This window comes from Amblyomma mixtum, chromosome 10 (assembly GCF_055824585.1).
Source record: "Amblyomma mixtum isolate Tamu chromosome 10, ASM5582458v1, whole genome shotgun sequence".
In the NCBI taxonomy this organism is placed as follows: domain Eukaryota; kingdom Metazoa; phylum Arthropoda; class Arachnida; order Ixodida; family Ixodidae; genus Amblyomma; species Amblyomma mixtum.
The window spans coordinates 19,381,835-19,441,835 of record NC_143021.1 but is presented as its reverse complement, the minus strand read 5'-3'; the positions used below and the strand labels follow the sequence as shown (position 1 = coordinate 19,441,835).

Sequence of the window (60,001 nt, the reverse complement as noted above, 5' to 3'; positions counted from 1 at the left end):
AGAACTGAAACAAAAATAAATCAAGTACAGCAGGAGTCGTTCATTCCAGCAAGCATGCTAGTATTTGAAGTATTTTACAATAGAAACTAGAAGAAAGCGAAAAAGAAGGCAACGGGTGGCAATAGGCATGCAATCATCCTATGACATAACATGTCAAGAAATGTCAATCAGTAGCTGTTGAGCAGTATCTGGCAAAATGTAGGACTATTGATATTTTACTGATTCTTGTTACATTCTACTAATCTTGAGGTGAAGGAAGATAGTGAGTCCGAGATGGTAATCGATGGATCGAGCTGATTCCATTCGCTGATGGCTAAAGGAAAGAAAGAATGCTTGAGTGTGTTCGTTCCGCATGAGTATTCCGTCAGCGTGTGCGCATGCTTGTGCCGGGATTGCCGTGACTGTGAGAAGGATGCATATTTAGACACGTCTATACTGTAGGTGTTGTGTAATAATTGATATATAGAAACTTCAAGCGGGATTATTTTGCCCTAGATAATAGTGATGGAAGGCCAGATGATGCTGCAAGATCGGTAGGGGAGTCAGAGGGTTTGTATTTGTTATGAATGAACCTTAAAGCTTTTCGTTGCACTCTCTCAAGCCGAGTGATGTTAGTGATAGAATGCGGGAACCAAACAGTGCTTGCGTATTCCAAGATTGGCCTTACGAGGGTAGTGTAGGCAAAAAGCTTGGTATTTTGAGGGGCCAAACGTAAGCATCTTCTAAGGAAAAACAGCTTTCGCAAGGCAGCAGATGTAACATTGGCGATATGCGCGTCCCATCTTAGGTCAGAAGTTAAAGTTAACCCTAGGTATTTATGTTCAGAGACCCTTGAAAGCGTGGAATCATTGATACTGTAGTCATAGTTATATGGCTGTTTTTTCCTGGTGACTGTCATGCAAACGGATTTTTTATTGTTTAACGTCATCTGCCAGGTGTTACACCATTCAACAATTTTGTGAAGAGAGCTGCTTAGAATGAGGTAGTCGTCAGGATTTTTTATCGTTTTGTACAGAATGCAATCATCAGCGAAAAGTTTTATGTTACAGTCAATATTGTTGGTAATGTCGTTGATAAAAACTGAGAACAACACTGGTCCTAGAACAGATCCCTGCGGGCCTCCTGATGTAACGGGAACTGGTCTTGATTGAACGTGTTCGAAAGTTACAAATTGTGAGCGGTTCGTCAAAAAATCCGTGATCCAGTGTAACACTTGGCCCTCTCCAATTATGATGCGTAGTTTAGATATTAGTTTGTTGTGGCTGACACTGTCAAATGCTTTAGAGAAGTCTAGTAGTATTATATCTGTTTGACTGCAGTCGTCAATACTAAGAGCTAGGTCATGCACAACCTTTGTTAGTTGGGTGACAGTTGATAAGCCACGACGAAAGCCATGTTGATGGGGTGATAATAAGTTTTCGGTCTCCAGAAAGTGCTTTAAGTGTTTTGCTACAATGTGCTCCATGATTTTGCACGACGTACTGGTAAGTGAAATCGGTCGATAGTTGGAGCGTGAGTTTGTATCTCCGGATTTATGGATGGGTAGAACCTCTGCTTTTTTCCAGTCGTCGGGTAACTTCGAAGTTGATAAAGACTTACGAAAAATGATACCGTGATATTTACTGCACCATTCTGCATATCGTTTAAGGAACTGATTTGGGGTGTCGTCTGGACCACTTGTTTTCTTTATGTCTAGGTTTAGCAGCAGGTTGAGAACACCATCATATGTTATGTGGAGAGGACCGATACATGGCGTAGATGTGCAGAAACTGTTTGGGAGAATGCCGTTATCTTTTGTAAAAACAGATTTAAAAAAATCGTTGTGCATGTTAGCTTTCTTCTGTTTTTCATCCATGGACAGGTTCGATGTGGCTGTATTGTCTTTGCGAAAATATTTCCAGAATCTATGGGGATTATTCCTAAGAAGTGTAGGGAAGGTCACGTTCAACTACTGTTCCTTTGCATGCTTTGATATTTCTTTTAGCCTTGCGACTGCACTGGTTAGTTTTAATGATTTGGTAGCATTTCGCCCCTTTGCTTTAATTGATCTACGGAGCCGCTTGACTTGCCATTGTGCGTGAATTATGTCTCTTGTGATCCACGGGTTGTTTTTCTTAGGCCATTTTATTTTACTTGGAACGAATGCACCTACACAATAAGTTACCGTATTTCTAAACTGTTCCCACAAGGTGTTCACATCAGTGGTCTCAAGTCAAGCAATGTAAAAAATGATTGGAATTCGTGCGCAAGATGTGTTACAATGCTAGTGTCGTCTGCTTTAGCAAAATTGGCTACTATCTGCATGCTTTTCTCATATGCTATACTGCTCTGTAATGGTAATCGGCAGGTAGGTATACTGTGGTCCGAGACGCCTTCTATGACTTCAACCTGAGCACGGTTTTCAGGAAAGTGATCACTGATTAGTATCAAATCTAGGATATTGCCAATTGTTCCGTGGGTACGTGTGGGTACGTGTTTGGCGAAGGGTCGGTCATTAATTATGCATGAAAGTTACGGAAACATCCCGCACCGTGCTCTCTTGTTGGATCTTCGACTGCGGTTACAAAGTTTTTTCGGCATATCGTTATCCATTACGGGTAATCAGCAAATAAATTTTAATTTTTCTGCTCAGTCTCGAGGGCTTCTTTGCGTTTGTGCCTTTTGCCACCGGAGCTGCAAAACCTTATTAGTTATTTGAAGTTATTGCAATAGGCAGGAATTTAGTGGAAGTTTGTAATATATACTTACATTTCCCATTAAAATCACTTGCACAGTTACCAGTTGGCACAAGGATAGATGTAATTCTCTGTTACCTGAAAACTACACGTTTCTTTTAAAACCATTACCACCAAACTACAGAAACCCTCAATAAAACGTACTCTCAAAAGACCTGTAAACATTTTATAACTTCAGCCACGTAATTATGTTTTTACTTTGCAACTTTCACATCTCACTGTCATGCACTATTAAAACAAATGCATTGATAACTGAAAAAAATGCCGGCGATTACGTTACATCCTAATGCGAAATTTGAGCGCAACACATCAGCTGTTTCACCTTTTCATTAGACTGAGGCAAAGAATTCGAGCAAGTAGGAGGAGGAGGAGGTAGAAGAGGAAAGGTAGGGAGGTTAACCGGAAGAATAATCTGTTTGCTACCCTACACGGGGGGAAAGGTGTGAGGGGATAAAAAAAGAAAGAGAAAGGAGAGTAGCAGATAATTGTAGTCACTTTAATAAGTCAGAGTTGGTTGAAGTTACAGCCTATCATGCAGACCAGAAGCTCACAAGAAGCGGAGCAGTGCCTTGGAGGCCTTCACCGTCGGCGATCGCCGCGGCCAGTGGCCGAGAATCTTCACTTCCATTAGTGGGCGTGTATCTGGGCACTCCAGCGCACGGTTGAGAAAATGCTTTTCGGCACTGTAGGCAGGGCAGTGACAAAGAAGTCTAGTCATGCCCGCAGATGTCAGATGCAGGGCTATCAGCCATACCGATTAAGAATCAGTATTGGTTGGTGAGAGCTACACCAAGCCAGAGGCGACACAGCAATCTTTCTTCTCGTCGTTGTAGGCCTGATGGAAGCCGGAGCTTCAGATCTGGGTCCAAGTATTTTAAACGTGAATTGCAAAATTGCCCGGAGTACCACGCGGCAAGCGTGACGCCCCGCGCAAGTACGCGAAGCGTGAACGCTGCGTGTGATCTCGAAATGGGGATCGACACAAAATCGCCGTCGTCGTGAGCAGTCCGCGCGACCTCATCCGCGCGGTGATTGCCTGCTGTGCCGCTGTGCCCCGGTAGCCATTGGTAGATAATGTCATGTCCTTTGTTAATGGCAGAGTGATGTAGTTGTCGAATTTCTGCGACCAATTGTTCATGGGCTCCATGGCGAAGAGCAGCTTGTAAGACTTGGAGGGCAGCTTTGGAATCGGTGAAAATAGACCACCGCTGAAGGCGCTGCTGACTGATGTGTTCAATGGCGACACGAAGAGCGGTGCGTTCTGCACCCGTCGAAGAAGTGTGATGAGCTATCCTAACTGTAATTTCTGTAGTCCTTGCGGGGATGACCACGGAGCCAGAAGAAGTGATAGGGTTCACTGCGCCGTCGGTGTAAACGTGCACCCGGTTTTCATGGTGCTCATGAAAATATTCAAGAGTAACTTGTTTTAGTTCTATCGGCGATAAGCCGATCTTTTTCCTGGAAGCACACGGGGATTGTGCAGACTCTAGAGTGGCGAGGTAGGGATTGGATGCTCCTAGGCTATGAGTGCAGATGCGGTCGTAGAGGCACATTTCGGCAATCCTAGGCATGGCCGGAGAGCTTGAGCGCTTTGCAGACTTCGTATGTTTGTTTTTCGAATGTTTCCAACTGCAGGGAGGCTGTAGCGAAGAAATCCCATGAATAAGGCGTTGTAGAGCTGCATCATCAACCGCACCGACGCTCCCCACGACAAGCCCCCAAGAAAGGCCAGAACGTGAGAAATCGCTGTCAGTCTCTTTTTCATGTATGAGATATGAAGGGTCCATGATAGATTTCGGTCGATGATTACTCCCAGAAATCGATGGCTCTATACGTAGGGTATTGCTGTGCCCTTTATGCATATTGTATAAGGAGACATGTTCTTTCGTGTAAAGGCAACCAGCGAGCACTTTTCGGTTGAAATCTGTAGGCCTTGCTGGTGTAGGTACCCCGCAAGAATAATTGACGTCTTTTGAAGCCTCGATAGAACTTGTGGGCGCGTAACTCCGGATGCCCAGATGCAGATGTCATCCGCATAGATTGAGAGTTGCGCCGACTCTGGTAGTATATCGAAAAGCCCGACAAGTGTAAGGATGAACAGCGTTGGGCTGAGCACTCCACCCTGCGGGACTCCACGGGAACTGAAATGAGAAGATGTTGGGCCTTCCTTTTGCTGCACAAAGAGAGATCTGTTGGATAGATAACTGCGTATGCAGCAGAATACGCGACCACCAAGCTCGGCAGCTTTCAGAGCGTCCAAAATAGCCTGGTGAGTTACATTGTCGTATGCGCCCTCTATATCAAGGAATAATGCCGCGGTCAAGCGCTTCAAATGTTTTTGGCGCTGGACGGATGACACTAGGTCGACCACGTTGTCAGTTGAAGAGCGTCCACGTCAAACCCGCACATTATATCCGGATATATGCGGCAGCGTTCCGGGTACCACTCAATACGTCTAAGTACCATCTTTTCCAGTACTCTGCCAACGCCACCAGCCAGCGCAATTGGACGGTACGTTGTCAGGTCAAGAGGCGATTTCCCTGGTTTCAGGAGTGAAACTAGACGACTGGACTTCCACTCGTCTGGAACTGTGCCCTCATTCCATGATTTCTTGTAATACTCCAGAAGGACACGCCTACCTTCTTGTCCAAGGTTCGCAGGTGCAGTGCATGTCACATCGTCGGGCCCCGGCGATGATGAACGTCTGCAACAAGCCAGCACGAGTCAAGTTCCTCCAAGGAGAAGGGAAGGTCCATCCGAGAATCGCGAGAAGCGAGAACATCGTTGCAATGCAGCGTCGCAAATGGGGTATATGGTCCTGCTACCCTAGCGCAGAAATCCTCAGCTACCTCGACCTCGCCACGTCGTTGGGAGAGTGCAAGATACTTGAAAGGGTGCAGCTGGTGTGGGGATGTTCGAAGGCCACGAACTACATTCCAGATGCGTGACAAAGATTTCCGCGGATCAAGCGTTTAACAGAACGACCTCCAACGTCGTGCCTAGACGGCTTGAATTCTGCGCTGAATCTTCTTTTGCATGGGCCTCGCATCTCTGAGGTCATGGCTCGACTTTGTGCGTCGGTACCTACGCTCTGCCCTCCGTCGCAGGGATCGCAGACGCTGCAATTCCATGTCGAATTCTGTGTAATTTTTAATTGGGATGAATAACCGGGTCGCATTCTTCATGACCTCCTTAATATTCCCTTCAAAACTAGCGGATGAACCTTCTCTGCAAGCGTCTTCCATAAGTGCTTGAAACACTGACCAATCGATGCGCCGCATGCGTTTGGCAGAGGTGCATGTGGAAAGGCCAGTAATGGTCCGATATGTAGGGATATGGTCACTGCCACGGGTTTCAATATCCGAAAACCATCGGAGGTTGCTGATAAGGCATCGAGAAACGAAAGCTAAGACAAGGCAGCTGCTGTAAGTTGTTCCTCGAATATAAGTTGGAAAGCCGTCATTTAAACACTGAAGGTCATGGTCAGAGGCGAAGGGCAAAAGTTTCCGTCCCCTAATGTTCATTTTAACGCCTCCCCACATGGTGTTGTGAGCTTTAATTTCGCTCATGACGATCCAAGGGCCGAATGTAACCGCCATCAGGTCACTTAGTCGTGCGGCGTCAAATCGACTTGACGGCGACATATACGCATGCACCCACAAGCGTAAACGTGAGATTACGCCTCTTCACTGTTAGACAAACGTACTGGTTGTCGTTATTAGGGGGAACTGGATGAAGCACATATGTAAGTTCACGCCGAATGTAGACGATGACTTTGCTCTTCCTTCGGTGCGTGGGAGATTCAAACGCCTCGTAACCTGACAGTCGCCAATATCTTTGGCACATTAGGCTCACAAATGACAACGATGGGGAAATTCTTTACGTAAACATATTGCCGAATATCTGAAATTCGGGACTGAAGTCCGCGGGCCTTCCATTGAAAAATAGAGGCTTGGCTCAGCTGCTTTTGAAATGTTAATGCCTGGGGAGCCATTGTTCCTGCTACTGTAGCGCCGCTAAGTCTGGAGTTAGCGCGTCCAATACCTGCAGCGCCTGCCAGCACAGCGCGGATGGTAATCAGGATGGACATCAGCATTGCCATAAACTCTAGTTCTTGGCCATGGCTGAGATCTTGGCCTTTCTCCGGATCAACAGTAGGCGCCGAACTTGGAGATGGCATTGACTTTCCTGACCCAGTGGATGTGGAAGGTTTCGGGAGTAACAGCCAGGTAACGGCCGATGCAGCAAGTCTGGCGTCATCAATTGTCGGGCTCCCTCTATGTAGTACGGCAGATGGAGGAGGAGGACAAGATGCAGCAGTGCTAGAGGCTTCGCTGTCAAATTTAACAGCGTTCTTAGAAGACCTTCGACGACGCGAACGACGTCGTCTACCTTAGCAGCGGCCTCTCTGTGCGTGGAATGGTCTCAAGCCATTTGCTTCCACCTGCACGTTCATTCTTTAGGCGTGGGCAGTCTTTCGAAGAGGAATCGTGAGGGCCACGGAAGTAGGCGCATTTCAGGGTATTCGTCTGGCAAACGTCGCTGTAATGTGACTCAGAGCATCTAGAGCACACCATGCTGTTCTTGCAGACGCCACTCACGTGTCCGATCTTCATGCACTTTCTGCATTGCAGTGGCTTGGGCACGAAAGGTCGAACCGGGTGGCGAAAATGCCCAACTTTCACATACGACGGTATGCAGTCGCCCTGGAATGTGAGCTTGATGCACTGAGATCTTCCGAGGCGCTGAACTGCCATTATTGAGGTGCTGTTGGACGGCGGCTTGATTAAAATAGGCAAATCAGTGTCAGCGATGGAAATGTCGACGTTGTAAAGGAGGCCTGCTGTAGTGCCGCTGTCTTGGATGGCATGGGAGCGTACGCTGATGTCGCCGAGTTTGTTAACGGCGGTCAGACTTTGCAGTGCGCTCCGCTCCGTGACATCATTGGCAATAATGTTTTTTAAGGGTTGACTCTCACGTCTTTAATCCTCCCAGGGACGAGGCCCTCAAGGAACATAGACATGGTTTGCCTGTTCAAGTGGTTGCGGTTTCCGGTTGGCGTTTCAGGCACAAACAAGACGGTATGCGTCGGGGGACCTCGCGTCTTGATGACTGTAGACGTGCTTGAAGAAGACGGCTCCTCACAACGGTGCAGTCTTCGCTTGGCCTTCTTGCTGAGGTCTGCTACGAACCCATCGTCCGTTGAAGAGTCTTCACTGGCTGCCGAGTATACCTCGGTGGCCTGGCTACTTGCGTCGCTAAGATGGTAGAGACGCTTCCTCTGGGCGGCCGCTGCCGACCCACCGGCTTCCAAGGGAGGCCCATGAGCTCCCACTTCTATCGCCGTATGTGAAAGGGAGCGGCGGCTTCATTGTTATAGCACAAATTGGAAAAAAAAACTGCGGAGGCGTGAAGGCAACGTTCTGATAAGAACAACTTCTTCCAATTCGAGCAAGACATGTTTCTACAATTACAGACAGCTTGTAATTTTTCACACATATTTCTTCCTCTAGAAACACTCCGCTAACATTTCTTGATTTGAAGAGAATTTTATTGGACCGTTGTCTGAAAAAGGACAACTGTCTCTCGGTTGTACAAAGTTACAGTGCAGAGACTGATTTCGCCCGATACACAATGATACAGAACGGCGACTATTATCGCCCGACACACAAAGACAAAGAAAGGCTACTACTGTCACAAAGATACAAAACCGCGACTATTCTTGCCTGACACACAGAAATGTTACAGAACGGTGACTATTGTCACCCGCCATCGAAAAACAAAAACGAACACAACTGTCCCACGAAAGTTCAGAAGACTAAAAAAAATCGGGGGAACCACACGGAAAAACTCTAGCTACCACTCCGCACACAAACATCGCGCACAACAGCGGCGCGCAACACTTCATATGGGAGGAGCCGCACCGTCACACGGCCCCCGCTGGCGACGATGAAGAGGGTGCTCCACCCCCGCAGGAACTCGTCTTCCAGTAGCGAGTTGCAGACTAAGAGAGTTGCAGGTAGAGAGTTCCGGTAGAGAGTTGCAGGCGCGCTCGCACGCGCTGCAGCAGGGGGTACATGGTCCGTAGACGCGACGCCTCTCTGGCGCCACAACACAAAAGCACCTACGCACAATAACAGGCGCACAAATTGTCACGAAGGAAGCTTTGTGGTCGGAGAAATAGATGGATATATGCTCGACTTGCTGCACCGATTCCTGGTTCTCAGAGACGAGGTCTGCGCAAGCATTTCGCGCGGTTTTCACAGCCGTGGGAGGCGTTACGAGCGAGAAGAACGGGTTGTTCTCCCACATGCGCGGTAAGCAATTCCTGTTTGTTTGTCTTTATATCTACATTAAAGTCTCCACCCACCCTGCCACCCTTGCAGGTGGCAGGGTGGGTGGAGATTGGAGGTGGCAGTTAAGGGTGGATCGTGAGAGTTTGCTCATCGTTGTTAGCGCTAACCCATACGGATATCCCACATCTCTATCTCATCAGCGATTCAGGCGTCCACTGTCCCAGAAAGCCAGTTATGCGCATTTCCTTTCCTTAAAATGATGGAGTGTAAAACGTTGTCAACGCCAACGCCAATGAACACAACAAATGCCCAAGGACTATGCCTTCAGCGCCGCCTTCCTGGCACAACGTTGACAATGCTCATTCATGCAGCGCAGATCTGTCACTACCACCACGTAGCTTAAAGCACGATTGAGGGGTCAGCTGTTCTAAGAGGGCAGTTATGCGCCTTCCCTCTGGTTCAGGTGTCCACCGAGATGTGTGAGACAGATAGTCCGCCATTTCCTTTCTACAAAAACCAATTTACCCATTTTGCCCTCTGCTTTCCAAGCTCCAGCTCCATTTGTTTCGGAGCTTAAAGCGCGTCTAAGGTATCGACTGCTGGTTACAACGGACAACGGCGACGGCGACGCAGCGAAACGCAGAAACGGGCGCCAAAGGGCTGCGCTCTAAAACTGATATATTAATTTGACGCTGCTTACCTTGTTGCTGAAACTGTTACGTAGGTGTGGAATGGGGTCCACATCTATTGCGAAATATCCGGTAGCCGCGGCTGCTGACCCAGCGGAGCGGGGCTGGGCCAGTCGCCGAAACTGCTCTATTCTGTGCGAGCGGGGTCGTTGTTGTCTAGATGGTTGGTTGGTTCGCCTCAAATAAAATGGCACATACACACTACGGGGAAGTGGCCAAGACACAGGCGGTGAATTGCTGGAAAGAGGAGGTTCATAGAGGAGGAAAAGTAGTAGTAATAGTGTATAGCCTGACAGATTAGATGACGCGACTACAGGGGACCTGTTAACTAGGAGATCAGAGACGGGACCATGACTTTATGTGCACATACGAATACAACGCATGTAACGCTTCAATTTTGAACTGACTGACACAGACAAAACTAAAATGAATACAAAATAAAAATACATACAAAAAGATCAAAAATTTCCATGGGGAGTCACTGCGTTTCTAAAGGGAAATTTGGTGCAGCACAGCACAAACTCCGGTTGCTTCGTCGAATCAAAGAAGCACCTCAGTAAATATGGAGCTTAGTCTTCGTCATCAGCGCCGCTGTCGATAGCAGCGCCGCTACAAAGACATATATTTTATTCGCAATATTTAGTGTGCCGCAGTCATCTTCCACTCTGATTAAGCTACCTTACCTCGAGAGCATGGCCAATCGAATATCTTGTAGCAACATCAGCAGCTCATCATCATTAATATCATCATACGTTCCATAAAATGGCAAATCACTGACCCATGGCCAAAGGGCACCGGAGTGCTTCAATATGCTTCCAATTTGGAAGCGAAAGTTTCACTACGGGATATTGGGCTTCAGTCGAGGACCGTGTATATTTGACCATCAGCTGAATTAGAGCTCAAACCATAAAACAGAGAAAAAGACATTGAATCAATTTTCATGGCTGCGAGTCGAACACGCGGCTGCGCCAACACCTCTTAATCGCCAGCTCAGCGAGACCACTATCCTATCGCTTTTTTTTTTCAACCAACATGCCTCGTGTTAAACTGCACCACTCTCTCGCGCTGTGCATTGGAGAGCATCGTCTTCATCAACTTTCATCTGCTCCGTCCCGCGTCACTGCCTGCTCACCGTCGTCTTCTACGTAGCACAAATCCGTTCTTTCGCTCCGACTCGAATGTAGTAAACATTCCCTCTGTGTTTTTTTTTAATTCATTGTTGCGTATGTTCCTCTACCAGCTCCACAAATACTGTAATTTTAGTTTTTCTGTCATTCTAAATGACTGCTTTTGTAATGTGGCAGTGCCACGCAAGATATTCTCACGCAGTGGCGACTGCAGTCCGCCTAGCACTAAAACAGTGAGGATGGTTTCTAAATGAAACTATTTATTTGGGCTGGCTTGCGCCCGCAAATGACTCTTTGGCAGCGTACCAACAGGCGACCTCGGCGGTTGTCGAGCAGAATGCCCGATGCTCTTGGTCGCGCTCATTTTAAAGCTGATAGCTAACTTTCGAGATAAAGCATGGAAAATTACTAGAACATTCTGGTACAACGTAGAATTAGCTCCGCCTGGATGCGATCAATCGAGATAAACCTGGGCGCGTCTTGCATCACAAAAAAAGCGATAAAGCTGTAGTCCATTTCCCGCTTTCAACGCGAACCGAACTCCCCTCATTGAGCGCAGTATCTTGCGCATCGAAGAATGGCGATGCTTTAGCACTGGCGCTCTTGTATCCTCGTTGTACTCGGGCAGGGCAGTGCGGGGGTGCCGGCCTTGCAGCAGTTCGCCGCAGAGCGACCATCTTCTAGAGGAGAAGAACGATAGGCCAAGAGACGCAGCCAAGAGTCACCTCGAGGCTCATCAGTCTTCTTGCGGGTACGCTTAATTATCTGCACCCCCTTTTCTGCCAACCCACTTGATCTCAGGAATTCTGGACTCGATGTGATGTGCCGAAAGTAATACTTTAGCGCAAACACACGAAACTCTTGCGATGCAAATTGTGGCCCGTTGTCAGTGCGTACTTCAAGCGGGATGCCATACCGCGAGCAGATAGCAGATATCTTGTCTATGACTCCTTTTCCGGTTGCGCCTCTTAGCTTCTCCAAATTAGGGAAGTTGGAGTGGACGTCATACACTATGACATAGGAGACTCCGGCAAACTGGAAGAGATCAATTCCTACACGATGCAATGGCCTACCCAAGGTGGGCTGCGTAAGAAGGGGCTCACTCTGCTGGTTGTATGCGTATTTTTGGCAAGTACGGCAGCCCCGAACAAACGAATCAATGGGACTGCATAGTCCAGGCCAGAATACCAATCTTCGCGCTCTGGCCTTGCACTTGTTTAGCACGAAGTGTCTGACGTGAACTGTGTGCAGAATTCCTGCTCTCAAGATTTAAGTATGACCATTTTATAGTCCTTCAGCAGTATTCCTTCTACCACAGACAGCTCCCCGGCAAAGGGCCTCAGTTCACCGTCGAAAGCAGCACCGTTTGAAATTCGCTTTCTCGCCTCAGTTAGGTACTGGTCGTTGCTGGTTTCCTTTTCTAAACGCCTTTTCATTGGCGTGCTTACGATGCTGGAGCCGACCTGTACAGCAGGGATGCCGACGCTCGTTTCCGATGACGCACTCGGCGAGCAGGATGGCACCGGAGCACGCGGCAATATGTCCGCCAGAAACAGGTGCTTGCCAGGCACGAAATGTAAAGTATAATCATATTATAGAAGCCTAACGAAAAAACACTGCAATCGTGGCACCATGTCTCCAATGGTCTTTTGGAAATGTCAAGGTTCCATTGTCAGTTTCGATCAGAAGCTTTCGGCCATAAACAAAATTATGGAACTTCTCATTTCCGAACACTATCTCAAGACTTTCCTTTTCGATTTGCGAATAACGTTCTTCGCAATCTGCTAAGGTCCTTGATGCGTACGTCAGTGGGCGCCATTCAGTACCATATCGTTGCAGTAGTGCTGCGCCTAGAGCGGTCCACGAAGCGTCCGCCATAATCTTCGTTGCCTCGGCTTCAACAAAAACGCGAGTAACGGAGGGCTTGGCAAAACGTCGCAGACCTCTGCCCACTCACGCTCATGCGCTGCCGTCCGTTCAAACACGTTTTCTTTCACGAGGCTCCGCAGTGAGATTGTCTTATCGCTCAGGGAAGGGACATACTTGCGGAAGCAGTTGACGACACCCATCATTCTGCGCACCGGGAGCCTATCTGTTGGCGCAGGCAACGAGACGTTTCGGACGTATACCATCCTCACCGATTACATCGCCCAAGATTTCGGTTTCTTTCAAACCAAAGACGCCTTTATACAGGTTAAATGTCAGACCCTCTTGTTCTGCCCGCCTCAGCACGTCACGCAGGCGTTCATTATGCTACTCCTTACTGTCAACTCCTACTATAATTTCGTCAATGTAATGTATATGCGGACGCCTGACAATCCCTCGAATATTTCCGTTAGTTGTTTCTGGGAAACTTCGCTCGCCGATAAAATCCCAACGGGAAGGCACAGGAACCGATAGCGCCCAAACGGTGTCGCAAAGGTCGCAAATGTAGTCGCGATGTAGCTTCGTCCAACAGAATCTGGTGCAAGCCTGCCTTTACTTCTAACCAGGAAAAAAAATCGCACCCGAAAGCTCTGCCTCAATCTCTTTCTTTGTTGGCACTGGATAGTGCTCGCGCTTGATGTTATTGTTGACTTCCTTAGGATCCATGCAGATGCGAAGCGTTCAATCTTTCTTACGCGCTATAACAATAGGACTTACCCGTTCTCTGGGTTCATCCACTCTCTTGATAAAGGAAGCTTTTTCCATGGGCTGCAGTTCTTTTCGAAGAGGCTCCCTGAGGGCCAAGGGTACCACAGTTCGTGCTGGGTGCACTACTGGGACAGCATCATCTCGCAGGACCATCCGTAACATCCCCGTGCCCTGGAACAAGTCTGGAAAAGCTTTCTCCGGTGCTGGCTCACTCCACTCCATCGAGTCCACAGATTGTGATACGAGACGAAATATCTGACATGTCTGCAGCCCCAGTATGGCCTGGCGACCTTTCTTGACTATGAAGAAGGTCACGGCGTGTTCCGCATCATTGAGGAAAAGAACCTCTTTATCCACGCCGACATGCTTGACGGCACTGCTATGGTATGCTTTCATAACTGCAGCATTTTTTTTGCAGGTTTGCAGTTTTTTTTTAAAACGGCGGTAAAGAGTCACAGCAATTATATTCGCTTGCGCAACTGTGGCCACCTTGAATCTGATTTCCCGGCCGCGTATTTTTCCATTCACCGTTGAATCTGCGCCGGCCTTGTCACTGATGCCAAAAACAGCGATATCTAAAATGTGAAACCCGTCCTCTGCCTTATCTTGTACATGATCCATCTGCCGGTTTTGGAGACGCTTGCAGCATGCTATAAAATGGCTTAGCTTCTTGCAAGCATAGCATATCTTTCATACACTGGACAATCAGTTTGTGCAGGGGCCTTGTTGCATTGCCGGCATAGAAATCTTTCCGGGTTACGCTTAGCCCTGTGGGCGTAGTCCACTTGCGGAGTGTCGCTCGACCAAGCAGCATTCTGCCGTGCTGGAACCTCGGCTGCTTTGCACACTTGCTCTGCCTTTAGTAAGGTTAGCTCCTTTTCTCGCAGCATTTTTTCCTCATCTTCGATGTGTTTGTGCAAAACACAACGTGATCTCTTATAATGGATTTTTCCAGCGTGCCAAAATTTCATAGTTTCGCCTGTTTCTTCAATTGCCGCAGACATTGCTCAAAAGGCTTTCCTTCCTCCTGCATGCGAAGGCGAGAAATGTGTCTCTCATACACCTCGTTTCCTTCGTCAACACAGTACGTCTCAAACTTCGGCAGCACTGTCTGGTAGTCTTCCTTGCTCTTACTGTCTGCGAAGGCGAAGTTCTTATAGACGTCGACAGCCTCTTCACCAGTGATGCTAAGGAGGACGGCTGTCTTGGCGGCTTCCGACCCGGGTGGTGTAGTGGGCGTAGCCGTGAAGAAAATCTCCAGTTTTTGCTTGAACACGTTTTCAGTTTCTTCGTAGGTTTCCGGAAAGCTACAGCGGCTCTGGAGGCTTGACGGCCTCCATTTCGGCCCTGCTTCGGCACTGCTGACATCATGCATCGTGCGTCTAGAAGAAACGGACCTTCATTGCAGCATGAGGCTGCGCCGACGAAAAAACTCCCGGCAGTTTATTGGAGTGCGAATTTTGTCCGATCGAAGGTCTCCTATGCCGATGGTGGCAGTCCTATCGGACAGGAAGGCTTTGGCGAAGCCGTGGATTCTGCGTCCGCAATCCAGGTCATCTAGGCCCGTAAGGATCGCTTCGTGGCTGACGTTATCGAATGCCTTCTTGATGTCCAGGGCCATTATGACATTTTCTCCCGTCCGAGGTATGTTTCGCAGGACCTCTTGTATTTGGAGGAGAACGTCCTGCGTCGAGAGCTTCGCTCTGGAGTCGAACATGGTATGTGGTACACAGTCGTTACCTTCCATGTAATTTTGGAGTCTTAAAGTTACAACCCGTTCGTAACACCCCAAGGGTCAGTTATCTGACTCCTACTCTTCAACATAACTATGATAGGCCTAGCTCGAAAACTAGAGAACATCGATGGCATCAGGCATGCAGTGCATGCTGACGATATAACAGTCTGGACAAACACGGGCTGTCTCGGAGAGAAGGAAGAAAGGCTACAGCAAGCGGCCTCTTGTGTAGAGCAATACCTCGCAGAAAGAGGACTCGCAAGCTCGACCGAGAAATCGGAACTGCTGAGAGTCTGGAGATGCAAGCAAAACCGGACCGTCCCAACCAACGAGGACCTAAAACTCAACGTCTACCTAGAAGGGACGCCCATACCCGAAAAGACAACAATAAGAATTTTGGGCATGTGGCATCAATCCAACCAGCGCAGTACTCACGCTTTTACCCTACCGAAAGCAGCAATGCTACAAGTCGCACGCATGATCACCCGCATCACAAACTGGCGACATGGCACGCGTGAAGAGGACACACTAAAACTAGTCAGAAGCCTAGTAGTTAGTCGAATCACGTACAGCCTACCCTACCAGTGCCTCAACAAAAACGAAATACAACAAGCGGATGCCGTGCAACGCAAAGCGTATAAGACAGCGCTCCGACTACCACGCAACACGTCTACAGAAAAACTCATGGTCCTGGGATTACATAACACCTTTGAGAAGCTACGACAGGCGCAGCTTGAGTCGCAAAAACTCAGGCTGTTGCAAACAACGAATGGAAGAGCGCTCCTGCTGAGGCTCGGATACCGCAAGCAGATGCGAGAAATGTCGAGGACGGCAACGATCCCCGACGAGCTTCGCAAGACCCTCAAGGTAGCTCCAATACCAAAAAACATGGATCCCAACCTCCATCGAGGCTGAAGAGAAGCGAGGGCCGAATTCATTGAGAAAACATACGCTCCTCAAGCCACGACCGTGTATACAGACGCGTCTTGGAGAGGAGGAGATACCAAAATGGCTGTAGCGGCGGTGGTCGATTCGTCTTTACGCGAAATGACCGGCGCGTCTCTCCGAGGCTGCACAGCTGCAGAGACCGAGGAAGTAGCCGTTGCTCTAGCGGTGGCGGAGGGCTATAGAACTGGGCGGTCACTAACAATACTCACGGACTCTCAAACAGCCTGCCGAAATTACATGAATGGCAGGATAGGTCGTCACGTGCTCCGTATACTCCTCACAGCGAGCGACAGAATTAAAAACCAGGAATAACAAAGCGACAAGATCCCACACAAAATTGTGTGGGTACCAGGGCACACGGGGGTGGCAGGGAACCAAGAGGCCGACAGGGTAGCTCGAGGATACATTACTTTCCGAGCGTCCGACGAGACCGCGGAACTCGCGCCAGCACCCAGGGAATACTCGGCCATACTACAAAACTATAGAGGCAGAAGAATGCGATATCCCCCCCCCCCCCCGCACAAATCTGTCAGCAGACAGGAAGCTGCCACTTGGAGACAATTACAGACAGGCTCTTTCCCAAACCTACATATACTAAACAAAATGCACCCTACGATATACACGGACAAATGTCCCTGGTGCGACGAAAAACCTACTCTATACCACATCACATGGGCCTGCCAAAACATACACGTGGTCCCCAAAATACAAAACCCGAGTGCGGAGCAGTGGGAGACTCTGCTGTCCAGCGACCGCTGTGAAGACCAACAAGGTCTGGTACAGCGAGCTCAACGGGTGGCAGTGGCCAGCGGAGCCCTGGACTGAGGGCAACCGACCACTGATTAGAGGCGGACGACTTCGACAGAGAAGGCTCCTGGGGGTAGAACCAAGACGTCTCTGAAGATGCCCCCAAACCACAGGAAAAACCATTAGTGTAAATAAAGTTTTCCCTTCCGGCAGTTTATTTCCATCGTTTCTATAGCTGGCGGACGAAAGGTGAGAAAGAGAAGGTTGGTTGGTTTTGGGGTTTAAGGTCCCAAAGCGACTAAGGCTATGAGAGACGCCGTAGTGGAGGGCTCCGGAAATTTCGACCACCTGGGGTTCTTTAACGTGCACTGACATCGCACAGTACACGGGCCTCTATAATTTCTCCTCCAAAGAAATTCTAGCCGCCGCGGCCGGGATCGAACCCGCGTCTTTCGGGACAGCAGCCGAGCACCATAACCGCTGAGCCACCGCGGCGGCTGAGAAAGAGAACGAGTAAAAGGAAAGTTAACGGCTGGAAAGAGAACGAGGAAAGACGAGGCATGACGTTTACCGTCGTGCTGATAAGTTGCAATATGATACATTAGTAACTGCCACGCGTGACCGTCTTAGTCGCACTAGCCGCGCTTCTATGCTAGACCACTTTCTAAAATCTGCCACAACCGTAAGCCCACAATATACAATTACAAGCACGGCGCCGCGTTGGTCATCGAGGGCGTGGATTTCTCTGGAATCTCAGGCGCCTGAACACTCTTCATTTTTCAATCATGTATGCATGATTGAAAGGGCGTATCTATTTTAAACATCTATTGTGAAAAAAAAATAAGAACTCAGAATTCAAACCTCAAGGTCGTGAAGTAGTGAAAACTATAACTGCCTAGCTGTCTCTTGCTATGCGTTCAGTTTCAGGCTATGCTACCCAGTCCGTTACGCTACCTGCGCCGGATATAACTGGTCAAACTTTAATGATCTCAAAGATCAGTGGGGTGGAATTAATTGCCCTCTTGCGGGGGGTGACCTTTCCCATCAAGTTAGCAAGCTCTGTTTGCGTGTTCTTGTCCGGCTCCCTGAGGAGCCTTAGCCAGGCCTCCCGGGAGGGAGCCGGTAGAAAGTCTTTTGGAGGTGGATTCTTCTTACAGCCCCATAGGATGTGTTCGTCTGTTGCTATGTTACCGCTATTTAAGCAGTTGGGTCGGCGAGTTTTGTGGAAATTTTAGACAGAAAAAGGGGGGTCTTGACTTCCCAGTTTGGGCTCTACGTAGGTTTCTGGCCTGTTGTCTCGTAAGGTCCGGGTGAGGTGCGGGGTAAAGTTTCCGCGCCTCATGGAGTTGATTGGTCATCTCCCGGTAAGCGAAAGTTTCGGGGATGTGGGACTCCGAGACACTCCCCGATCCCTCCCGGTTTGCTAGAGCTCGGGCATATCGGTTCGCCTTCTTGTTTCCCGTATTTCTCTCGAGTGCACGGACCCAAATAATTTCTATGGACTTATTCCTTGGCTGTGTTTGATTAGTTCTGCGGCTACAGAGCAAATTAGGCCGCAATCTTAGAGTCGCTAATTATTGTGCCTACGCTGTCGTCCCTGACAGCTAAATTAATCGCTACTGTTGCTGTTGCTGTTGCTACGGCAAAGAACCTGGGCTGGTCTTCGGTCGCTCGCACCATGGTGGGGAAGTATTTGTCTTCCTTTGCTCTGGCCACGTCGACAAGACTGCCGATGGGTAGCTACTGTATTCGTCTTCAATTCTGTGAGGATGGTTCGCTCTCCTAGATGCATGCCTTTCCATTGTCATGTTTTTGGGGATGGATAGGACTAGGATGTGCTGTCTCGTTGCAACTGGCAGCTTCTCCCTGCAGCTTAAAGTCTTACACCGGCTCTATTCCTAGCCTGTATAGTACCATACGACCTGCAGTGGAGGCTGAGAGCCTTAATATTTGTGCTTCCTTATGCGCCTTTATCATCTCTTTCAGCCCAGCTCCGGTAGCTTTTCAGTTTTTTTGGTGTATCTGGGCAGCCCTAGAACTGCTTTGTAGACAGTTCGAATGGTCGGATTTATCGATTCTACCTTTCTTACCCTGGGGCGAGTATGTAATGTACCTTACCCTGGGTAGAGAGTATGTTTCTTACCCTGGGTAGAGAGTATGTAATGGGGCTGATCATGAAGGCTTGCACTATGCGGCACGAATCTTGCTCCTTCATTCCCCTATGTTTATTATCTACTCTTGTGACCAGTCCTTGTACTTGTTTACTTGCGGACCGAATGGGCTTCAGGCCATCTTTACCTCGGCCTGCGCCGGAGCCATCCTGCAATACTCTCACCGCTGCTCAAGGGTGGCGCTGGCTACTAAGCGATTGCAGCGACTCCGAACGAATTCCCGTTGCCTATAAGAGGGAGAGACGCGCTATAAACTGTTGATTTGTTCAATTAGAAGACATTGCTTTTTTAGGAAAACTCTGGTTCCTCCGCTCAGTATTCTCACTGCACGTTCCCTGAGCAGTGGTCTTTCTCATGCCATTTCATACACCTCTTGTACCATCTTTCGCTCCCCGAATCCCTTCCCCATGCAGAGTAGCTAGTCAGCGGATTTAAACGCCGGCTAAATTCTCTGTTTTTCAATTAAAGACCTTCTCTTTCTCTCTCTCTTTACCTCTCTCTCGCAGTCATTCCCGTAGTGGAAGACGAAGACGAATGGAGAACAAGAAGCAGATGCTCTCGCGCCTGCGGCCACGCGCCAGCCCAGAAGAAGACAGCCATTAGCGGCGACGCCTCGCAGCCATGGCCCAGCGTCGCTCCTCACGGCCTCTCGAGGTCCCCCCTACGGAAGGCGGTTGTCCTGTTGCTGGCAGCGTGGAGGCACCCAGCTCGGCAGTAGCGTCCCAGCGGCGTCCTCTGCAGGCTACCGCCTCGGCCGAGTCGGCACCAGTTCAAAGGGACAGCCAGCCACTGCCTCGACGACCGACGGGTGAGTGCTGCTGATTTCTGCGGCGAAGATGGGTGCTGTGGACGTGACCCTGCTCGCAAGTTTGTACACGTGGTCAGTGGGGGCCACGCTGATCGAGGCTTCTTCCTGAAGGGTGGTAGGTGAAGTTTGCTGTTAGCTTCGTTTTGCGTCAGGGGTGTTTCGACACATCTGCTTTGCCCAGTTTTAGGCACCCAGCTGCCACGAACAAAGCTGGTGTCACTGGCTCTCTGTCAAAGCCTCCGTAACCAAAACTTCTGTTCGGGGCTCTTCCACGCTCGATGACACGCCGCTGGGGAAGGTTGAAAGCCTTGGGGAAACAGAGACATGGACGGCAGTGCGTCTACGATTGGGAGACATTTTGTAATAAGTGGCACACAAAAAAAAAGTTGGAGGGGACATTTAAGCGCTGCCTTAAGTGTATAACAACGGGTAATTATCATATATCCAGAAAGCCATTCTCTACTTTACCGTCATAGAGACCTGGGTGTACGCATACCCATCCTGGCGCAGCGCCGCAACGGTTAAGCGATGCACCACTACCCTGCGATGGCAGGTGCTCCCAGCGGTGGGCCCTGTGCGGCCCAGGTTGCTCTTCCTGAGCGACCAATCATTAATTTGATTGCCACCCACCACGGTAGACAGTTTGCCTGCTATCCGGCGGGCAGGTTGTGATTACGCCGCAAGGTCACGTGACCTGCCTCATAGGTCGCTGTCTTGGCAACACCTGCCAGGGTCATGGTCATGATTTTTCGCTCACAACGCCGACGCTGGATTTTCTGCGTTACGGAGCCTTTAACGTTATCGAGTTAAAATAATCCCAGACTGTGCTTCTACCTGCAAGGCTCAGAAGCGACAGTGGCAGCTCCGTCGCGCCTAGTTTTTATTTTCTGTGATACCGCAAGAAAACGTATCAACATAGGGATCAAGGGCCACTTCAGAGCTCACACACCAACGCCCACCTGTGGTGTTTGCACTCCTGTCTCTGCGACACAAAATTAATATGTTCCAACTAGCCCGATTTTCCTCTTTAATCAAAGGATTGTTGTTCGGGGGCTCGAACAGCGGTGCTAAAGAGTGGACAGAACTATGCCGGAAGGGCCAAGTGTATACGAGCGTCAAGAAGAGGTGTGTTTGGGGCGGGTTTCCAGATTAACGTGGTTGTTAAACGCGTTCACTTTTTTCACTTTTTGTTGTCAAGAAGCCCATCTACGGGCCTCTCTCTTACATGCGCTGAGGGATAGGTCAGTGAGTGGTTCTGTTACAATGGATGTCTAAGAGGCTTACGGTTAGCTTCAATTAAAATGCATAGTGCTTTTCACAGCAGAGGGAGCAGCACCTCAGTAGTCACTTAAATAGCTCTAACATTCAGCCATTAAATGAGTATTTCGGCCAGCGGTACCCCATCCAGAGCTACCATTAGATAGTTTTAGTATTGCGAACCTTGCGCAATTGCGTGCATAGGGGAATAGCGGGTCCAGAGTGCGCATGCGCAGAACCCTAACGGGGAAATAGCGTTAGCGTACGCACGCAATTTTCAGAAGTTAGCGCTGCGGCTTTTGCGCCCTTAGGGTGAAAACACGGCGGCGTCCTTCCAAGCGAGAGTCGCCCCCTTCAGCTGATTGAGCAGTCCTTGCGATTCCGGTCGGCATGTTTACCGGCAACTACTGGTGTTGCTGCTTTTCCCTATGACTTACCTTGCTCCGGCGATAAGGTTCAGCTGCAATTCAGCCCTTTTTTTGTGATACGCTGCCGATTCTGGAGCTCTCAAGCCTCACTGCTCAAGCTGCACTGCTACCGTCTGCAACCGCCCGAAACATAACACAGACGTCCGGAACGAAACAAAAATAGATTTGGAGCTTTGTCGCAGTGTTTTATGTACTTAAATGATGTAACACCAAAGTTTATATTAAATTTACAAGTTTTTTTAACATTAGACGTCATGTGATGGAAAATACTCTTGCTCGAACGGTTTGTAGTTAGCATTGCCTTGCCTAGATGGCCTCACTGTTTTACGTTTATTTAATTTTATTTCAATGTCCAGGTCATTTTGCAGGCCAAAATAAGCGCTGCTGTAATAATTGGCGTAAAAGGCCCTGAAATATTATACTTTGACAAGTTAGCGGCAGTAGCAACCATTTTAGAAAGACCTTTCGCCAAGTCAAGCAGATCGCGTTTAACGTTTTCAGAACGCTATACTAAAACGGTCCGTGAGGATAAGTTGCTTGCGGCACGCTAACGTAATTTCCCTTCTGTCCGTTATCACGCTAATGCTATACTAAAACTCTCTATAGACTAAAATTCACGTAGCCGAACCAGATCTGGAGCACTCTTCAAGGAATTCCTTTAAAGCCAGTCTGCAGCTTAAGGACGTTAAAACCCCACATGCCACAGCTACACAACAGCTGTCGTTGTCTTGGCCATCAGAAGGGCTATAGCAAAGCCGCCGCTTTCGCTCCTCGTGTTCGCGCAGGCGACGTCAGCATAGATTTTGGGACTAGCATTGCATACGTGAGTAAGTGCCTTCCAGTGTTCTTCATTCACGTTCTATTCAAGAATGTGAGGAACCTTAGTTCGGTGATGTTCAGGAAGCTGATAGACCCATTTGTTAAATTTTTCTCGAGTAAGTGGAAATTAAGGTTTGAAATTCATTTCAGCTGAGCACAGTTAAGTATCAAAAAAGGGGAAATGTAGGAGCCCCATTAACATACAGGAGTGGAGTCGGTAAGCAAACACACCCTAGTCAATTATATCATTGGTGGAATCAGTAAAAAGGAATGCAGCCAGGCAGGGCATGCAATGCTCAAAGCAGGCAAGCTATGGTTCCTTATGGTGATGAAATAGATAGCAAAACAAGCCATGTATAGCAGTGTCCGAAGTTAGCCTGACTAGATTATGAAATCTGCCAAGACAAGGTTCCCGCGGGTGCCGTAGGACGGTGTGTTATTTAGAGGGACATGCATGGAGACGCATTTTTCCTGCTTTTGACGTAGTTTGGCTGACAGTCATTCTCACAACGAAGGAATGAAAATCACTGCCATAAGCACGAATGAGTCAAAAATATGCACAGGCGCCGGCAGTAGGAATTCCTCAGCGGCCTTTTTCCTTCTAATCATCTCTTCAAGGTTCCAACCTCAAGAACGAATCCACTGACATCTTGTACTGTGCCATGTCAGTGCACGTTAAAGAACCCCAGGTGGTCGAAATTTCCGGAGCCCTTCACTACGGCGTCTCTCATAGCCTGAGTCGCTTTGGGACGTTAAACCCCATAAACCAAACCAAACCGAATCCATCAGAGTTTCTATTATAGGGTCGACGGTTGCACTTGTGGTTGTTGTGAGCTCGGGCTAGCTCCTGTCAGCGCTATCATAAGCTTCGCTTCATTCAACGGCCTCCTCCACCGACGCATGACTGCAATCTGGATAACTGCAGCTGCACTTCGGGCCTTCTAGGGCGTTTGCGGTAGTAACAGTGTAGTCAAAAAATTAATTATTCCCCAAGAATCGTCAAGGCGCTCGGCAACATGGTTTGCATGGGACTCATCCGCGGCGTAGTGTTGTGAGCAGAAGTGGCCTAGATCTGGCTCCGAATGTCATTCACGTTACAGGCTGCTACGAATAGGAGATAGCGATTCGGACTGTTCCTACCTTGATTGTAAGGCAACGGGCAAGCGACACTTACGGTCGTGGCCATTGTCGTCTGCGGTGCTGTAACTGCGCCGTCTTTTATGAGGCACTGTAAAATCCAGAAAAGGTGCAGCTGGTAGTCACGGCTGTAAGTCTTCCATATGTAACATTTATTTTCGATATATTGCATTTTTCTCTCAAAAAACCGTGCTTAAGACGCACGCTCCGGTGAGGCCCGAGCGCCGGGCAGTCTTGCCCAGCAGACATACTGTAAGAAAGCCGTCGCGGTAGCTCTGTGGTTGTAGTGCTCACTTGCTGACCCGAAAGGCGCGGGTCGCAGCCTGAGCCGCCGCAGTCGCATTTCGATGGAGGCGAAATTCTAGAGGCCCGTGTACTGTGCGATGTAGGCGCATGTTAAAGAACTGCAGGGGGCAGTATTTTATAAGTTGTCCATTTTACATTACCCACTTCGCATCCGTTTTGTCCTCCGCAGTTTGTCACTCGTATATACCCACGGCTTTCAAGCGCCTGCGGGAAGCGGATCACCCATTAGGAATGGTGGACTGGTGGCTTCCCCCGCGAGGGACCAATGACAAATTGAGCAAGCGACCGATGAAAAAGAACCAAACGGACGCGAAATGGACAATGAAAAATGGATAGCCGATAAAATACTGCCCCAGGTGGTCGAAATTGCCATGAGCCGTCCACCACGGCGCCCGTCATAGCGCGAATCCTAGCCAAATAGTATTCACGCATTGGGAAGCAAGCAGCGAAACCGCAATTGACTACTGTTGCCTCCAGCGGAGCATCCCAGCACCACCTGCAGTAACCTGTACCAGGATCAAGCCGAAACCGGTGCGTGTCAACCGACGCCATGCGACCGACCGAAGTTTGGCGCCTCTTTGAGAAACAAGTCCAAGCTCCATGCGCAGGTATGCCGCTTTCGCTAAACTGTGGGAATTGGCTGAACGGCGCAATAACTACACAGAAGCAAACAGAGACGAATGAACCAATAGCAACAGTGCTTTATATCTGGCCTCTGTGTTCCATATTGTTGTAGCCCTATATTTTTTATTTTCTGATCGATTTAACAACCAACTAGCCTTCGTATCCACGTTTTCGCGCAACAATCAGGAAACCTTTGCCAAACCCGCATGATACCGAGTGGCCCAGGTAAACATCGCGTTTGTCGTAATAGTGATTAGCTAAATAATGTTGTGCCTTCTTCCTGCGCGCTCATTTCGCACGGAGCAGTGGCGAAGGAAGGCTCTGCCTTTGCTGTCCAGGTGCGTGCGGTATGCGGTGCAGCAAAGCTGACCTTCAGAGCAGCGCATTTTTATCACAGCTCCGTGATGTCTCTTGCTATTTACTAAGGTGGTGCCTGCGTCTCCTCGCTAACAATGAAGTTATTTCTTTATTTAGATATCGTCGCCCATCCGTGACCGTCGCGAAAAGCTGCACTCAGGATGCAACCAAGCACTCATTTTTACGAGGGATTCAGTACTGCTTGCTATCGATGATTCTGACTTCGGTAATACTGATTGCGGCAACAACCCTGTTGCATATGGAGTGGTCCTGAAGGGGCGCTGTAATAAAGCCCTCTCGTCTACCTACGCCCCAGCCGACGCACACAACACCTGCTGTGTACTTTAACCCTCGTATTCGCTTTATTGGAACTGTGTCTCACCATAACACTACATGCTGCCGCAGAAACGCCCGCTCAAGGACGATATCTCGAAAATGAATATCGAAAATTATCGACAAATAGAAATAATTTTCATCCGCCGCCATTGGCTCAATTTACACAAAATGTTTAAAATACACTACAACATATTCCTCAATTATTACATCTAAAGTATTCCTGCAATCCTTAGATGATGGTACGACGGCGAAGGACTTGAAGATCGTGAAGGTGATTCCAGCCGAAAAATCCAGAAATAGGCACTCACCTCATAACTACCGCCATATTTCAACCACGAGCATCTCCTTTAAAATTACAGAACGCGTGCTATTCTTCGAAGTAGTAAATTTCTTAGAAGAACTCAGTTTTTCATCCTGCACAACATGGTTTTCACAAGTAATATCCATGCGAGACACACATTCTTTTATTCATTCATAGGTTACATGCAATTCTTGATCGTCGTTCCATATCAGACTGCATTTTCTTAGACTTCGCGAAGGCATTCGATAAATTTATTGCTACAATTCCGCATGATTGGGGTTGATTCTAACGTACTAAGGTGGCTTCACTACTTTCTAACAGAACGTCAGGAATTTGTAACAGCCAATAGCATTAACTCGTGTCTGCACCCCGTCCTTTGCGGCGTTTCGTAAGGGACCGCCTTCGGGAATTTTCTTAATTTTCTTTAATAACCTACCTGACCGTGTTGCCTCATCCACTCGCTTATATGTAGATGGCGGTGTTCTCTTCCGCGAAATAACAACCGACGCTGACGCCCATGCAATTCAACCTGCTAATAATGTTATCTCCTCTTGGTGCCAGGCATAGCAAAAGGCGCTCAACGCAAAGAAATTTGAAGTCATGGGCGTATCCTGAAAGACTAGCAATTTACCTCAACTCACCTCAACGGTATCGTTTTTTAACCTGTCATGATATGCAAATACCTGGGCATTCACATCACTTCTTTCCTATGCCGGAAAACTGTCGACTTCATCGTGTGCAAAGCTAACCGCGTGCTAGGATACTTAAAACGCAACTTTCATTCCGCCGATGCTGGCACTAAACTTCTCTTCTACTAAACACTTGTCCGTCCACAACTCGAGTATGCATCATCACTTTGGGACCCAGGTATTAATGATCTGACAAACCATATAGAGATAATTCAAAACAATCCCGCTCGTTTCATTTTCTCTGTCATCGCACTTCCAGCATATCTACAGTGAAATCTAACCTAATCGTCTTGCCTTTTACATCCCGTCGTAAGGTAGCACGGCTGTCTGTTTATAAGATTTTTAGAGTTCGCTCTGCTAGTCGCGTTTCGAACTTCCGAGTTATGCTGTTTCTAGAATCCAAGATAGTGGCCTCAGTGGCAATAACATATTATCCTAGTGGTTGCCATGGTAACCTGAGGTGGTTGCACAATGGAATGAAATAACAACAGGCGGTGATATTTTTCCCGCTAAAATGAGGATGGTTTCCTATTTGGCCAAACCGGGCTGTGGCGCCTCCGAATGGCGGGTTGTTACTGCCATCCTGACGCACGACCAGCCTGCATGTATTTTCGGGAGAATGTACATACATTTCTGGAAGTGATGAAATCACCATCATGTGTACCCGATTGGCTACCCAAGCTGAAAAATTTGAGGCTGTTTTTAAACCTGATAAGTCATGCCAGGGAGTTCTGGCAGGTTGCTGGTGTAAAGATTCTTGCGAAGGTCCCTGCAAGCCCGATGTTATATAGTGTTTTCGTAGTGTTGCCCGGTGTTGCACGGGCACCCGGTACATATACCCCTTTCTTGAAGGAGTCAAAGTGGGGCCACTTCGTCCCAACATTCGTGTAAAATTTATGGGCAAAACATTTGCTGCACAATGTTCCAGATCGTGTCGCACGATTCAGCCCTTAGTGGACCACAAACTTACTAGTTAAATTAAAGCCTACCTCATGGCAGGGATTCGAACCGGCGACCTATGTACCCCCAATTCCACGTCTCCACGAATCTTCATATGAAGATCGCCGCTACACTACTTGTCACAGTGTGTTCGAGACGGTGGCATACGATTTCGCGTTCCGTGCTGCATAAACTTACTCAGTCTGTCGCTCACGGCAGGGATTCGAACCAGCTACCTATGTTAGATATGTTAACACTCGATATTCGATCGCTGCTTTAGCGTTGGCTTATTTTTTACCACGATATATGATGTCATGAAATGCTGATTCCACCTTCACATGCGTACGCTTAGATCAAATTCACAAAGTTTGCACATTTACATGTAATACTAAAACATTCCCCGGTTTGTTCATTCACCGCACTTCAAAAGAGTCGCCTGCCTTCATCTCTTGCAATGATCAACCAAACTTCATTACTTCTGCCGGCCGTATACTACATTGCGTACTGCCAGTTATGTTGTGTCAGCAATGTTTATTACTCAATACGTGCAATCACTTCGTGTGTTTCATATATATTTTTGCCACTCTGTGCACTGTGACATGCGACCGAGCAAATACAAATTCCGTACTGGGGTACGAGCTACCAACCTGCTGTTATGTAATGCACGCTTAAGAGCAGTACCTGTATACTGTTCACATCCCGTTATTTGTTGCTTTTATTGTAAAATTTTTCCTGTATTTGTATATATCGCAGTATTTAACCAACTCCTCTCTGTAAACCTGCCCATTTGCGAACTCTCATACTTAAAAAATAAAAGTAAAATTCAGGGGGCACTTTGGCTATCTAAAGTGCTGCAAGGCGAAAGCGTTTCCTGGCGCAGTTTGTTTTTATTTACTTTTTATTTTCCATATTTTTTTCTTTCCTCCTTTTCTTATTTTTATCGTTTTTATTTTTATTTTCATATCATATTTATTTTTTATTTTTGTTAATTTTCTTATTTTTTCTTATATTTCCTCTTTTTGACTTTTATTCTATTTATGAACCCCATGCGTTCACTACATGCGCCTTCATTCACGCTCGAACCTTGAGCCTTCGTGACGGAGTGGTAGCGCCTCCGCTTCAAATGCAAAGGCCCTGGTTCGATTCCCACCCTCGGCGCAGTTTCTTTTTAAGCAGTGGCGCCGAAAGGCGGATAGATTTGCCGACACGGCTGCCGACGCGGCTGCTAACGACAGTAGGAGGCATTAAAGGCTTTCGCCTTAAAAATCATGGGGCAGTTTGGCTGTCTAAAGTGTGTAGAGGCGCAAACGTGTTCCGCACCACTTTGACTCTCTGTGTGGCACTTTTGACGTCACCACAGAATGACGTCACACATATTGCTAATTACTAAACGATGTCAAATTACTTATTAATGGTCAATTACTGGTCAATTACTCATTCCTAATTAATTGCTAACTAATGACACTAAAACTTCGCCTTTAGGAGTGGAACGCGATAGCGTGTTGTAGCGGAACAGGGAGTCCATGGAACCCCAACATCCCGTTCGGAGCGATGCCTTGCCCTTTGAACGCAACGCTTTTGGAGGAAAGGAAATGGTGCAGCAATTCTGTCATCTCGGTGGACACCCGAACCGCACCTTAGAGGAAGGGAGGAAGTGGGAGCGAAAAAAGAAAGAGGAAGAGGGGCCGTAGTGAAGAAATTAAAATTGTATTTGAGGAAAGGAAATTACGCAGTAGCTGTCTCACATATCTTGGGGAACACCCGCCATCCGTTTGTAGAGGATGTTGTTGTGTTGTTGTGACTGAGGGAAGGATGAAAAGGAAATTGCACGGGCCTGCCTACTGGCTAGAGCCAAGCCACCACCGCTGCCACGTGCAGATAGAGGAGAGCTAAAAGATCAGAGGAAAGAGAAAAGGTTAAGAAAAGACGCGCGTCGGAGCAACAACTGCGTCCGCCGGAGCGGACGCTGCTGAAAAAGATAAGCGGCCGAAGCCACGCTCGCCGAAGCGAGAGGATGGGGGAAGTGGGAGTGAAAGCAGAAAGAGGGGTCGTAGTGAAGAAAAGGAAAAATGTATTTGAGGAACGAAAATTCGCTGTGGTTTAGCTTGGTTAAGCCCGGTAATTGCGAAAGCAATATCCGTACCTACGCCATGGTACAGCTGGTAGTGTAGCTGGTGGTGGTGCTTGTGGTTAGACTTTTGGTTATGCATCGGTTATACAATTCAATCCAATCCAAACCAATCCAATCCAATCCCATCCAATCCAATCCAATCCATTCCATTCAAATCCAATTCAATGCAATGCAATCCACTCCAATCCAATCCAATCCAATGTAATCTACTCTAATCTAATGTAATCTAATCTAATCTCATCTCATCCAATCAAATCAAATCCAATCCAGTCCAGTCCAGTCCAATCCAATCCAGTCCAATCCAATGTAATGTAATCCTCATGTAATCCAATCTAATCCAACTAATGCAATCAAGGTCAAATGAAGGTCAATGGTCGTCACCGCCGTGGCACGATGGTGGTCACCCTGGAAAGTGCAAGTAGTATTGCTTTCGCAATAAAATTACGCAGTAACTGTCTTGCATATCTCGGTGGGCACCCGTCATCGTCAATTGGCCACCTTAGGGGCTGGCTATATTTAACGCCGTTTTTGAAGGGAACCGAATACGAAGACAGCCCATCCTGGAGCCTCAGAGGTTACAGCGTGCGGCAACTGAACTAAAGTGCGCTTGTTCAATCACGGGCCGCAGCGTACGGGGATTTTATTGCGCCGGAAATTCATTTTATCTGGATAAAAAAGTTTTTTTTAGGAAAAGACAACCTGCAGTAATATTAACGGTACTCTGCGGGCACCTCAAGGAAGGTGCAAGGAATGCAGGAGGAATGTGGGAGTGCAAAAAGAAAATGGAAGAGGGGCCTTAGCGGAGGATTCAGGAATGGGGATCTTCAAGGGCACTGACATCGCACAGCACATGCAGTTAGCTTATTTTGGTTTGTGGGTAAGGGGCACTCGTGGAAGCGTAGGATTTTAAGGCGAAAGCCTTTAACGGCTCATGCTCGCAGTGTCCGCCCGTGCTCGCAGTTAGGGATAACTGTGGCCTCTCCTCCGCGCAGCGACCCAACCTCCTCGTAATTTCCTTTCCTCGAATTCATTTTCTCCATTACGGCCACTCTTTCTGTTTCTTCTCTCGCTCCCACTTCCTCCCATCCTCTTCAAACGGATGACGGGAGTCCACCGAGGTATGCGAGACACTTAATGCATAATTTCCTTTCCTCAAATACAATTTTCATTTCCTTCACTACGGCCCTTCTTTGTATTTCTTCTTTCACTCCCACTTCCTCCCTTCCTGTACGGTGCGGTTCGGGTGTCCAGAACGGCGGTTGCTAGGCAATGGCTCATACGGCCGCATCAACAGTTCAACAGCTCAATTCAGGCGTCCACTGACCCAGGGAGCCAGTTTGCGCACTTCCTTTCTTTGGTTGGTTGGTTTATGGGGTTTAACGTCCCAGAGCGACTAAGGCTATGAGAGACGCCGTAGTGGAGGGCTCCGGAAATTTCGACCACCTGGGGTCCTTTAACGTGCACTGACATCGCACAGTACACGGGCCTCTAGAATTTCGCCTCCATAGAAATTCGACCACCGCGGCCGGGATCGAACCCGCGTCTTTCGGGTCAGCAGCCGAGTACCATAACCACTGAGCCACCGCGGCGGCACTTCCTTTCTTTAAAGTGATCGGAGTGTAAAACGCCAATGCCAACGCCAATGAACACAGTGAACGCCGAACGAGCAACGGGGACGGCGACGTCGCGAAACAAGCGCCAAATAGCTGCCCCCTAAACCACTTCAATCAAAAAAGCGACCGCAGTCGCCAAAGAAAATAAAAACCGTACATGCGGGAAGCCCGCCACACTACAAGCGGTGCGGGGAAGCTGCAGTGGGTTTACCGCAAGGTTTTCGCCAAGCACACTTTAGAATTTCCAATGTGTCTTCTGTAATTTTTGAAGCGCAAACTTCACTACGAGGGTTGGAGCCGAGCTTCGCGTGAGCCGGTGCACAGATTTGCCAGTTCTGTGCATGCGCGGAACCGAGTGACGCCACACGCGGCGTAGATGTCCGCAGCCGTCACCGCTGTAGTGCCGGAGCTCCCATTTCGCTGGCGGGCCTGTCTAAACAAGCGCTGCGCGCTCGCCGACGCTCAAAGCAGGCCCAGACTTTCTCGGACAAGTCGCGACATGCAGCGTGACTCACCCCGACGCCGCGGCGCCGACACGGACCCTTCCTCCTCTCCGTCGGTGCGAACTCCTCCGCCGCTCGACCCTTCCTCCTCTCCGTCGGTGCGAACTCCTCCGCCGCTCGCCGGCTCTCGACCATTGGTCTAATTTGAATGGTGGCCAGTGATTGGAGGATTTGAACGGCTGGCTGCCGTAACCGTTACCAGCGGCTATAAAAGCGGAGCCGCGCTGAACCCGAGCAGCAGGAGTATCTGTTCTCGCTTCGGCGAGCGCGGCTTCGGCCGCTTCTTTTTGAGCAGCGTCTGCTCCGGCGGACGCAGTTGTTGCTGCGACGCGCGTCTTTTCTTTCCTTTTTTTTTCTTTCCTCTGATCTTTTAACTCTCCTCTATCTGCACGTGGCAGCGGTGGTGGCTTGGCTCGAGCCAGTAGCAGGCCCGTGCAATTTCCTCTTCATCCTTCTCTCAGTCACAACAACAACAACCCGAGCAGCAGACGGGCAACAGAAGAGCCATCACGCCGGAGCTACGCTCGCCGCCGGGGCCGCCCTTCGTCTTTGTGCTGCCCGTGGTGCTCTTGGCCCTTGTATCATGTAAAAGCCCTTGTACATACTGTACATAAACGTCCTTTTACTCACCGTCGCTTCGACCGTTCCTTGGCTCGGACTCCCAGTCCCAACAGTGGTGGCAGCGGTGGGATGCCTCAGTCCCAACAGTGGATGGCAGCTGCGGGATCGACCGGCGTCAGCTACCTCGGCGCGGTGAGTGCCTGATGTTTTCCCCTCAATTCGCCAGACTGCTCTAGCACACGTGATTGTAGTCTAGAGTAGGGCTCTGTGTGTTGCACTGGAGAGAGCTTTGCAGTTTCGAGCCAAGTCGGAGCGCTTTGAAACGAAAGCTAGTGCAGAGGGAGTAAACGAGGCGTTGTTGGAAAGAATTACTTGCGCGTGTCATACTAGTAGCGCTATAGTAGTGAACGGCAAGGGAATTCTAAGAAAAGGGCAAACTGCAAGAGGCTATTGTGCGCGATGGAGAACTTCAAAGTGAAGGAACTCATCGAAATTTGTGAAGAGTTGGGCATTGATTTGGGCCCCGCAAAACGAAAGCATGCGATTCTTGAGATCATGCGCGAGGAGAATGTAACGGCTGAGGAAGCCAATGAGGCCTGGGATGAGATCAAAGAACGGAGGCAGCTTGAGATAAAACGGCGTGCTCGCGTCAGGAAACTGAGGGGCCTCGAGCTTGAAGCGCATGAGATCGATTTCGAGAGATATAAAACATTGTCCGCTCTGCATGAGACTAACGGTCAGCAGCTGAGAGACAGGCCGCAGCCCTTCGTGATCGCCGAAGATATGGCGAAATATTTGGCGGAGTTCGAGCGCGTCTGCGAGAGAAAGCGCGTTGAGCGGAATGGTTGGGCACAGAAGTTGGTATCCCTGCTTTCCAGCGAAGCGTATGACGATGTCAAGCGCCTGTTGGACGACGGCTTGGCAGACTACGATGAGCTGAAAAGCTTCTTACTGGCGAGATATAACGTGTCACCGCTAGACCTTCGCCAAAGGTACCTGCGAGAGAATAGCACCCCATCGTGTAACGATTTTCCGTACCAGTTTAAAGCCGACATTTTAGAGTGGCTCGAAAATGCTGAAGGGTCGGAAGATCGTGACGCAGAGGTAGAGTGCGTAGCTGTAGAGCAGAGCTGCCAATGCGGCACAGAGGAACGTAGTCCGTACTTGGCAGATGTAACTTCTGCGGTAACAGTGGGAATTGCCCCGCATTCGCCAACCGAGAAAGCCTCTATACCACTGGATAACGTAGTCACAGCATCGGACGATGCAGTTCCAGAGGTCTCGCCCATTGAAATTGTGGCGGAGTTACCGGAAAGCGAATCTCCTAGCGTGTCGGAAGCAGGAGAAGTTACCGAACAGGGCAGAGAGGACGTCCGTCTGGACATTAATGAAAGCGCCAGTGCCAACGCTAGCGAAGTAAACGAGGATGACACACCGCGTTGTGCATCGCATTCAACAGAAATGCAGAAACCTGAGACTTCCGATCAACGGATGCGGACGCATATAGAGTTTGCGGACGCTGAGTTGTGCGTTAGTGTCTCTGGCGAGGAATGCAAAACGAGTCCCGTGCTTTCGCACTGCTCTGAGCTTTGCGACATTCCAGAAAGCAGCTGCAGTAGCGGGAACACCGCGACTGAGTGCACAGCCGACCCTCAACCGAAATTGGCTGAAACGCGTCAGGAGCAGGACGAGAGCTGCGTGTCAGCAGTAATGTCAGTAGAAAACACTGGTTCGTCTGCGCCTGAAGAAACTAAGGTGCTGGACGACAGTGGATAACAGAACGTTCCAGACGACATAGGGGCGGTAGACGTCAGCCCGTCCGAGAAAGATGAGGACGAATGCGCACTCAGAGACGCTGACAAGGAAGAACGCAGTTTGGAGGAGGCTAGTAAAGGCGCCAAAGACAGGCCTGATCTAGGTAGCACATGTGAATCGGCTGACAATCAGAGCGGTATTGTCCGACAGCAGGAACCTAGGCTACGGAAGCAGCATGTGCTTTCGAAGAACCAGCTAGCGAAACAGTATTGCCATCGAAAAATGATAGGAAAGCACGAGAAAGAAAGCTGCAACCGGAAGGAAAGTAACAGCCAGTTCCGAAAAGTGAGCTATCACCACAAGGTGACCGACAAACAGTGCTGCCGCCGAAAGGACAGTAAAGGCAAGCTCGAGAGAGAGAGCTGTCACCGAAAGACGATGAAAGGCAGGCAAAAGAAAGAGTGGTGCCGCCGAAAGATGAAAGGAATGCATACGAAAGACGGTCGCCGCCGAAAGGAGAGAAAGGGCAAACGCGCGAAAACGGGTTTCCACCATCGGAAGCGCCAGCGTCGCCGGCAAAATGACTTCAGTAAAGTCAGTCACGTTGTCAGCCCTGAAACTAACGTCAGAACCAGAGCTAAAGAAATGTGCGAGGCATTCCTATCGCGCAAAGCGAAGCGCATAAGTGTGTCGGGGCACATAGGTCTGGGCAGTAGAATAAACTGCAGAAAGAAATCGTGCAAACATTCGCGCGGAAAAGTGCACCAAGGCACCAAACCGAGATTCAAGAGAGCGCTGCCCGGGAGGCGAAAAATTAAGGAGCGGGACAAGTGTGAATCTTGCCGCCAGCACAGAGAGAGCGAGACGCGCAAAGGCACGTGCTCTCATGCGGGCTCTTGCTTTCCGCTGCAGTCACGAGACAAACCGCGCTCCCACAGAAAGCGGCACGCGCGCACAGGGAAAACGCGAGGACGGCTCAAAAAGCGAAAGACTGTACGAGGCCGCAGTGACAGGGGCAAGAAAATTTGCAAGAAACCGTCTAAGCGCCCGGCCAAGCACAGTTATCGCGATAGAAAGCCGCGATTCGAGATGACGCCACTTAGTAGGCGTAAAATCAAAAGGCCGTGTAGATGTGAACCTGACATCGAGCGGAGAGGCAAAAGGGTGCGCGAGAAAGTCAAGACTCGTGGAAAGCCTGACCTGCCACCACGAACAGAGAGAAAGAAATAACGGTCCAACCGGAAGCGTTGCGCACTGTAAATTGAACACCGCGACTGTCGTGCGAAGCGCAAAGAACGGGAAAAGTCGTCAGTAAGAGAAAACCAATCATCCTCGTACTGTACCGCCCGTAGAAACTGGAAAGACAAGTACAGAGAGAACGAAAAGCGCGTCTACCGCGAAAGAGGCAGAGACATTAGCTTCCACGGTAGTAGAGAGAGAGAGAAAAGCGCAGCTACAGCGAAAGAGGCAGAGTCATTAGCTTCCGCGGTTGCGGGTGTCGTTTAACCGAGTTGAACGCTGGCGTGGACGCACTAAGCCGTGTGTTCTAAGCAAGGCTGCCTTCGCCTCCTCGTGACCTACATTTTGTCTCTTCGCGAACAGCTGTCAAGTTCGCTCGCAGATCGGGGAAAAAATTGATATCCTCATTTGTGGCCTCAGCTGAGTGTTGTTCTGGCCGAGTGATCTCAAGAGAGCCAATTTATTTTGCATTCCTTTCATTCCGAGTGTTTCATGTGTTTGACACTTTGTTTGAGTTAATTACTTTCGAGTCTTGTATCCCACATGTGTCTCTTGTAGAAGAGGGAACAAAAAGGGGACAGAAATATAGCCAGCAGAGTTTTTTGTGACATTGAAGTCTGGTGTTTTGACGGGTGACGGAGGGCACTTGCTCGTGTTGGGTGTTGCCTGTTGTCGGTCGGTTCTTGGCAACCTGCAGAACGATCAACGACCGATGCTGAGAAGCAAGCTCTTCCGAAGGACCGAGCGAAGCTGATCCAGTCACCTGGGCGACAAAGCTGCGTAGCAGTGATCCTGTCCTGACGAGCGGGGCCTGTTCACGGAAAGGGGCCTGGAGCTACCTGCGGCTGAACACCGGACGACAACTTGGAGGAGCCTGGCGTACGAGCGCGCCCCGCATCCGAGCCACGCGGAAGTAGCTCGTCTTCGTGGCGCATTGTCTGGCGGCGGTGGTGCTGTAGTGCCGGAGCTCCCATTTCGCTGGCGGGCCTGTCTAAACAAGCGCTGCGCGCTCGCCGACGCTCAAAGCAGGCCCAGACTTTCTCGGACAAGTCGCGACATGCAGCGTGACTCACCCCGACGCCGCGGCGCCGACACGGACCCTTCCTCCTCTCCGTCGGTGCGAACTCCTCCGCCGCTCGCCGGCTCTCGACCATTGGTCTAATTTGAATGGTGGCCAGTGATTGGAGGATTTGAACGGCTGGCTGCCGTAACCGTTACCAGCGGCTATAAAAGCGGAGCCGCGCTGAACCCGAGCAGCAGACGGGCAACAGAAGAGCCATCACGCCGGAGCTACGCTCGCCGCCGGGGCCGCCCTTCGTCTTTGTGCTGCCCGTGGTGCTCTTGGCCCTTGTATCATGTAAAAGCCCTTGTACATACTGTACATAAACGTCCTTTTACTCACCGTCGCCTCGACCGTTTCCTGGCTCGGACACAAAATCCCAACAGTGGTGGCAGAAGTGGGATGCCAAAACCCAACACCGCCGACCCCGTCGTCTGACCTTTCGCTGCAGCCGCGCTCTGTGCGCGTGTGCGCCACGCTACCGCTGCGCGCGCTACTCCTCCTCGCCACCGTTTGACCTTTCGATGCGGCCGTGCGCTACTGGGCTATAAGTGCGCGTGTCAGAGAATAGGCGCTCGCACTCGTCATGGAAGGAGAATCACGCAGACGTGTCTGCAAACAAATCTACCGATACAGAAGTGCTAGCTTGGGAGTTGGCCGAAAAGCAGCGAAGAAATGAAAAGCGCAAAGCTAAACCTATAGCCGAAACGCCACAAAACCGGCTGGAACGCCTCTCAAACCAAGCGTAACTGAAGCTTTTCTCTTGTATATCCATGCTTAACCAGAGCTGAGCCACTGCCAAATTTTTGTTGTTGTTGTTGATGTTGCGACTGAGATATGGATGAAACTTTGAGTGCACGGTCCTGCCGGCTGGCTCGAGCCGAGACGCCACCGCTGCCAACTTGCAAAGAGAGTAGAGTTAAAAGATAAGGGGAAAGAGTGAAAGACGAAACGCGCTTCGCAACAACCGCGTCCGCCTAGGAGGAGGAGCAAAACTTTAATTCTCTATTTACAGTGAGAGGTCGATGGGGCGACCTGGAAGGGCCCGCCCCTTACAAACACTAGGAGGTATCCCTATAGTCCTGGATCCCTGTAGCTTCCGCAGCGGCCTGGGCTCTAGTTACCAATGCCTGTTCGTCTTGGAGTTCCGAGCAGCCGCGCAGGGCAGCTTCCCAGTCCTCTCGAGTGGGGTGGAGGTGGGGTGGGCAGGTAGGATTGAAAGGGCATGCCCACACCATGTGGTAGGTGTCCGAAAACTCCTCCTCACAGTGCGGGCACGCGCCCGAGAAAGAAGTATTGAATTTCTTCTTTCATTCCTACCTTCCTCCATTCCCTTACGGCGCGGTTCAGGTGCCCGACGCGCCGAGATATGTGAGACAGATACTGCGCCATTTCCTTTCCTCAAAAACAAATTTACCAATCAATTTACCAAGTGCATAAGTACTGCAGGGCACAGTGCAGTATTGGTATAGAGGCGGAGAAGCCAGCGCTCCTCCCCCCTGGTGAGGCCTTTACTGGGAGGGGGATAGAGGCTATGAAAGGTTTGACAAAGAGAGGTGGCCTCTCTAAAATTGGTGCTCGGATTGAAATTAAATTCCGGATCTGGCTGCGGATGAGGCGATGCCCGGTGAGTAAGCGCGCGGGCGGCAGCGTAGGCTGCCTCATTCCCCGCAAGACCCGCATGAGCCGGAGCCCACACGATGCTACGATGGGTCGGAAACCCTGTGTACTCGCATGCGTGGAGGATTTTGAAAACACGGTCTGGAATATACCCTTACTCAAAATTGCGGCAGGCGCCCCTGAAGTCCGTGATAATGACTCGGGACTCTGGGTCTGCGGCGGCCAGTGCAATGGCGATCTCTTCCGCAAATGTAATGTTTGCGGCACGGAAAGTAAGGCCCTGAGCTGTAATGTTTTGGTGAATGACGGCCGCCGTGTACCAACCCCCATGGCGTGGGCCGGCCGCATCCATGTAGAAGACACCTGGCTTATGGCCATATTGTTGAGAAGTATCCTCCGCTCGCAAGAGAAGGCGACCATCATGGATATCTGTACTGATGTTGCTCGGAAGGCGTCGCACCTGGAGAGTAAAGCGGCAGGCTTGAGGGATGTGCGCCCATTCTTCAGTCTGCGTTGCGTAGGATATGTGTAAGCAGGTCAAAAGGCGGCTCCCCGCAGGTCTTTTGCTCTTACGCAAGTATTGTTTATTAACATGAGCTTCTCGTAACTCCCCAAAGGTGTTGGTCATCCCCAGACCGACAAGACGCTTGTTGCACGTCGTTATGGGGAGGTCGAGCGCTCTCATAAATCTTGCGCAGTACTTCTAAGGCGTTCTCATCGCATTTGCGTAGGTGGAGGTAGGGAGCTGAATATAAAATCGGGCTTATTACGAATCCATTGGCCAGCCGCAGGGCATCTTTGCATCGTAATCTCCCCACCCCCTTTTTTATTGGATACCCGGCAGAGCATCCGACCAACCTGGTCCCCCACCTTACGTAGCTTGTTTAGTGTAGTGTCGATGTTGCGCTTATGATGAATGAAAAGCCCCAGTACCCGGATCTCCTCGTGTTCAGGTATCGGTCCGCTAAGTAGGGAAAGGGCAATTTTGGTTGTGCACTTTGAGTTGGGGCGTATGTGCACAAATTCAGATTTGCTCGGGGAGCATTCAAGACCACAGCGACGAGCGTATTCGTCCACAATAGCTGCCGCTTGTTGCAGGTTGGTCTCAATGTCTCCAACCGATTTTTGTGTTGCCCAGAGGCTGATGTCGTCCGCATACAAAGCGTACTGCACACCGGCGACCTCTGCCAACTGGGTAGGGAGGTTCATCATGGACAGAAGAAATAGTAATGGTGGGAGGAACGCTCCCTGTGGGCTCCCTTGTGTGCGAAGTTGATATGGGCCATGTTCTGTGTCTTGATCGAAGACGCTGGCTGAAACTACTTTCTTTTTCACTTATCTGCTTCCCGCTTTGTCAGCGTTAGTGACGTGTCACTTACGCACGTGCAATAAAGTAAGTGGATAGTTTGCGCCGTGCCTATGTGGTTTTTGTGTACGGTGTTGCTAGTAACCATGAGCATAGCGTACTAATGAAGTTTTAGCATAAAACCCACCTAGCTCAATTTGTAGTTTTGCTTGCTGTGGGATGTCAGGAAATTTTTTAAAAGATCCACAGGTGGTGTAAATTCCCCCCAGGTCCTTCAATACCGCGTCCCTCATAGCACTTGAGTCGCTTTGGGCGTTCAATCCCATACACCAAATACCATACCAAGGCAGCGACCGAGGCGCTGTTCGCCTAAGAGTGTTTACAGTGAGCGCATGAGGGATGCACCACACAAAAGAATATGAAGGAAAAGAGAAATGCTGGAAGAAAGGATTAAAGGACTTTCACTCAATTCGAAAAGGGTTTGAACGTAAACTGTTAAGGTTGTCAGACTGTCACAGGTCGTGGGGGTCAAAAGTTTGGGTCATATGATTCATTACTATTAGAGTGAGTCAGTCATGCGACGCTCCTGTGTGATGACGGCATTTCATGTAACCAACGGCCAAGAGATACCAGAGGGTCCTGGTGTGTGTACGACTGCGAACTCTGCACAAAAGCTGGTCGCTTCGAGCCATTCAGTGAGCTTTTTCTAAGAAAGGCATAGATAGGTCACTATCTGTAAATGTCACTAGGCCTATTTTTCTGCGGTACGACCGTCTGACAGTTCACATGTCTTCTCGGCGCTTGGAATTAGCGGCAGACCAACAGAGAAACGCACGCGTCTCCAGAGCAGCAGCCAAAGAGGAGTGTTTTGACGCATCCTTACGTTTTATAGTCTTGTTGCGCTTCGTTATGCGCATTTGCAAAGCGAAAATGCGTTTTTCCACAGCGAAAATGCCACCAGCGTCATCAGCCTAACTTCATTGCAGGACAAAGGCCTCTTCCATTGAGCTCCATTAATCAGAGCTCTTTGATATCACGGGATGCGAAACTTTGCAAGCGTTCATATATCAAAAAATGTTTGTTCAAAGTGGGCAAAATTCGGATGTTTACGGACTGCCATGCCGCTCGTTGTCAATAACGAAAAGTATTCAAGTTTCAAGCTTCGAGATTGTTGATAAACGCTGACCGCCTACCTCCAAAATCAGGAATACAGATGCATTAACTAAAATTCATAGATATTACTGCCCATCAGATGAATTAAAAGTAAAAAGAAAACCCAAAACAAACTCTGTGCAGATGGAATTGGCAACGTATGGCAACAGCTTTTAATTAGCCGCTTCCAGATGGTCGCCAGCAGTCTCACCAGAGATTGGGAACTGCAGATCAGGAAGGAATCGTCCTCTGATAAGTCAAGGCATTCAATGATGACAAAGCTGATGATAACCTACTCTCTGAAGCTAGATCAGCCTGTATTAGAACGCAAAGCTACAAAAAGAAATTTAACCAAGATGACACATGTGTAGTGTATAGTAAATCTTAACACAATTACACATCACATACTCGAATCTGGGAGTATCACTCCATATGTCCATGCAGGCACAGTCACGCACCCTGAAGGCCTAGTGTTTAAAGATAACAATGGTCTTGTGAATGCATTTTTGGTGGAAGTTGGCAAAAAGTAGTTGTAGTATTGGTGGCTCGAAAGCAGAGAGGGGACGTAAGGTATGAAGTGTAGGGTTATAAACTGGATTTTAACAAACTTCATAATTTATAGAGCGACTTAGTACACAGTTAAAGAAATATTCTCATTGCTTGAGTCGCTTTGGGACGTTAAACCCTAATAAGCTAAACCAAAGAATATAAAGAGAAAAATCCGAGAACTGTCGGAACTTGCATCACCCTGTTTCAAAGGGGGCGCTCTTATCTATCTTCCTTCCTTCCTTCTTTCATCCATCCACCCGTGCGTCAACCCAGCTACCCAAAAATGAGTACAGGGACTATACTTTTTGAAGTGGAGCTTCCCATCTGTTATAATTTAAGAGCTCTGCCATTAACCGTTTTTTGTGCCACAGTCTAGAAAAAATTGTAGGTGGTTCAGCGGCATGTAGGCATTCAAAGCTTAAAATGGGTTACTAAGCTACGTCTATTTGCGCGTCATCAGGATCATTCCAACAACGTTCACTGCAGGACAAAATCATCTCCCATATTCTTGCGATTCACTCTCTCCTGTGGCAGCTGCGACCAACTTATACCCGCAAACTGGCACCTCCTGTTACTTTTGCTCTTTCGTGGACTCCACTCCATCACCTTAAAACGACACTGAAGACGTCTCCATCCACATATTGTTCTCAGTAACAATGATAATCTGTCCCTTGCTTGTCACGTTGACGCTTTTCCGTCAGCAAGACGCATTTATGTGGGTTAAAATTGGATTTAGAAACCGTCCTTCCAGTCGATAGTCATTTAAGGCAGAAAGCTGGGCTAGTTGGTGTTTTGATTGAGAGGACATAGTAGTAGCGCTAAAAAACAAGGACGACAGGGTAGCTGCTATATCAGGCCCTGGACACTTGGCGGCACATTGCAAACGATGTGAGCATGATGACAAAAAATGTACCCCTTTGTTTGATGCAGGTCACAAAGAGCGGGAAGTATTGGAAGCCTTTCTCATTCACATGGAAAGACAATCGTGCGTGAGCAAACCAAATGTTTATCTGTGCACTAAAGATTTGAGGTTCCTTTATCGGGAAATGCTAGCACGCATGCGAGTCATTTGTTGATTTTTTTATGCTCCTGATTGTCGCCTATAAATTCATTGTTGTCCTCGAGAATAAAGTTAGTTGATGTGTAGCGCCTGTGTTGTCTTTGTCTACCCTGTCGTCCTTGTTTTTTAGCGCTACTACTATGTCCTCTCCGTCGATAGTCGATTTAAACTAGTGACGTCTTTACCTGAAAGAACTGGTTGCCACGGTTAGGGAGTGAACGGAGGTGTAGAGTAGACTCATGGATCCGCGCCCGGTGGTCTGAACATCCGCCTCTCGTACGGCTGGAGGTGGCCGCGATCACAAGTGCCGCCGGGTGCCCATATCGTAGATACGATGTGATTACTTTTTCTGCCTTTTTTTTCTTTGTTCTTGAGCTGCACATACAAGGTACGATATTGAAAGGCTCTGAGCCTCCGGATTAGTTCTTGTGCACTAAAAAATAAATTAAGGCGCAGAAAAGACACCTAAAGCGTGATAAAGCTATTCGAGAGAACACACCAGAAGCACACAACCTAAACAAAATGAAGTAGCAAACAATCCTAACTAGGGCTGTACAGATATCCACGCAGGCAATGTGCAAATCTGCGCTGTTCCACCCACGACTTTTCCAGGTTTCCTCAGGAAGCGCTCGGTTCTCTATTTTGTTACACATTTCCATACTCATTAACGTACTTAGCGCATTCATTCACAATCTCCGAACAGCCTAAATTTGCCAATTCTGCATGTACGTTTTCAAGCGTAGGAAATTAACTGTTTATAACTAGCGCATGCTTCGCGGATCACCTCCGCACCACTTCCAGGATCCGACCTTTTAAGGTGCTGCGCGTTTCTAGACCATGCTTTCTTCTGAAGCATCGTAACCTCAGTTAGTTCGTTAAAAATTTGCCGATCCTTTTTTCTTCATCTTTGCCCCTGGAAATCTCCATATCTATGGACGGCAAAATCCAGCTGTTTTAACTACAAGCCCTTAAAATATAGATGCATGCTTCTAGTTTGCATGGTTGCCATCGCGTGCCGAGTGGTGCACAACTCAAAATCAACCCCGTAATTTCGAATGTTCTGTACTTTCGATTGATTTTCTATTTTCCTTCGGAAATAGTCGAGGCGAGCGTAGGAAGCATTTTATAGGTCAGAGTTTTCAGGGTGGAAGAATAATGGGCTGTTATAATCACGATGTTGGCATGTATTCTCTATGTACTCAAGTTTTCTTAAATTTCCAAGTATAAAGTATCCCATAGTTATACGGTATTAACTACTGGCGGCCAACAGATGACCCTTGTTGCTAGTCTCCACGAAAGCTGGGTGTGAAGACTTTTCATGTTACTAAGCGGAGGCATGTGGCAATGTTAGCAGACGATGCCAGCGGTGACAACGCACGGCCCGCAAGTAAAAGGAGTGTCCTAACCCTATATAATGTATACAGCGTACCGACCCTGCCGGTGCAGGTCGACTCGCCGCTATTAGGTGGCGTGATGTGCCTAGATTTGACATCATGTTTCAGTCTAGGCAAAACACTTAAACATCTCTCTAGCGTTTCCAACAGCTCACCTCGTCTTTTTTGACTGAAAACACTCCGCGCTGAGAAAGTGGTGCATATGAGAGCTCCTCGATATGACCGTCACGTAAAGGCGCTATGTACTTCGTTTCCTGTAGGTTCTTGCACTTCTGCACTCCTGTAGGTTGTCTGTTCTGCACCTTGGAATAGAAACTTTAGCTCTAAGAAAGAAGTCTCAAATCGGTTTTTCCTTATGATTTGACAAGACAAAAGCCAGCATATTAGATGTAATGGAATCTTCTTTTCTTATCTGGTTGCAACATTTCAGCGATGCCTGCCTATGGTCGAAGTTGCTGTGAGAAACCACATAATTCTTTACGTGTCGGTCGTCCTATTTGCAGAACGGCAATAAAATGGACGCAACGCACAAATAGTGATGATCCGATCAAACCCAGTCTGAGGGGTCGTGTTGGCGCCGCAAACGCATGAGGCAGAAAACCACGAGTGTAAATTTCTCGTGGGTGCTCATTGCCGCAAATGTAAGGTAGATTACTGCCGGACCAGGAGCACTAAAACGTATTCATCATCATCAGCAGCAGCAGCCTGACTATGCCCATTGCAGGGCAAAGGCATCTTCAATGTCTCTCCAATTAACTCTGCCCTTTGCCATTTGCGGCCATCGTATCGCCGCAAACTTATTAATCTCATCCGCCCACCTAACTTTCTGCTGTCCACTGCTATGCTTGCCTTCTCTTGGAATCCACTGTTACCGTTAAGGACCAGCGGTTATCTTGCCTTCACGTTACATGCCCTGCCAAGCCCATTTCTTCCTCTTGACTTCGAATAGGATGTCATTAACCCGCGTTTGTTCCCTCACCCACTCCTCCCTCTTCCGATCACTTACGTTATACCTATAATATTTCTTTCCATAGCTCGCTGCGTTGTCCTTAACTTAAGCTGACCCCTCTATGTTAACTTCCATGGTTCTGTCCCATGGGTGAGTACCGGTAAGATACAGCTATTGCATACTTTTCTCTTGAAGGGTGGTGGTAAACTGCCATTCATAATCTGACAACCTGCCATATGCGCTCCACCCCATTCTTATTCTTTTAGTTATTTCCCTCTCATGATCCGGATCAGCGGTCACTACCTGCCCTAAGTAGACGTATTCCCTTATTACTTCCAGCACCTCGTTACCAATTGTGAACTGGTGTTCCCTTGCTACACTGTTGAACATTACTTTAGTTTTATGCATGTTAATTTCTAGCCCCACCGTTCCGCTCTGCCTTTCTAGCTCATTGATCATGCTTTTCAATCCATGTCCTGAGTGTCTCAGTGAGGCAATGTCATCAGTGAATCGCATATTACTTAGGTATTCTCAATGAACTCTTATCCCCAACTGTTCCCGTTTCAGGCCCCGGGATACCTCCTGTAAACAGGGGATGAATAGCATTGGCCAGATCGTGTTTCCGTGCCTGACACCTTTCCTTAATGGAATTTTATTGCTGACATTATGGAGATCTATAGTAGCTGTGCAATCGTATAAATATCTTCCAATATTTTCACATAATACTCTTCTACAACGTGAGTCCGCAATTCCTGCATAACAGGTGAGGTTTTCACTGAGTCAAATACTTTCTCGTAATGAATGAACGCTATATATAGTGGTTGGTTATTTTCTACGCATATCTCTGTCGCCTGGTTCATAGCGTTAATATGGTGTAATGTCGAGTATCCTTTACGAAAGCCTGCCTGATCATTTGGTTGACTGATGTCTAAGGTTGCCCTCACTCTATTAGCGATTACCGTAGTAAATACCTTGTAAACAACGGACAGTAAGCTGGTCGATCTGTAATTCTTCACGTCTTTGACGTCTCTTTTGTTATGAATTAAGATAATGTTACTGTTTTTCCAAGCTTCCAAAAAGTATTATAGTTCCTAATCTCACTCACAGAATGTAAGCTAACCCTCCGGTTACGACGATTTTTGCAGCGTCAGGAGGGACACTCCTATGGTGACACAACATGCTTGCTGTCAGGAATTATGCCAAAGACCCAACCATCCGGCAGCGCGAACCATCAGTACACGGGACCGACAGCAACGCGGAACACAGAGAGCAGCACGACGTCTTCGGCGGTGCACGCTGGCAGCTTCGGCGGCCGAACAGAAACAGAGTTCTTGACATCGGATTACGAGGAATCGACCCCTTCTTCGACCACGAGCCGATCGACTGGTTGCGATAAGTACTCTGCACAGTCAGTCAGCCAGGGGAGCTTTGAGCGGGCTGGAAGTGCGAACGACACAGCCGTTTTGAAAGCAAGACCAACGCGGCTTGATGTTTCCGTCCCGAGTGGGCAGCCCCCCAACCTACGGAGTGCCTTCGCTTCCACAGTCCGCGCTGTGATCGGCGCCATATTCCGGGGCAGTGGCGAGCACGAACTGACCTTGGAAGCCTCGTTTTCAAGAGGCAGTGCTGCGAGCCAGATGTCGCAGCAGAGCAGCAGCAGTGTGATGGCTCACCATTCCTTGCCGCCACACCCACCCCAGCCACCGCCGCCACCTGCACCAACCCTAATGCTGGCAAAAGAGGCGAGTGACAAGGGCGGCTCAATTAAAGCCGCTAATGCGCATGCTCCTAGCGGGAAACCCTCAGTTGAGGCTTGCACACCATCCAGCGTCCAGTCGGCCGGACCGCCACCCCACCTTCCCATGCCCAGTCCTTCTGTCAAGCCAGGCGGCGTGGTTCAAACGGATAAACTTCCTCAAGCTCCAAACGCCACGCCAAACGAATACACTGGCGTGCATAAAACAAGCCATGAGACATCTTCGACTGTTATGGTACCAGCGACGACGGTGCCGAACCATAAGGCCACACCGACGGCTAATCCTCAAGATGTGCATGAACAGGACGTCGCTCCGGGCTTAACTCAAGTTCAAGTTTCACCCTCTCTTGCTGCACCGCAAGCAGGCTCTGAAATTGGACCGAGCGGTCCCCAAGCAGTACTGCCAGGTCTAGCCCTACCTTCTACCGCGGCTCCTACAGAGTGCGGAGTCGCTGGTCTTTTCCTTGTTCGTCCTCCGGCGCAAGCGGCGTTGACTACTGATCTGTCCAAATCCAACGTCCTGAACTCTGAGGCGCAGCACGGTCAAACGGCTACCACGATGAACTCCCGAATATCTTCTGGTGTTCCTCCGTTCCCCTCTGGAAGCAGAACTGTCGCTCCTTCCGACCAGCAGCTGATGACTACTCTGCTGAAGAGCGAGGTTACAAGCTCGCAGACCCCTGATTTCTCACTAGCCGGTCAGCCCCCGAGGCCTCCCGTTCCCATTGCGAGCGAAAGTATTGCTGTTCCTGATGGTGGCCCCATTGTTGGGACTACAGTATTGAAATCCGACACCACAGCAATGCTGGGCCCTCATTTAGATGTGGCACAGATAGCTGTCCAGGACTGTCGACTGTCCAGGAGCGTAGTGAAAGGAGAAACTGCTGAACGCAAAGCGGAATATATTACAAGAAAATCTTCGGGCGAGCGCGTCACGTCAGACGTTTCTGGTGGAACTCTAACTACGCCTGAAGTGGCCATAGCCGCACCACTGAAACAAAGGTCAGATGCCCTATCTGTCACTTCTCAGGGAGCTCGAAAGCTGTCGACGGCCGCAGCAACAGCCATGGCACCTTTACAGCAAGGTTCAGGCTCAAACACACAGCCCCGAAGTAGGGACACCAAAGATGGCCCATCAACATCGATGAAACCGATTGCGTTATCTCCTGTGCAATCTTCAGAAACCGGAACGGCACAACTGGCAAAATCTGCGGCACGCAAGTCCGCGTCAGCCCCAGTAGTGGGTGCACTGTCCACAGCGCCGCGTACCGTGCGCCATTCATTGGACGACACCATTCTCAGGCATAGGGAGGAAGGTGCCTCGCGGCCTGGCACAGGAATTTCTGCAAAAGACGCGATAGAATCTCTCACAGGGGCAGATATTCTCATAAAGCTACTCGAGGAAGAGCACGCGGCAGCTGTGAAAGCAGCGGAAGCTCTTCAAGTGTCAAAACATGGTGAGTCCTTGCAATTTCGGACTCGGCAATCCCAACCGATGGATGCGCCCTCTGCTGCGCCAACTTCCGAGCACACATCATGCAGTGGCCCCACTGCCGCCTCCAAGGCGCTCGTTTCCTCGTTGCCAGATTCGGAGGTTTCAGCAAAAGGCGTGGATGAATCGCACAATATTCTGATAAAGCTACTCCAGGAAGAATATGCGGCAGCTGCGAAAGCAGTCGAGAGCTTTAGGATATCAAAAGGAGTCGGATCGGTGCAAAATAAGACTCACCTGGCTGGCGTCGCTTTACATGCACATGACCAAATGAATGAGGCGACAGGCATAAAGTCAGGAACTGCCCTTTCGATGCCTGCCGAAGTAGTGGTCGAATCTGCGGAAAAAGTTATAACTGCCACTTATGAAATGCTAGGTGCCTTTCTCGACACAGTGAGAACACCTGAAAACGACGCGGGAATAGCGGCAGACATATTATTATCTGCCGCGCGTCAAAATTCGGTCATTGATGAGTTTACTAAGGTAGAAGCTAGAATATTAGATGCCGCCCTTACTTTACCTCCCAGTGGACTAGCAACTCAAGGTAGCCGGACGAGTGCGGTGACAGAGAAAATTCTAACTTCCGCGCATGAAAGTCCTACCTCTAGTGAAGTACTCATAAACGCCGGCAAGGTGCTTGCTGAAATGTCTCAACTCTTTCCAATACCTGACAGTTCAAAAGCAACACTAGAAGGCCAGGCGAGTGTAAATGTGGCCAAAACTGTCGCACCCGCTCATGAAGCTTCGGCCGCTGAAGAACAGACTCGGGTTGACGAGAATGCCGGTAAGAATGACAGTGGAATGCTCTGTGCCGCACTGGTTACACCTGTTTGCGCCAGGGCAACACTTGACAACCAAGAGCACGAGATGGCAGGCAAAGGTCCAGCTGCCTCACTGAACAATCTGAGCGCTAAAGAACCTGCAGTCGATCAAAAGCAGTGTGATGCGTCAGACACAGTAGGCGAAGCGTTAAATGTCACCCATACTAGGTCTACTGCAGTCGCTGTACCTCAAGCTCACGAGGGAATCGTGGCGCTGCCGTTGAACGAACAAATTGCTCCTGTTAGGGGAGGAGTGTTCCCTGCCGTCGAAGCTCTGCGTGCCGGCGCTCCTGGACAAGAACAACAACATAATGTCGCAGCCCTGTGTTCAGGTTCAGTGTTTCCACGCAGCTCGTCTCGTTTGCAGAGAATAGCTCCATCCGCCGTGGCACCAACCGCAGCTGCGCCTTCGGCGGTAGTGTCGCTACTGAAGCCTCTACGTATGCCAGAAACTCTTGGTTCCATGACGCCCCGGTCGGCTCCCAGTCCACGCAATCCCTCTCCACATGTAGGCGCGTCTCTCCCTACAACAGCTGCCCAGTACGTCGAGATCGAGTGGTCGAGAGTGGCGGTGCCTGCCCATCCAGTTTCTGTAGCGTCTGGCAACCTGATTACGCGCCATCCTGCTGAAGAGGAGCCCCTCCAGGCGGGCGGAGAAGGAGCACTGGAAAAGCTACCGGTAAAGAAAAGTCTTTTCAACGCTGGGGAACCTAATCACGATACAATTACTGTTTTTGTAGATCGAAATAATGCGGAGAAGCTGTCAAATTCAGCCTCGTGTGTCGGGTTCAAGAAATCAAGGCCATGTGAACTGACCGAACCTGCCCTCGAAATAGCGTCTGCCGAAGGATTATCTGCGCCTCATCCGTTTCTTTCGTCCGTCATTAAGAAGCTCAAGGGGAAAATCAGAGCCAAGGTTAAGCCATCAGTACATGCGCCTGCTCCTCAAGAAGTGAAACTAAGATCCCCCCTCGAGGACAAATCAAAGGCTAGCACGCTCGATGTCTCATTAGGTCCATCTCAAGAATCTGTACCGTATATTTATGCTGACGAAATTAGTAGGGCAGCAGAGCCAGGGAATACAAAACGTTCAGAACGGACAATTACTTCTACACAGAAGTTAAGCTCGCACTCAGGCAGTTTAGAAGAGAAATCACTTCGCATTCAAGAATCAACGCTGGAGCTGAAGTCCGCCACACAAGAACATCATAAAATGGCTCTGAATTCAATGCATCATGATAGACAACGAGGAGCTCAACCGGAAAAACCGCAGTTATCGGTGCCTTCAGCCACACACTCAGCGGGTGAGAGTCATTCTAGTGTCACAGAAGCTAGCAGAACATCCGCAGCGAGAGACTTGGCTCAAGCTATCTCTGCAGACAGTCCGGCTAGTGAAGCCTCAAACTCTGCCACTAGATGCGACACTCGATCTGCAGGTGTGAAGTGCGGGGCTTACTCTATGGTCGGCGCCTTTGGTGCATCTGTTCGGCGGCTGTTGACTACTCCCGTGATTTCCTCTCACAAGGAAAGCTTTTTCAGTATCGCTGCTAGTCGGTTTTGCGATCAGCCGAGGTCATTTCAAGAAGTGGCAGACCGACCGTGCACCAACAATTCAGCTAGTACACTAGAATCCTTTACACAACCTGCAGCCGATGACAAAATAGGGGAAGGGAAGAAGGAAGAGCGATCCGAAAAACATGATCTTCCCGAAGTCGTCGCGCCGGAAAGGGAGGCATCTGGCGACGTACCAAGGCCCCAAGCCCGACGTTTGGAAAGTGTGCACACACGGGTCAGTCGCGTAGACCTCAGGGAGGTTCGCACGGCAGTGGTGCTTGGCGGTGAAGAGCCCCCATGGGCATTGCTTGCGTGCACCTTAGTTCTTGTTGTTGCTATTCTGTCGTCGCTGTTAACCCTCATCTACGCATTGACGACGGTGGTGCCACCTCGAGGAACAACGCAACCTGAGCCGTCTGTTGTGCCCGTGTCGGGCATCATTTACTGCTCCTCGGAGTTCTGCAACCGCGAGGCCGACTACCTTAGGTCGCTATTCGGCGCCAGCGGAGAGGGCGCCTGTGACAACTTCTACAATTACGTCTGTAGTGCCTGGTCCCGAGCACATCCTCTGAAAGCTTTTACAGGTGTCGGAGCCGCCGTCTCCACTGATACCATAATCCAAGACAAATTGGACAAGGAGCTAGCGTCTCTACTCAGGTCCAACAGAGCAAAAGACATGGGCATGGCAGTTGCCCTCTACAATGCGTGCGCCGACCGCAATAAGGCAGATGTTGCCGCAAATGATGTGAAGGAGCTCTTCAAGGCATGGACGATACAAAGGTGGCCTCGTGACGCGAACAGCAGCGTAAAGGAAGTCTGGGAGTTCGCCGGCGAGCTGGTCCAAGACCTGGGCTTGGGTGCCATCGTCGATGTAGCGGTAGGCATCAAATTGAAAGACGATAGCAATACGGTCATCGAAATGCGACAACCTACGCATGTATTTTCGTGCAACGACGCCTGGCGCTTGCCCGCTACGACGCTGTTTCGTAGCGCCCTCAGTGACTTATCCTTAGAGTTCACGTACGATCCTGGGGCGGGCATAATAGACGAGGTTATAAGCGCCTTCACGATGCTCGGCTCATGTCCTGCAAATCCCGCTCTAGCAGGTTTCAGCGGGGTGAAGTTCGCCGGGCCTCTGCCCACCAAAGTAAAGTTGTCGGAGCTGAGCGATGGCATTAAGCAGTTCCTCACTACTGCGTTCGAGGGTCTCACCAGTGTCGTACCTGATACTGTGGTACTGCTGAAGCCAGCAAACTACGTGCGCCACCTCGCCGCTGCGATGCGGGAACTCCGGCCCCGCGCACTCATGAACTACATGGGCTTACTCGTGCTCGTGCACCTCTCGCCATTCCTGCCAGAGCGACACGTGCACTTAAGACAGCTGTTTGCCAAGATGCTGCGAGGGCGGACGCTGCCTGAAGTCTCGAACTCGTCGACGCTTTGCCTGATGGCCGTGGAACGCGCTCTACCCGCCTGTTTCAGCAAGCTGTCGGGGTCACTGTTCAGGGCCGCTGAATACAATGTCCGCGTGCCCGAAAAGCTGTCGCAGCTGGAAAATGCATTCGCACGCAACGTCCGCCACCTATCCTGGATGAGCGACGAGTTGGCGCTTGTTAACCGGTACCGGCTCAAACGCCGCCGTGCCTCCCAGTTTGGTTCCGCTGCCGGTGGCAACATGTCGTGCGCGCCTTTGGGAGTGGCTATGCGCACTGACAGCCCTGTGGAGTTCTACCGGGACGTGTGCCGGGCGCAGCAGAGGGCAAGGCTGGAGCCCATCTCTGCGAGTAAGTATTCATGGCTTATGTAGCGTACTTCCCTAAAGTGACCAAGCATCGAGGTTTCCATCTCAACCGTATAGCGGCGCCCTTACTGCTCGCCTGGAAATCCAAAGGTCTCGGAAGGCGAGCAGAACTCAAAGGTCTGCATTCCACTACACGGATAAGGAATGAACACCGTTTGCTGGTTAATTTTTCTGTAAGCAAATCTGGAAAAATCACGCGAAATGACAGAACATCGTACCTGTGCAGTCTGACGCTGCAGAGCCAGTTTTTGAGATGTGTATAGAGCGCCTGCCTAATGTATTGGCCTGCTCGCCCGCCACTTCCGTCACGCATGCCTTTTTACGCAGCAAAATCTCAACCGGCGCTGTTTGCGTGTTCTCCAGTTTTGCTCACGTCTGTACATATGACTTTGGCTCATGTTCAAAAGTCTGAGGTACATACGACCCAACGTCTTAGGTTAGGTGATTATCGAGACGATCCTAGGCCGTAAAATAACCGATCCGGTGCCTAGCAATTCAAAAAACAACCATCAAGTAACAGAAATGCATCTGTGTAATTATCGCAGATAGACTCATTGCTAATAAAATGTAGCCTATCTTGCCATCGAGAACTAATTCAAACATGGCATGCATGCCAGGAAACGCGCCTGACATTCTATCGATATTCGCGAAAATAACGCCATGTGGTGGCGGCGCTGCGCGCTGGTGTGAGTACGATCTGCAAGCGCGCAATAATCTTGACTGCGTACCTAGCAGAGTACTTCACTGGCATTATAAGGCATTGTTCTCAGAGTTTTGCGTGAAAAATGTGTCTTAATATTTCTGTTGCAGGATGTTTTTAAACTAACGGGATATAAGAGGAGCTAGGAGACAAGAGCAGTACAGAAAGAACATCGGAACGGGATGTTTCCAAACTCTAGAAAGCTTGAAGGACCATGACCACGCAGTTTTTATCACTGTGGTTTGCTACACTCAAACTATCGATATGTATGCGGTGTTCGTTAAGAAACAGCCCTAACCTTATCAAACTACAAACTTGTCGAACGGACACATTTCAAGCGGCAAGACCGTTTTCCATGATAGCAACTGCAGACATTATTAGGGCATGCATGTCATTACCTTGAATCGACCGATACGATGGGGGGATGGGGAGGTAGTATTAAAGTGATTTCATTCAAATTGCGTTTTATTATAATTATTTTGGCATAAGTGCCCTTGTCATCGCTCTGAGCCATTGAGCCACCGCGGCGGTTGGCGCTTTTCATGGTTAGCAAGCAATATGTTTCAGTGCTTTTCAATTTATTGACAATGAAGGAAGATAGTTTATGATGGCCGCTAAGCTGGAGCCTTCATAGTTTAACCACCTCTGAATTGCCGCATAGGATATCCATATTCTGAGGCGGAATTTTGCAAACAGCATCATCAAAGTGGTCTGAGCATGTGAAGCTCCGGAAATCCTACACCTACTTCCCGCCCCGTTGCTTTCGCTGACGATTCCCCCACACCGTCTTGATCTCAAAGTGAGATCAGATCAACGACTTATGCCCTGCTTGCGCAGACCGATCCCTGCGCAGACACAGTGTCGCCGACGTGCGGCCGTCTTCGGTGCGCGCCGTGTACGACCCGCTGCTGCAGCGCGTCCTGGTTCCGGCGGCGCTGTTCAACACCTCCGTGCCGGGCAACAGCGCGGGTTTCCAGCTGCAGCTGGCACGCTACGCAGTGCGCTTCTACAGCGCCCTGCTGGACGCCCTCCTGCTGGACGACTGGGACCGCGGCCGGGACGAGGCCGTCCGGCGGAAGCTGCAGGCGCTGCTTCAGTGCTTCGAGTGGGACCTGCGAGAGCTGCCTGCCTCGCTGAAGGGAACAGTGGGGCCGGACCCCACACGGTCAAGGGCCTCTCTTCTGCAGCAGACAGCCGCGCTGCAGCTCGCCTTCCGGGCCTTTCAGGAGCTGTGGCAGGTGAGTCCAGCGAGATTGGGCTAGAGCAAATTGATTTTTCCCTTCGAATATTCTAGGAGGTAGGTACCATGATTGTATCAGCACGTCATCACCAGCAAATCTAAGGCCCATCCTTTCTTTCTGTTGGCTCTCTTCATTCCCATTCGTTCACACTGCTCCTGAAATGGCTGGATGTCGGCTGCATGGATGGAAGACCAGTTCCTACGGGTCAACCTCGTCCAACATCGACAAAGCACCCGCATAGAGCTATTGCATATGAATCCCTCTCTTAAAATCATTTCCCTGAGGAGAAAATGACCAGGCACAAAATAACAGTCCCTGTTTGTCCTGAGCAGGGTTTCCACTCTGGACTGTTTGAGTTCTGCGTTCTATCCTTCCCTTCTGAAATATGTAGATAGGTTTGAATGGATCAGCAAATAGGATTATGACACATTTGGCTTTGCTTTATAGGGAAGAGTGGGTGAGGGAACTAACGCCGGTTATCGATATCCTAGGGGAAATCAAGAGGAACAAATGGGCTCGGAAAAGTCATGCAATGCGAAGGTAAGAAACCGCTTTATAGAATTATCGTCCCAAAGCTGCTATAAGGGACGCCGTAGTGGAGGGCTCCGGATAATTTCGACCACTTGCGGTTCTTAACGGGCACTGACACCACACAGTACATGGACCTCTAACATTTTTCCTCTATCTAAATGCGACCTCCGCTGTAGGGTTCGAACCCGCGACTTTCCTACACTGTGCGATGTCAGTGCACGTTAATTAACCACGGGTCGTCAAATGTCCAGAGTCCTCCTAAAATGCATCCCTCAAAGCCTGAGTCGCTTTAGGAGCTTGATATCATAATGTCAAACGAAATGCGCCATAATAATATTTGCTTTGATTTATTTCCACAAACAATGAGGTACAGGGATGGGGTGAAAAACAAAGGGAAAAAGCTGCAAAGAAGCCAGCTTGACTGGCCCCAAGTCCAGTTTACAGTGCCGACCGATTCAGATCTATACACATTTTTCAATACGGCTTACTCTACTGGCCCGCATATTCTTGTCGCAAGTAAATACACCACAAGGCAAGCAAAATTGAGCATGCAGAAAGGCTTGTCTGGACGTTGTCGCAAGACGTAGTTGAGTAGGACGACATGCATTTCACACAGTACATACGTCGCTTCGCAAGCGATTGGCTCAGTATCAGAAAGAGGATAGCATTATCACTGAGAAACATCTTTCAATGTTTAAAGAGGTAAAGTCAATACAGGTCAGAAATATACGTTAGCCGAAAAGTCTTTGCGCAGTGTCCGGCATAAAGTTCGGCAAGGCAACAAAGGGCATGCCAATTGGATAATGTCTTTACCTTTTAAAGGCTAATTCCATTTCAAGCGCTTTGTGTGGATGTAATAAAATAGCCCATTTCAAACAAATGGACAGAGTAGATGCATTTCAAGCACACTCAACCTCTCCAAGAGATCGCGAGATTTTTCACGTACATCAGCAAGCAGCGTAATCGTAAGAGAACGAGTAGCTGCTGCTGTGACCTTTAGTTTTCCAGCTAACGAGTACTGAAAAGAAGCATAAAGCACCAACTTTTAAGTTGTGTTTTTGTGTTCACCTATGCCGCATCGAGTGTCTCTCTGGGGAGTGAATTTTTTTGAGCAAGCGGTTGAGAGAGCCTTCAAGCTGTGCACTCTTTTGCTATCTGGAAATCAAATAAGCCTAGACGCTCGCGTGACCGTTCCAATCCGTATGTCGATAACATATCGGGGGCAACTCCGGGCTGGTGTTAAGTGAACGTGGGCCAAAGGTATAATGCCGATACTGCCTCTCTCCACGTGGAGCACCGCGCCCCAACTGGAGGCTTCGAGCAGTTGAAACGCCGGTAATGCGTGCGTGCATGTGTGAGTGCTTGTGTGCGTGCAGTCGTGCGGGCGCTCGTTCGTGTGTGTGCGTGCGTGTGCGCGTTCGTGTGTGTATTCTCCATTGTCTATAGGTTTGTATTTGTGTCTGTATTTATTCTCCATTGTCTACAGGTGACGATCCATAGCTCCTCATTCCACTACCCTGCGACGGCTTGCAACGCTGATATAGACTGCTTACGCCTCGTCCTTGGGACACGCAGGCTTCTGCAGATCTTGCCGATGCCGTCTCGTACCTACGTCTGAGATTTTGTTGCTGTTTCCGCTCTCGCGATTGGCTGCATGTTTGAATCGTGTCCAGGAGATGGCATCGAATATCTCGCGGCGGCGGTGAGATCACAAATTTATTCATGCTAACATTGTCCTCAAACTAACATGCCGACGAAAACACAATAAAACTATTCGCCTTTATGACAAAGGAAATTATGACATGATTAATAATGAACTCAATGCGTTTTTTCCAGTTTTTGCTTCACGTTTTCATTCTCAGTCTATTCGAGAAAACTGGTCGTTATTCAAAAATAAACTAGAAATTCTAACCAATCAGTTCATTCCCCTTTTTAGTTTTCAGGAAAATTCCCATAAGCCGTGGTTTACTAAAACACTTCAACGTTTAGAAAACAAGAAGAAACGTCTTTACCCTTCAGCCAGGTTTCGCAGTACGAATTGCGCATGGGCAAAATACCACGAGGCCGAAAAATCATATCTCTCCGCTATTCGTTACGCTAAATATACGTTTTTTCACTCAGACCTACCCAATCTGTTAAAAAGTAACCCGAGAAAATTTTGGCAAGTCATAAACCCACATCATGCAACTGAGAACGCTCTCAGATGAGTCAGGTGCAGTCTTCACTGCAGCCGAGTGTGCCACCATCTTCAGTGCTGCCTTCGCATCTGTATTTACTAACGAGACTGAAAGGCCTTTTGCGATACTACATTCCCAAATAGGTTGTGCTATGCCACCAGTCATTTTCTTGTCATCAGGTGTTTCGTCCTTAATAGAAAATATGAAGCTGTCATCTTCATCCGGTATTGACAATATTAACTCCAAGCTCCTGAAGAATACCAGGGATATTTCTGCTGAATTTTTATGCTTACTTTTCTCACAGTCACTCTCATCAGGACGAATGCCTGATGACTGAAAAAGTGGTAAGGTCGTTCCAGTCTTCAAATCAGGCAAGAAAGATTCACCTCTTAATTACCGACCGATTTCTCTTACAAGCGTACCCTGCAAACTCATGGAACACGTCATTTACACAAACATCATGACCTTCCTCGACTCTAACAACTTTTTTCATCCGTCACAACACGGTTTTAGAAAAGGTCACTCATGTGAAACACAGCTCACTATTTTTCTTCATGATTTACATGCTAATCTTGACGCTAACCTGCAGACCGATGCCATCTTCCTAGATTATGCAAAAGCGTTCGACAAGGTACCACAAAAACAATTACTATTAAAACTGTCATACTTGAACTTGCCTACTGATATTTTAAAATGGATAGAAGAATTCCTCGCTAATCGCACGCAGTTTGTCACTATTAACGATCACAATTCTAACTCCATTCCTGTAACATCTGGTGTCCCTCAAGGCTCTGTACGCGGTCCACTTCTGTTTTTAATTTATATTAATGACCTTCCAGGCAACATCAATTCTAAAATTCGCATTTTCGCAGATGGCTGCGTCATTTACCGCTCAGTTACTACCATTAATGACCAAAATTCTCTCCAGGAAGACCTTAACCGCATTCAAGAATGGTGTGACGTTTGGTTAATGGAACTTAGCCCTCATAAGTGTAAACGTATGTCTTTTTACCGCCGCAATAATCCGCTTGATTTCCCATACGTAATTAGTAACGTCCCTGTACAGACATGTCTATCGTATAAGTATTTAGGTGTCACCTTGTGTAACGACTTGTCCTGGAGTGCCCACATCGCAAATATCTGATCTGCTAATTGAACACTAGGTTTTTTACGACGTCATCTCCGCCATGGAGATTTGGAGCCCGCATCATGCTTACCTTATCAACGCACTTGAAGCAGTACAAAACAGAGCAGCCAGATTCATTCATTCTTCATATTCCTACGACATCAGTGTGTCAGGGTGGAAAGATAAATCCGGGTTATCACTCCTCTCAGTTCGTCGTCGCATCGCCAGCCTTTGCTTATTCTACAAATTTTACCACAGTTCACTTTCCTGCGCGCCCTACATCGTCCCGCCAACCCGCATATCTCATCGCACTTCTCATCCTTTCCAAGTTTCTCGACCACGTGCCCGCACGGTTACTTTTTCAGCCTTTTTCCCCCTACCATTGTGGACTGGAACGACCTTCCCAGCGACATTGCAGCCATCATGTGCTCCGCGACCTTCGCTGATAATCTTCATGCTCATTTGTCATCATGTTAACACTTGCCGCCAACGAATATTGTACCCACCCCTTATGTAATGCCCCTCACCGGGCCTTTAAGGAAAATAAATGAAATGACATGAAATGAAAAGAGCGACAGCTTGAGAAATCACTACACCTCTTCGAGCTCTAATGTCACCGCCATAGAATCGCGCATGAGTGCAATTGAAACCTCTCGCTCTCAGATAGACGAACGTCTCGGCGAGACTCCTAATCTATTGTTTACGCATTTCTCGAGACACGTTGGCTGGTTTGAATGTGGCAATTGTTCTCCCTGCGCTTCCAGGTTCGGCGAGCATGGAACGCCGACTTGCGGTACCGGCGGCTGCCCTCGCTGTCCGCCGAAGCACTCTTCTTCGTCTACTACGCCCTGGACAACTGCGAGACCAGCGACCCGGTCTACAAAGGAGACCAGCGGCTGACAGCCGAACTCCGCGTCAACCTACCGCTGCGCCACCTCGCGGAGTTCGCTCCGCTCTTCAACTGCTCGGCAGACGCCGCCATGGGTCGTCCCGGTCGCTCGTGCGCCGTCGTCACACCCGACGCGTGGTCGCTACGAGCGCCTGCGGACGCCTAGCGGCCGTCGCTGGCTGTCTTCACACTTCTGACTTCCACGGTTGGCCGCTTGAGCGGATTAACTGTACCCTTTGCCAGAAGGTTTCGCGCGCAAACTTATCAAGCCGCTCTGAATCCTCAAGCGCTCCGCAGGAGTGCATGCCGGACTGTCCCAATGCGTTGGGTGTTTCTTTTATATCGCTTATGTTTTGTGGTCACCGATCTTGCTCAATACTTTGTGTGATTAATCGGATGTAGAAGTGATTCAGTTACTAACTCTTGACTCGTAAATTAAAGTTCGTGTATACTCCTTGCTCAAAAAATACGTGGATGAATCGAGAACTCACGGCGGCGACAGGTGCAGGTAACGTTGCTGTTTATTCACGGTGCACCATCCGGGTAATAGACGTTAACATAGCGAATGCAAGGGTGGGATGAAAGCATACGTTCATCCTTTCTGGCAGCCTCGCGCATTGACGCCACTTTTCCATCGCGCACTGTGCCGAAGAACGGAAAGGCCGCTGCTCTTGCCTGCGCTGAATTTAAAGCTGCAAAAACCTTCTAGATAAGGCACAAAAGCCATCATCATTCTGACTACGCCCACTGCAGGGCAAAGGCCTCTCCCATGTCTCTCCAATTAATCCTGTCCTTTGCCAGCTGTGGCTACCATATCCCCGCAAACATCTTAATCTCAACCACCCGCCTAACTTTCTGCCTCCCGTTATGAACGTTATGAATTATGCATCACCGATTTAAGGGCGGATTTCGATATGCACTTGCCCTTCTTTCTTTAAAAAGCTGTTGAAAAGTGGTTCTGTCTTATCGGATGTAACGCCCAAAACACACTCACGCTATGAAGGGACGCCGTAGTGGAGGGCTCCGAATAATTTTGGCCACCTTGGTTCTTTTAAAGTGTACTGACATCTCGCAGTACACGGGCCTAGAACTTCGCCGCCATCTAAATGCGACCGGCCCGGCCGAGATCGAACCCGCGTCTTTCGGGTCAGCAGCAGAGCACTACAACCGCTGAGCCACCGCGGCAGCCAAAAGTAAAAGCAGCTCACCATAGCAGGGCACACTGGCTGCACAGCTGTACAGCGTTCTACGCACGAGGCGTGAAGTGCCGAATGTGTGCTCCTGCGGAATGTGAGACGCTGGTTACCCGCAGACGGGCAACCGGCGCTACACACTGGAGTGAGCATAGTAACACGTACAGCTAATATTGTTAAGCACTTGGACTGAATCCTTTTGGAAGGAGGAATTGGCAGTGGAGGGAGTCCTACTGCGACTTCTTCGTAATCTCTCTCATGCTGAGTGAAGCGATCCATTGGCTGCCGCTGGCTGGTACGGATTGTGGTAGTGTTAGCTGAAAAAGCTGAAGGTTGCTACTCAGTGGTCGTAGTCCCAGAAAACATTCATCATCATCATCATCATCATCATTCTAGAGGCCCGTGTACTGCGCGATGTCAGTGCACGTGTGTGTGTGTGTGTGTGTGCGCGCGCGTGTGCGCGTGTGTGTGTGTGTGTGTGTGTGCGTGTGTGTGTGTGCGCGCATGTGTGTGTGTGTGTGTGTGTGTGTGTTTGTGTGTGTGTGTGTGTGTGTGTGTGTGTGTGTGTGTGTGTGTGTGTGTGTGTGTGTGTGTGTGTGTGTGTGTGTGTGTGTGTGTGTGTGTGTGTGTGTGTGTGTGTGTGTGCGTGTGCGTGTGCGTGTGTTGTGATAAAGATGAAGTGTGGAAGGTGCGCTGCACGCACTCGCGCGCACGGGAGTAGAGAAGACGACGAAGTAGCAGAATA

The 60,001-nt window shown here is 49.2% G+C and overlaps 1 protein-coding gene across 1 annotated transcript; it reads left to right on the top strand.

The window, feature by feature from the left end:
* Positions 1–19,703: 19,703 nt before the first annotated feature.
* LOC149325284 (uncharacterized) lies at positions 19,704–58,782 on the top strand. Its single transcript, XM_089564221.1, has 6 exons — positions 19,704–19,890; positions 45,167–46,733; positions 47,898–48,007; positions 49,694–51,386; positions 52,959–53,337; positions 57,939–58,782. Exons 1-6 carry the CDS (start codon positions 19,704–19,706, stop codon positions 58,227–58,229), a joined length of 4,227 nt encoding a protein of 1,408 aa, XP_089420347.1. The 3' UTR covers positions 58,230–58,782.
* The last annotated feature ends 1,219 nt before the right edge of the window (positions 58,783–60,001 follow it).

Excerpts from the sequence above, each read along its gene's own strand:
- LOC149325284 (XM_089564221.1), top strand. The coding sequence starts at position 19,704 with ATGGCCCAGCGTCGCTCCTCACGGCCTCTCGAGGTCCCCCCTACGGAA. Across the intron at positions 46,734-47,897 it reads GCCGCACCACTGAAACAAAG|TTCAAAAGCAACACTAGAAG; the intron begins GTCAGATGCCCT and ends AATACCTGACAG. Across the intron at positions 48,008-49,693 it reads TCGGGTTGACGAGAATGCCG|CCGATGACAAAATAGGGGAA; the intron begins GTAAGAATGACA and ends CACAACCTGCAG.